The 53870-nt window shown below is 38.0% G+C and overlaps 1 protein-coding gene and 1 long non-coding RNA gene across 2 annotated transcripts; one reads left to right on the top strand and one right to left on the bottom strand.

The window, feature by feature from the left end:
• Positions 1 to 953: 953 nt before the first annotated feature.
• Positions 954 to 52964, bottom strand: CPPED1 (calcineurin like phosphoesterase domain containing 1). The gene is made up of 4 exons (XM_075058564.1): positions 52780 to 52964; positions 40989 to 41207; positions 20099 to 20521; positions 954 to 3946 (listed from the first exon to the last, which is right to left on the bottom strand). Exons 1-4 carry the CDS (start codon positions 52841 to 52843, stop codon positions 3714 to 3716), a joined length of 939 nt encoding a protein of 312 aa, XP_074914665.1. The 5' UTR covers positions 52844 to 52964; the 3' UTR covers positions 954 to 3713.
• On the top strand, positions 8410 to 19726 carry LOC142045264 (uncharacterized). The gene is made up of 3 exons (XR_012654550.1): positions 8410 to 8544; positions 11213 to 11304; positions 19351 to 19726. It is a non-coding gene; the product is annotated as an uncharacterized LOC142045264 (long non-coding RNA).
• Positions 52965 to 53870: the final 906 nt, after the last annotated feature.

A 53870-nucleotide genomic window follows, 5' to 3' on the forward strand; every position in this document is an offset into this window, starting at 1 on the left:
TCACTTGGATTTTTTTCCTCTCTGCCCAACCCCTTGAGTCCACAGAAATGCATGAGGACTTGCTCTCTATTTCATCAGCAATTTGAACTTCTAGTGACATCTTGCTTTAAAGTCAGTCATATACTGACAGAGTTAAAATTATCAGCCCTGCTGGAGATATAAAAATAATGTCCTCAACATCAAAAGATGTTTTTTTAAATGATAATTAGTGTCTCCATGGGTGGATTGTTTCATAATTTAACATAATCTGAATTATTTTTCTCTACATAAACGAGATGAGGCACTGTGACCACAAGGACCTCTGCCATCTCAAATTAGTTAAGGCATCAGTATTAATTCTAAATTAGCTCATTATGCTAAGAAAAGTGATCAAACAAAATTTGTCATTTATGCTGGTAAAAAAGCACATTCCTATTTTATTTTTTTAACTCTTTGCTTCGTACTGTAATGTCCAGCAACACACTATGGTTAAAAAACCTTCCCATGATTGTATTATATAAATGAGGATGTATTTTCATCTGAGTTACACGATTGCATCCACTTTGTATGAATGAGAAATTGGGTGGAAGTTCTGAGTTGTCATTCAAAACAAGAAATGTTTTGAAACAACGTGCATTGCAAAGGAAATAATAGATTTTATTTATTTTCCCACTATCTTAGATTTTTGGATGCCAAGAAGTTTAATATGTGTGCTAACTTAGACTACATGTGTCAAACTAAGGCAATGGCAAAATGAACAACTAATGAAATGCTGGATACCCCTTCCTATTTTGGGCTAGTGCAGGGAATTCTTAATTCACTGAAATGAGGCATGGGCTCAAAAAGGTCAAAGTACTACAGGAGGTAATTTCCTTATTTCAGCTAACATTATGTTCATCAGAATGTCATCCAAGCTACAGAGTAATAGTTATGCACACAACTTACTCATCTCTGACATTTTAATTTTCTTCCTTTTGAAAATTTGCAAGGTGAGAACCAAAATAAATGTTTTCCATGTTTCAGATGTAAAACTCAGAGAATATTTTTCTTCATCCTATGAAGTTAATCACAGTTGTCACCAAGACTTTAAGCATATATCTGGGGTTTTCTACTTTACCATCTAGTTCAATAGACAATAATAGAAAGTACGCTACTTACTGATTACCTGTTGTCATGACAGGTAAGACAGAAATCTAGGCAAGAGCCTACATAATGTGTAGCTCCACAACACTGTTGTTAGCTCCCCAAATCCTATACAGGACAAGAATGCATTTAATAAAAATCAGCAGCCCAACTTTACTATCTTATAAACTGAAGACGAATCTGGTAATATTTTTACACATGAACATAACAAGATGATATTCTTAGAAATCACTAAACAAAGGAACAATTTGGGATATAAGGAAACCTTAATTTTTTTCTAATTGAACTTCAGCTTTGTACTTATGGGATATTTTCATGACAAAATGCCATAGAATTTCTTAGGGTGAAATGACACTTGAAAAAAGTGGAAAAAATAATTTAAATATAAGAATTAAAATTATGCTTATATAAACATTTCTTTTGTATATTAGTACACTGTAACCCTGAAAACCAAATTTTAGAACACTATATACCACTGCTATTGGCATTTTCATATTTGCGGACAGACTTTCTCCCGAAGTTATATTTCAATCTCCCAAAGTTCATATATTTAGTTAAAATTATATCCTTTAATAAACAGGCATATTAAAAAACTGTTTAAACTTTTCCTCCATTCAGCTTTACAATATTGTACCAGAACAGAGAGCATATTCCATGCTCAGATTATCTCAAGTCCCTCTGCTCAACTTCTTCAGCCTAATGATGTAAGCTGCCTTAAAGATTTAAGTCAGTCATAGAGACACTATTCTTCCTTCTGCAAAACATAAACTAGCATCATCCCATTCCTGAAATGGTTAATTAGCTATGATTACTAAATAGCTCCCAGTTATATAAGATCAAATTTTAAAAGTAGTCAGTGGCTTAAAAGATATCTAAGTACACAGATTTTTAAAACCAGTATCTGAACTAACGGGTGCTTAACTTACAATGGAACTGCCACTTGGGTACTTAGGTACCAACCTATTTCAAAGTAATCTAGCCTTAGATGTTAGTTCTCATTTCCCAGATGTTCCATTGAAAATGAGACTGTGAAAACATTCAACTAAGCAAAACCAGGTGGAGAATAAAAGCAAAATAATTTTCTTTCTTTCTGAATCAAACATTACCTACACTTAGGTTATTGTCATGGGACAGTAGTCCACATTTGGTCCTGTCCACCTGGAGGTACAGCTGTTTCACTGATGCAAGGAAATGCTACAGAGGTAATTTTAGAATCTTACAAGTCCCACAAATCAAGCTTGAATGAGCCTCCTAGATAAACTGTTATGACTAAAATGTAATGAAACTGACTCTTCAGCTCAGCATTTCATCTCTCTCACCATATTTAAATATCTGTAATATCTTCTAGGGAATGATGTTGTATGTGAGTATATATAAAAACGGATAGACTGCATTACTTTCTCAGCCAGTATTGTTTGTATTCTTCCCTCTTCAGGTGCTAAAGCTGTGCTATATCTATTTCTAGATAACCTGTGGCATGGATTATAATGTGTTCAACTAAGAAAATAAAACCAGGTATGTGTTAATTACATTAAGACTTTTCTTTGTATTTAACAGTAAACAAATCAGATACACTTGCTAAAAAACCAAGGTGGATTGCAGCACATAAATTTCTTTTTATATAATTTATTTTTAAAGACTTATTCCAGTGAAGAAAAGATACTTTTTAGGGTTTTCAACATTCAAAATTGTATAATATTACAGTTAGGTATTCTTAAATTGCATTTGGAAATCAAAGCTCTCCCCTTGCGTAGGAATCAACAAAGTGACTTCTGATAACAGTATTCTGTGCAGAATATTCTCCCCATGCAATTATTCCAACTTCTGAAGCTATAACAAGAATATATGCTAATTGAATATTAGTTAAATTTCAAAAGGAAAATAGTCATTCCATGTTTAGTTTCTGTCAGTGGTGTCTATATTAGCTTCATTTATAGACTTCTCATTATATAAAACTACGATGTAACAGAAACCCAAGGTGTGACTGCAAAACAGAATGTCTTTGCTTTCATATTGCTGCTGGCTCTGAAGAGCTGAGAAAATAAAGTATGGGAAATGGGAGAAAATACAATCTCTAGGTAACAAGATCTGACCCAAAGGTTGCAAAAAGTCAGTGGAAATCTGTCGATTTCAGACTTTTTGAGATTGTTTTTGTAGAGTAATAAGAGTCCAATTTATATTTTCCAGATTGTAATAGAAAATACTAAATGTCTTGATTTTAAAATACTCTCTCAAATATAAAACTAAAACAGACTTGAGTTAAAGGGTTATCTAGAAGCTACAACTCTCACTCTTTAATACACTTTCTACTAAGAAAGTTGTATCTAGGAGCAAAGTAAAAATTCTCAGAACTGTTCTTTTCAATGACATATTACCATATGAATTCTGCTATTCTTCCATATTCCACATAGGTCTCATTTTCAAGAGAGAAACATGTCAACAACTTTCTTGTTATTTAGGATGATAACAAATTGAGAGCTGTTCTGGGGCATGGTGCACAATCAGAAATCTGTATCTTCAGCTTGGGGAAACTTTTTGAAACTATTTCTATTTGTCTAATATGGAGAAAAAATCACATCATTTGACATAACCTAATTTTGCTTAGCAAGCATATCTAGCAGCTCTTTCTCTATGCCTTGGCTGCTCAGTTCATTTAAACTGTAGTATCTATGAACAATCTTTTCATCTGTGACAACAACCACCCGAAGCCCATGTGTATCTTCTCCCAGCTGACATCCTATAGCTGATGAAACCACCACTTCCAGTCCTCTGTAGGACCCTCCAGCATTCCTATGGTAATGTCCAGAAAATACAGCTTTAATACCTGTTTAAAAAAAAAAAGAAAAAAAGAGTATGTATTTAGTTAGCAGTTGCAGTTCGTATATAAAATGTGTTTACAGTAAAAGATATTGCTTAAGTTATATGCTGAGGCTTAAACAGCTGCTGGAGTTGTAGAGAAAGTTCTATAGCAAGTACTGCTACAGGTGTCATGTCTACCTTCATTCTTTAATGGTTCATAAAGCATAAAATCAAAAGTAAACCACTTTTAACTGAACTTGCATTTTTAACAAATAATTAGCAAACAGCAATAAATAATTCTAATAGTAATAAATAATTAGCAAAAACTTTATTCTGCCCCACTAGCTCTGTTTAGGGTTACTGGACTCCGACTTCTTTACGCTTACTGCAAGGTGTGTTTGTCATCTTGCTAGTCCTTTGGCTAGAAAGAAGGAACACTCTAGAGGAAACTCATTAAAATTAGAAAAAAATTTCAGTAATAGATAACTGCCTAAAGAATGATGCTACTGAAACATGAGTTGAAAGCCAAGGACTGTGGAGCTGTTCTTGTCAATTAACATGCAGAAAATTCACTAAGGAGAGCTCAAACCTGTTTACTCATGGGCAGTGACCTTAAAAAAAAAAAGGCAAGACAAATAAACATAAATGAGACAATAATTTGTAATCTTTTCTCAAAGACAGTGGGGGGTTTATCACAGATGGAAAAGAGCCAGGTACATCAAAGAAACTTAATAAGCAGAAGAGGTTGTGAGTTATAATAAGAAGGGAAGAAAGATGAGAGCAGCCAAAAAATGAAAGGTTGACAACCTGCAAGAGGAGTCAGGCTTGGTAATGACATGAAATAACATTTACCTAGTATGGGGTACAAAAAAGGCAGGTTTATTGTGATTTCCTCCGTATTTTTAATGACTTAAGGCTCTTCTGTTTCTTTTTTCAAAATAGACTATTTATATTTTGGACTGTATTGGGGTAAAAAAAAAACCTCGATTATAAACTTGAAAAGAAAGAAATACATTTGATCTGTTGCAGGAGACAACAATATGCTATATCGAAAATTTCTGGGTCACATGCAAGTATCATCCAAGCTTGCTCAGGAGTAGAAGAAAAGCTAAATGACAAGCAGCAGCAGGTAAAGAGGACAAACATACTTCATTTTTAAGACTTTATAATGTACTTCAAAATCCTTGGCTGAATCATTGTCCAACTGATTAGCCAAACAAATGTTTAAAGAAGTCCAACCCTTCTTCTCCTTCTGTCAGAATATGTAGTTTAACAAAAAAATAAGTAAGTTTGCAAATTATATCTGATTTTGACCACTTCTAAAGATGATCCATATGCCAGGTCTACTTTCCTGCCATGCTCCTCAGCAGCTATGGGATTTTTAAAGAAATTTTGAAACAATTTCAAATTAAATGAAATCCTCACCTCCAAACCAGTAATTTCTACTTTTTGTTTCTTCTGCCTTGCAAACATAAACAAATCGGTAGAAGCTGTATTCACTACTCTGAATGGCCTTTCTGATTGTCTTTACAGGTCAAATTCATGCTACCAAATAGATTATCGTCCCCTTTCCATTTGATGTTTTATAGATTTTAATCAAATGTTTTTATTACTACAAAATAATGAAACCTTGTTTAGTCTCACGAGTCAAAAAAGGAAAGAAAAAGCCATTTTGATGCTTATCTTTCCTGTCAATGTTTGCAAAACCATTAACAACAGAGTGGAGAACCAAGCTTATTCCTAAGAGAGAACATGCTATCATAGACAAGTATTTCATTTCCAGGTTATGCCAGCATCCTTCACCATTTAGCCATTCTATGCACTGTTGATAGGTACAGCTGAGCATCATTGTCAACAGCATTCGTAGTTTGGCAAAAGATTATTCATCAGCTTTCTTGCTAATTTAAGGTGGTGCATATTTTATTTTGAATGAAAATGTGGAGTTAGTATAAAGAGCTAATTTTACAAACAGGTTTTGGGATTAATTTTTGGCATGCTTAGTCTAAGATCCTTGGATTTCAGATTATTACGGCTTCCTGAAGCTGTATCTAATGCTGTTTTATACTGTAGTGAAACAGAAAAAATACTGGAGCAGACGGCTGAAAATATTGGGAATTTTGTTGTTTATCATCAAGTGTGAACCATGTAGATTAATTTTATATTTTGTTACAGAAAGTGTTTAGATTTGGTGTTGATTTACAATACTATTGATAATTTAAAAATTTTCAAAGGCACCTAAAGGATTTAGGTGTAATTTCTCTATTGAAATACAGTAGGTTGTGTGCTCCTTAATCATAATGACACTTTAATGGTTCTACATAAAGCATCTGAAAATACATTAAGTTAATTTTAATACTGAGTGACTCAAAAAAACACACAAAGGATTCCCTGAAAACTATGACTAGATAGCCAGCAGGTTATCAAAATAACTGGCTACTTTATAAAACTGAATCTTTCCTATTAGTTTGCTACATTGGCTAAAAAAATGCTGTGTTATAATAGAAAAATATTTTGCTGGCACTATTCTATAGATGCTGTACCTTGCTGAATATAATTTATGTTAATATTGAAAAATAAACTAACAAGCAAAAGTCTAAACATGTGCCTGTTCCTGAAAAGGACAGCAGAGAAGAGTGAAGCTTAGCACACAGGGGACAAGTGCCACGTGTGATGTGCTCCCTGATGGCACTCCTTTCCTCAGCACACAGTGAAGGTCTTGCTCACCATCCCAGGCTAAAAGCTACCCTTAAATAAGCAGCACTGATAATTACCTTTCCAACCATTGCTTTTATCATTACAGAATAATGAGCAAGCCTATAAAAATACACAGGGGTGGTCACTGTGATGACAACACCAAACTTCATTTGTTATTTTTCATATATTCCAACAATCTGCCATTCCATGCTTAACACAAAAGGTAACACATGCTTAGTCCTGTTCAAGTGGTAGGCCAGAGAATGGGTAATTTGTGAGATACTATAACCTTAAATGAAATTTAAAAAAAAAAAGCTAGCAACAACTGAGTTTGCCTTCAGACAGGAGAAATTCTAGAAAAGAGTAGAGGCAATTTAAAGGCAGAGAGCTGTTACTAGGAACACACTATAACTTCACAAGGAAATCCTTACTTGTCTAGCCCCCAAAACCTTCCACCCTTTCTCCTGCAGTAGATTACACCTCTTCCACAGTGATTAAATGAAAAGGGAAGTAGTTGAACCTGTCCTAAGACAGTTGGCTACATCAGTCTTTCGCTTTTGTGGGAGTGATTTGAAGACTGATATAAAATAGATAAACTAGGCTCAAATCATAGTTAAAAATTAAGCAGCTTGGAAAGCAAAATATAAATTATTCTGCTGTATGCCTGGTAAAAGCTACATGGGCTTTCATATTTCAAAATCCAAACCCTTCTCAAATAGCAAATGACTCAAGGTAGAAAACAGAGAATGAATTTACCTTTACATTGAATAGTGGTATATGGTCATTGTATGATAGAACTTGTCTGCTATCCTATTTTAGTTTATCAGTACTAATTCTCTTTGCTCGGTGTAACTTGCTCATCTATCTGTGGTATGAGTTACACTTGTAAGTAAGTCAGCATAATAACTCTAATGAGAGCTTGCTCTGACTCAGCAACAGTTTGTTGCCTTTTTTTTTTTTTTTTTTTTTTTTTTAAAGCTTGGGAGAAACCCAGTCAGAATACCTCAAAAGGCAATGGTGGAATGTAAAAGCCCTGTGACATAACGGGCTCTTTGCAGAGATTCTGTACTTTCTAGATATTATTTGGGTCCTTAAAAACATAATATAAAGACGTTTTACAACTGATGCTATAGTCAGTTTGAGAGTGAGCAGTCATTTCTCAACTCCTACCATGCTGCAGCTTATTATAGTGACTGTCTAACGTAACATACTTAAGCAATTCAAACAGCAGAACTAAGTGTTTCTCTCTCTCTCATTATATGCACACCTATCCAAACCATGAGGCTGCACTTGCCTCCTCCGCCCCCCAATCTTTCTGCAGTGACAGACAGAATGTGCCCATCTAGAGCTGCTTATGGCGTGGCTCGGCATTCTCTTCTCTTGCATCCTAATACAGAGAACAAAGCTGGACATTGTGGGACCTTTACATATGACGTCCTACTTGTTAAAGTGGGACCCATCTTGCTTTGTTCTTAAAAGAGCAAGCTCTGATGGGCTAGGAGAGGATGCTGAGTAGACGAGGCTGCTTACTGGAGCCTCTGAGTTAAAGCATTCTTGGGGAGGACATAAGACAAACTAAGCTTAATGTTACCAATTTGCTTTTAGCTTAGAGCTGCCTGTAATGGATCCACGTATGTAGCACTTTCCTGTCCTTCAAGCGCTTAACAAACAACCGATGGTCTACAGCAACGTTCTAGATTCCACTCTCAGGCACACATCTAGCATGAACCTCACTGTGTCTTGGTCTTTCCCGGCAGAGTTAAGCGGCAGCAAAATGAAGGATCAAGGATTGAACATTTAGGAACCTAACATTTGGCCTGCTTGATTACTGCAACAGCTAGATCTGTAAAATACCCTTACCAGCATCCAAAAAGTGACAGTGCTACTACAGTAACAAGTTCTTTTCAATATTTTCCACTTTTTCTGCAGGTAAGCAGAACTACTATAGTCTATGAAAAAGTTAGGAAAAAGTAACAATCATACAAGCATAGTGAAGTGTAAACTCATGTGACACATCTTTAGTACGGGAAATAAGTGCTCTCTTTTTACTGGAAGCATCAGTGTCCCTAAAGTAGCATCTTCCTACCACTCAGAGAATTTAACCTTTGGAATTAAAAGAGGAACAGAAGCCAAGACTTTGTGTCATCATATATGTAAATCAAACCTGACGTACAGTTTCAGTGTAATTAGAAGGACAGAGGATACAAAAGTAATAAAGCAGCTTTAGTTATGCTATAAGAAAAACAAAAATCTCCCCTTGTCTGAGAATTCAATGGAAGATTTTGACAAACAGCAGACAGACACCAGGTAAAAAGTTTGGCCCACAAATCATGCAGCTTTTCTTCTTCTTAGGCAAATACTGCAACTTCACCAGAATTACATTTAACATCTGCTAACTGCCTACGCTCAAGAAATTATTTTGTTATGGAACTGAAGTAAGAGTGGTTTGTAAGCAGTGCAAATATGGTGCCCGACACCAGAAAGGATGTGATTTAAAACCTCTTTTATCTCCTGTTGGCTATGGGAAGCAGATTCTGCCTAAACAAGCTGGTGTTTATGGGTACTGTTCATCCAAATTTCCCCTTTTAGCATATGTATGTCATTTGGATCCTAATTGCACTAGACGGGTGTTCAGTGCTGAAACGCCCTTGTGGATCTAGCTGCTCAGCATCAGCCTCTGCTAGAATTTAGCATCTGCTTTAGATACCTCCCAGTGAAAATTTTACCCAGACTTCAGTTTTCAGGTACTCTACTTCCCATGCTAGTATTAAATCTTGTTATTGTTGTGTTACAGTACGTTACATCTTGAACAAAGAAACAAACAGGTCATTGCTGTGTATTAATAGAAGTCTAACTGATGTTGTTTCTTCTTCAATAGCGCTTTTTTGTTCACTCAACTGTATTCCACTCACTTTTGTTAGTTAGCATAAGAAGGAAATCTGAACCAGTCAATGTAATAATACTAAGATGACAAGCAGGCAATTTACTTTGCTCTTGCTTTTGATCTTAAGTATAAAAAGAATCTTAGAGATGTATGCACTCAAATTTAATTTATTCATTTCAGATGTTTTTCTGAAGTAATACTGTCAAGTTGCAAGCAACCCCTCCCCACCCCCATTTTTTTTTTTCCTAAACTCTGTGAGGAAAGAACAGGTCTCATTTTATAGCCTGCTTTAAAGTATCCTCAGGTCAGTTAAATGCATCCAGCTATACAGAAAAAAGCACAGTCCCTTTCCACTACCCAAAAAAAAAAAAAAAAAAAAAAAAAAAAAAAGGTAGAGCAGTGATTTTTTTCTAATCCCTGGTTTCTGAAATAGCAGTTGGGAAAAGCTTTGATATAAAAACTGTATGAAATACTAAAAAACCACTGTGTAAATAAATGTCCAAAGGATGGCACCTTCACAAGCATTCATTATTTAATTTTTTATTAAATACATAGTTATTTGAATTTAAATGTGACTGGAGGTTTCACAGTATCCATTAACCAAAAAAAGCAGGATCCATTCCTGCAAGACACTATTCATACCTAATGGATTATTCATTAAAAGAAAAAAAGGGATTAAAATCAGATTAAAGAAAAAACTGTGCAAATACTGTAACCCCTCCCCCCCTGCAAAACAAACCACATACACTGTCTCTGTGATCATCATCGTCTGATGTCAGACTGCGTAACAATACAACAGTTAGGGAGTATCTGCTAGGGAAAAAAGGCCTGAACTGCCAAATTCATTTTTGATCAGAACAGGACTGGAAGCCAGAGACTCAGGCTGGGCACCATTCAGTGTTGGACACCAGGTCTTGCTCTGTCTGTTCTAAAACTATACTTGGATCATGAAAAAGCCTAAAACCAACAAGCTTCATGCCTGCACACCAAACATGAGTTTTCAGAACCAATCAATCTGCAAAAAAAATAAATCAGTGTATTTGTAAAAAAAGGTTTAAATACAGGAAATGATTCTGATTTTAGTAAACCAAAGATGTCCTCCTGCCATGCAATTTGCCATCATTTTCTGATCAAGCACAAAAAGTCCTTTTTAGTTCTGATCTGACAAAGCTGAATCCAAAAGACAAAAAGATTTATTGTTTCCAAAGATCTGATCATAACTCTTTCTCCCTGTAGAACAATGCATTCCTACTAAAGAACAAAATATCTATTTTGGTACAAATTCTGTGAGCCCAAAGCAGCCTATTTAGCATAAATAATCCATGACATAACAACCAACCAAAACATGGATTGTTCAAGAGTCAGCTGAGGAGATTTAATACATAAGTTCATAAGTCTTACACTCTTCATTAGCTTGACCATGAAACAAGTTAATAAATCCTTGTTTTTAATGCTAATTCACACACTACATGATGTCACTTCAGCCTGTAAGGCTACACAGTGGCTTTGGTAAGGCAAGAGGTAAGTGCTGAGAAGGGTAATTAATAGCTCATGTAATTCAGTATGCTACCTTTGATGCTATCCGTATGTTCATTCATAAGCAGAATCTTTAAACAACTCAAAAAATGTCAAAAAAATTAATCTTTTAATTTGGATACCTGTTTTCAAGTAAAAAACCTGATATGAACACTTTGCTCATGGCTTCTATTGCAGACATTTCTCAACAGAAAATTCAAAAACACCTCTGAGGACTTTTCCCCCCCTCCCCTCACTTCCAGTGTCTGCTTTCTAAAGCCAGCTCACCAGTAAGTAGTCATCACAAGACCTTCACCAAGCTCTTGTTGATTTGCATCTTTCTCAGTTTAACAGCTCTGGTAAGATGGACAATTTTTACCGGCATTTCCCTTTTTCCCTTGGTTGTCTCTTCAAGTTTTGTGAACCAAAACAGCACACTGTATTAAAAAGGGCTTTTCTTACAGAGATGGTGTATTTGGTACTGTTAAACTGACTCACTGGCCTAATAGGGAAAGGGATCTAAACAAGTACCTGAGATTTGCTTTGGATGCATCAAGGAAAAGGTTGGTACGGAAAGGGATGACCAGGCCAATCAGGCTCAGGAGCAACTGCCATGTATACAACCATTACATCCTTGCTGACTGCAGGAGCTCTGATTTAAGAGAGATCATTCTTTGTAATGATGACCATCTTACAGCCCTTCTGAGTTCCCGAACAACCCAAAGCAGAATAATGTTCTGAAAGAAACTGAGTCCTATATGAAATATTCACCACTTCTTTCAGGCCTGGTGATACTGAAAAAAATTTGAAAAAAAAACTTTAGCTACCCCAGTGTTGTTAGCATGCTGTTGATTTTATTTCTGACAAGAATCAGATGAGAAAATAGTTCATTACATGAAAAGAAACTACATACTGAATATCATGCAGAAGGCAGTTTGTCTGTTAGCAGGAGGTAAGGTTATTTTACAGAATTTTATAAGTACAGCATCTTCTTCCCCCAAATTCTAGTTTATCACTGAGAAACCCTTCTAAACAACAGTTCTGCGGCACCAAGGAGAAGGGTCAGCATGATTTTGACATAATTGCACTGTAAGAGAACAAAGGCATTTAGCTGTGTCTCACGGATAATTCCCCTGAGAGTGATTACATCCCAGTCTAAGCTTATTGTGCAGTTGCAGTCCCATAATTCCTAGTCTCTTCTCCCTTACTTGGTACTCTACTGCTGTTGTGTTCTGTAGCATAGAAAAATGAAAGCATGTGGAAGACTGGGTATGTTTTCAACTTCATTTGGGGCAGGGAAGAAAGGGGGCTACGGCCTGCCTTCTCTATGTGGACCAACAGACAACCACATCTTCTTTAATCAGTGTTTTGACCAGCCTTTCTGTTGAAGGAGTAAAGTCATAAAAATGTCTCTATTTTAAATGTGAAATGCTAGCTAAGTCATCTTTTTGCTTTATTAAACAGGTAACAAGTGTATTCCATAACAAGATTTTGTGAAATACATCTGTTTTCCTAACTTCTTGAAAAATTTGATGTTTGCTAGTGTAATTCAAGAAATACACTGAGCCCCAATCTCAAAGAAAATCTAGTTGCAATGATTACAGAAATGCAAATAGGTTAAAACAAGATGGAAAATAATGCACCCACATTTATCTTGAAATATTAAAAATAATTACATAAAGAAATATGCACCTAGAAAACAATTTTTCTCACACAGTCGGATGATACTGGGCTGGAATTCATACTTGAACTAGTTTAAATTCCAGGGACGTCTAACTCTGATTTCTATAATTACACTCACTTCCATGGCTTGCTTCCAAAAAACCCTGAATTCAGAAGAAGCTGTTTTCCAACTCTAGTTCCTAATGTACAAAAGCCATTTTGAGACAGGTTTGCTGTGTCCAAAATGCGACTGGCCTAGCCTCAGTTGGAAATCAAACTGCTCAACCCAGCGCTACGGACAGTGTAAAAATATAGGAAGAAAATTACCAATATAAAAATAAACCAAAGAAAAGCAAGCAGATTTTCCAAATTAGGAAGAGAATGCCTGGAATAATCAGCATAGGCAATCAGTAGCATGCTTTATTTAGACTGAGCCTTCAGTTAAATAAATGCTTTTCTCAGCAAAAGCAAATGAGACTGTAAGAGAACGAGAAGGCTAAATTAGTGCAATATGAATGACATAATAAATATGTAATGGGTACAGTACAGACCTTGCTTCTCCTCCCATGCACTCCGTAGAGAATTTTGGGAAAAAAAAGTGGTTCTGACTGAGCAATGAAATTTTTCTCATGGTCTAGATTATCATCCTTTAAGTGCTGATTAATGAACTATTTTTTACAGTAACTGCAAACATGAATCAAAGTTCACTGCATTTCATTTACAGATTTATGGCTCTCAATACAGACTACAGGTGAAGTTCAAGGCAAACAAAAGGAGGCATTTCTTCACATAGTTGTGAAACATGAAACTCCCTCCCGCAGACCATTGTGAAAGCTGAGAGTTTTCAAAAAATCAACTGAACAAATCTATAAAAGAATCACCAAATTGCACTATATTGATACCATTAATATGATACAGTAAGTCCCTGAAAGAAAAATTGTTGGAGATAGAAGAGTACTTGAAAGAAATAACATTATGCACTTTGCTGTCTTGTGCTCTTCGCAAGGGTTTGGCTAGTTGGAGAAGCAGGAGACTAGGGATCGTCGTTCTGGTCTAGTTACTCTGCTTTTATGTTAGCTATTCAAGTTTAATGATAAAACTGGTTTTAAAACAGTATTATGCTTATCTAAAAATCACTGCTTCACTGGCCAAACCTCTTGCTCAATCAAGGACTGAAGAAGAGGATATACTAGCAAAAGCTGATCCTGTATGTGTATTTGTCCCCAAAACTGCAGGAGCTAGAGAGGAGCAGCAGTAGAGCCAAAATGGAAGCAAATAGGTCAAGAAGCACCTCTGTAAAGGAATGAAATTGTATTGAGTGAAAAACTGAATGTTATCAACATTCTAGTACCCTTTCAGAGTTTTCATTGGCAGGAGAACGAAATAAGTAGTATCCAGGCACAAGAAGATACTACTATAAGAGGCACGTGTGTAGATATTTATGTGTAGATACCTATTTTTAAAAAGGCAATGTTTCTGGCAAATACAACCATTTAAGTCACATGGATAAACTGATCTTGAGCACTTCCCCTGGAGTATTGGGCACAAACTGGCTTTTCTTCCTTCCTTTCACTTGCAGCATACAGCTGCTTTCTGAAGTGCTGAACGACGTGGTCGGTTCAACACTAATACATGTCCTCAGAACAATTTTGCACTCCAAAATTATGTTCTTTCAGCTTTCCTACAAGAGCACACATTAACCATAGACATTTTTTGCTGTACCTTTTTTCTCCCCTGGGCCTGTGGTGTACATAATTTTTTCAAGACCACAATACTACAAAGCAAATGATAATATTTAGTAGTCTTTGTAAGCAAAATCTCTTGTGTGGAATAGAATTGATTTTATCTCATTGCAGTTTGAGAGTGCTCACATCACCCCATCTGCCAAGCAGGTGTTACAGCAGCAAACAAAGATGTGAAAACACCACTCACAGCACTGTTAACAGAACTGTTCAGCGCTCAGGCAGTTCTCAGATCCTATTCTCCAAAAAAACCCCAATCATTTCCCACCAACAGAGCTCCAGTAGAATGAAACAGTCCCACTGGTGTCAGGGATCAACACCCTCCATTTCATAACCTCTTCAGTCAACCTTAAGTAACAACATTATAGAATTATTTTGTGCAGCCCTTTAGAAGCTCTGTGTTACCCTAACTTCTTCATCAGAGGAGTATGTGTGAATAAACCAGAACTGAATAATTAGAATTTGCAGCACATAGCACTGTAAGAATCTTAATAAAAATATTCCATGTACTGTTGTTTGCAAACATGATCCTGCAAAGTTGCAGAAAAACGCTTCCTTAAATTTGCTTTGTAGAGTAAAGAATCTAGAGCTTGATGCAACTGGTGGTCAGTGGGTCCATGTAAGTGGGAGACAAGATATTATTTTGCAAAGTATATCTATGTCAAAAGTATTTTTATATAGGACAACACTGAATAGAGCTATATAGACAAGGATCTTTGTCTCAGTTGGTTTTCCTGTATAATCAGAGGAGAAAAAACAGGCACAGCCAGAGGGTGGGTGATTCCAGATCACCTAATTAGAGTGCTGGTCTAAATAAGCCTTTAGAGGTGCTGTCTGTAGAAGGTCACTCTCTGCTTCAGGTTAATTTTTGTGAATGCCTCTTGTGACCTATCAGTGGAATTTATTTCCTGGTTTTGCTACTTTTTCCATTTGAAAGTGAAGCTTTCTCAGAGACCCAACACAAACCCCAAACAATCCTAGTTTGCCATGTGTTCTGAAGATCAAAAACAAGTTTTTATCAATCAAAACTACAGCCCAGTGGATAAAACAGATTTCACAAATTTATCTAAGTAAATGTCATTACAGCCTGTACTAAATAAATGTATTTTGTACTTGCTGTTGAAGTTCTGAAAAAAATGTCTACGTCTGTATGTATCTACATGCTAGATTACATTACCATACCTGGGGAAAAGTCTTAAAAAACACTGCTCTTGCACAGTGATGTAGAAGATGCCAAATTTGGTCACTCTACCTGTACCATAAGCACATAATTTCAGGGTTGAAAGAGGTTGATCTAAATCACTGAAGTTGAGAATATTTAAAACTAAATTACCTTAGATACTGACAAAGTGACACGCATAAGCAAGCACTGAGATTACTCACTTGCCAAAATCGAGGTCTCAATGGCAGGAGGAAGGAAGTATTACTCCCTTGTCAACTTTGATTACACAACAAAGAAAATAATGAAACATAGCATATGTTGTCTGGTAAATTTTAGAAACAACAGCTTCCAGCACTCCATGCTTTAATTTTGTGGTCAAATATATCTCAGCTGTGGATGTTCAGAAAGCTGCTTCTTCCTTTAATACTACTCTTTTGTCATAACATTTCTAAGAGGAGAATGTAGGTATCACACTCTTTAATGAGTAAAGGTGTTAGAAGTTACAGCACCTACAATCACAAATATAATGAAAAAATATGCCATTTAATAACGTTATTTTTCCCCATATGTACAAATTAAGTATTCTTAACCACATCTGAAAAATTGCTTTGAAGACATTTAGATGAACTTAAAAATTTTTAATTAAAAAAAGCTGGAGACTGCAGGGAATTTTCTTCTGTATTTTATATCTGTTATTTAGTTGATTCTCTCTTGGATGCAAAATCTCTCACCTAGATAGACCACCTGTACTTTTCATCTCACTCTGAATGAAAAAGCCTTTTCTCAACTTTATTGGTGAAAAAACAGCTATTAATTTAGGTTTTATTCAACAGAGCTCTTAAACAAGTTCAGACATGAACTTAAATGTTTTAGTTCATTAGGGCCATTAAGAAACATTTATTGCTATATCGTGTTAAGTAATGTAAGTAATTTCAGTGTGTCAGTGATGGTTCTCAGGACAAAAAGTCTTTAGAAGATTGTCTATAGCTCTACAAAAATACTCATACTTTTCAGGTCATAGAAAAAAAAACAAACTTTAACATCCTAAGAAAACTATACTGGAATGAGATATGTAAGAAAAAAGTATGTCTTCTATTACATAAACTGCTTAATTTAAAAACTAATTTATTACTTATGTTTATCAAAGACACATAACATGCAGACCAGATTTTTGGCTAGATCACTACTACTTCTTTATTTTCCCTACAAAGCTATGAGCAAACCTATTTATATCAGCACTAGAAAATTCTTAAAAGCTGAATATGCATTTCACACAGCAGAGTTGAGTGACTCCAGCAGATCTCACAGATGAGAACGTCAGGTCAGCTCATTCACAGTTCTTGCACACAGGTTTTTTCTGTACTTAGCTTCTGCTTGTAGAGGAGACAGAGCTTTGACAACTGAGGCTAAACTTTCAGAAGTTATACAAATAGGCTTTCAGAAATGTATTTCACTTAAATTATAAACTATGTTCTCAACTAGAGTTGATTTTCACTGTCACTGAAATCACTTCTTCAAGGACAATACTTGTTATAATGCATTTCAAGAAGAAATGGGTTAGGAGGATTTCTTAGACATGCAACTTACAAGTATGGTTTAACTTTGCATAGTAGTAATACATATTTACAAGTGCCAGATTTTCAATTTATAAATATTTATCACGAGGACATGATTTTATCTTTAATTAGCCCAACTGTTAAGGACACTTCTAATGTGAGAAATGTAATTCAGTGTTTTGTGCCAGATGTAGCCTCTACAGCTAGTCTTTTATCTCTGTTTGTAATGAGCGGATACTTAAACCAAAAACATTATGTAATATGTAAGTGATTAGAAGAGAATAACTACAGAAGATCTGGGTTCTGAATTTAAAGTAATAATTTTCTGAAGTTGCATATCTCACTTTAAAGCACCTGTGCAATATAACCACACTTCAAGTATCTGATTATTTCCTACACATACCCATAAGAATTTCTTTGTTCATGGAAGGACCTGAATTACTAGATTGTCCTTCCTTTCCTGTCTCTCTCTAAGCAGGTAAGTTACGGCTCTGTGTTTGACACTTCTAGAAAAAGTATAAACAGGAAAACTGGGATGGTTCCAGATCTGATCCTGGGTTATCAACAACTGAAATATGATGCCCATGTAGCAACACTGCATTGCCAAACATAGCAACCCCTAAAACATGCACATTATACCGAAATTTTTCATAATTACACAACAAACCTTTGGAGTGGTTGGGAACACTGAATCAGAGGGCAAGAGAGCAGAAGGAAGGACTGGTGCCAGGTCGGGGGAAGAAGAATAACAGCAGCCTCGTGGACTCATTAAAAAGGCAGACTTTCTTTTTCCAGAATAAACAGTCACACCAAATTTCTAACTTATGTGCTGTAAGGGGTTAGTGTTCTTAAAATTCAAGTCATAATTTAAGAAAAACCCAAACAAATGCCAAGTAGATTGGGATTTCATTAACAATATTCTGTGTTTTAAACCTCCAAGAATGTATGAAGTGAACTGGGGGAAAACCAATTTCATGTATAATGATATGCTGAAATATATTATTCTTTGGCAAAGCAGAGAGTCAGAAAATAAATGGTGTCCTTGCATATCTGTGCATCTGTCCTACCATGATAACTGCCTGTTTGCGATCCACTTATAACATTTTGTAGTCTTACAAAGACCATTCTTCAATTGAATAATAAAATGGAAACAAAATGCACACGTTACTAAGGAAACTCTGAGCCAACTTTTGCTTCAGCTAATTTTTCTCAGCAGTCTGAGTTACACTGAGCTGCTTGCCCTCTGTATTCATTTAATTAGCAAAATGTTTGATTATTGGATTGCGTGCAAATATTACCTATTGACTCATTTACTTATTGTATAAAACAGCAAGCAAAAGATTACTGTTTTAATGTATTCATGAAGGAACCAAACAACACGCTGTTTTGGGAGGATTTTTAGGGATGGGAAAGAGGGATACAATGAGAAATTATGGAGGGAAGGTACAAATAGGATGTTGGCACAGAAAGGAGTTTGGGAATTTCTTCCGTAGAGTTGTCTTGTATTGCTGGCTTCCCATCCTCTCTTCCTTTCCTCATCACTTGAAGCCTACCCAACTTTTGGTTAAGCCTCTGAATGCACATAAGGAGAATCAGTCTGAAATATCCCTCTAAGAAACATGATAATGTAACATGATAAATGTTACAATGGTAACATTTTGCATAATTTCTTTTACCTCTTGATGAATTATATTCCCAGTACTGAGTGTTGCCAAATGTTAGTAAACTATCTGGATGACAGAAAACTCTAGAACACAACTGCTCTGGTTTCCACATTAATGCTTATTTACTGGGATACACCTGTATGGCAGCGTCTTTCTGCTAACAAGCTCTGCAGTGAACTAGGATCTGTTTTTAATCAACAGTTTGTAAGCAGTCATTTAGCTGCCCAACTTCCCAATAGCACAATACTTCCCACTATATTAACACTAGCACAAAAATTAAAAAAAGATATTATGAGGTATTCTCAGCGCATCTCCTTATGGGAAAAAAACCCACTTGTAAATCTTGAATCTGCAAATATGTCAGTCCCCTGGAGAGCCCTCAGATAGCTGTGAATTTTGGCCCCACTGATTGGAAACAGTAGGAAATTCAGAGCTTGAAAATTAGGCTCCTTTTGAATGAGTGCAGGCTTAACAATTATATGGTAAATTAGGAACAATATCATAAACAATTTGCATTGTTCGGTAATCCAAATAACATGCTCTCTTACAGATACAGAGAAAATGACACTCCGATGCAGCGATGGCAGGCTGGCAGGAAATTTTGAGGGACTAGCACACCCCAGGAACATGAACGCAATTAACAGGAAACAATGGGAACAGCATAGAGGAGTAGCTGCATACTGTGACTGTCTCCATGGCATTCAAGTATCATCAAACAAAGCTAAGGGATTTGGTACAATATACTTGTTTAGCACATGCTCCACCTGCCCATCATCCCAGAAATGGCCCCTATTAGTAATGGATATGCAAAGGATTGATCTTAGTAGAGCAAGACTCTTTTTAACACTGAATAAATCTGGAGTGCATTACACTCTTGGTTTAAAATTGGCTCAGTGTGGGAGAAAACAACCTCCAAGGTAATTCTGAATTCTGTTTCCATGTTTTATGTAAAACATAAATTCTGTATTTTTCTCCTATGGCAATACCTGATCTTGCACTCCGTAGGCAGGAACAACTCAGGTTGTCTTACATCTAACAGTACTTGCAAAATAGAATCCTTGCTATTTATTTTAAAGAGTTTTTCACTTTTCACTCAAAGTTTTAAATTTTGTTTGGTACTTTTTACAGGTGATTAGATTCAGTTGGCAATTTTGACCTACGGGGAATAATGAGGCTTATAAGTAGTATCTAAAATTCCTTGAAAACAGTACCATTTAAGTTAAATGTATTTTGTCTGACAGCATAGCCATTAACAATTTGAAACAAAAATTCAAAAATAGGAAAATCTGAGAAAATACCTGCTTTATGAAACTTTTCCATTATCTCTTGACGAACTGATTTTTCCAAGTTGAAATAATCGTGGTCTTCATCAGGTTTTCTCAGAAACAGAGGGATGTGCTGAAATACTATTATATGCTTGCATTTCTGTTTTTCAGCAACAGCCAGTTGCTCATTGAGCCACACATCCTGGGCTTGCTTTAACTCAGGGCATTTTGAAGAATCAAAGTATAACTGAGAATTCAGCACAAGAAAGAAAACACCTCCAACCCAAAAGCTGAAGTAGTCATCTCCCCAGTTCTTGCAATAATTATCTATTGTTTCTCTTGTTGGAGTATTGCCGATATCATGATTTCCACTGACGAATACCAATGGGATGTCCTGGTCAGTGTTCTTCAGAACATTCTTCAAGTCTTGCTCTTGGTCCTTTCTCCATTGAGTTCCTATAGAAAAAACCAAACACATTTTAGTGTTTATGCTACATTTTCCTACCCTCATCATCAGCTTTTGTTTATGGAATGATATGTAGTAAGAAAATATTCTATATTAGATGTGATCATGATAATATGCAGGTATCTAGAGTACATCTTTACTTTACTACTGTATGTCCACTCAACCCTTCCTCCCACTTCTTTCCCTCCCTTATCAAGTACTCAGCCATTTTCAATACCTTGCCTCAAGCAAGGTTCTGGATAGGAACCAACAGATAACATAGCAGTAGGTGATATAACGGTCAGTGATTTGCACCAAAAGCTTTAGCAGGCCGATTCTTTTCAGCTATAGACTGATGACACGGCGAAAAAGTGCAGCAACCTTGGATGGTGTAACAGCTTTACACAAGGGTAAAAAACGGGTCAACTTCTGGTTTATATTTTATGGCTGTGCAAAGGAATTAAGGTTGAGGTTTTTTTCATTACAAGAACTACTTTAACAGCAAAAATATAATTAGCGTCTTGTGGCGACTTGTTTATATGATGAGTCTGTTTTAATAATGAGCATGGCATTAATTACAAAGAAAGGTAATTGTGTACTTTGTTAGTTTTTCCTGCATCTCTGTTTTTATATTAAAATGCACACCCAGACAGTTACTCTTCTGGTTGTCAGAAATTTGTCCTTGTCTAGGAAGCTTTATCTAATTGCTAGATTAATTTACAATCACTGCAAAAAATTTAGAAAGGATTTTTTTAAAAAAGCAGTTATTTTATTCTAATGATGACAGAAGGGGTTTTTTTTAAGTTTTCTAAAGAGTAATGTTTAATCAGAGGCCATTGATATGTTTATTATTCATGAATTAAATTGAACATTTATAAATTGTATTTTGTCCTGCAATACATAACTTATATCTAACACAGGCTAATTTCACAAATAGTAACTGCATTTTTTAACCAAGAAGTTGTAACAGGATTTTTACAAGAACTCTGAAATCAGATTTATAACATACATTTGCATAGAGGTCTATGCAAATCAATCATCATGTGTTTTTAAATTGTGCTCTATTTTTGTAACTACACATATATATTGTACATTGAAATGTATTAGAGGGGCTCCTGTAATCTAACTATGAGAGAAGAGATTTTTTTGCTTCATGTTTCTTCAAAATACTTATGATCAATATGTTGACAAACACTGACCCTTAGTAACTATTATTAGTGAAGATTTAAATTCCTTTTCCATACCCTATAGATACAGGCTTAAGCACCACCTTATTGCCACTACTAGAATTCTACAGCTTTAGAAAAATACTGGGAAAAAAACATATCCATATTATGTCTAAATTATGTCTAAATGTAAAGACAGATGTGAGATTTGATATGTGGTGCATAAAGTCAAAATCCACAACTCTCTCATGTTTAACTGCTGTACAGGGTAGAAAGTTATTGTAGCAAAAGTCTTTGAGTAACTTGAGAAATACTGGGCATATAATGTACCAGGACTGTGGTCAGTTTAGGCCGTCCTTCCAGTTATGGAAAATATCCTTGCCAATCCTAGAAAAAAATAGGGCAAATCACATCTCATGTTACTTGGAGGAGCTGGATTTTAAAAAATAAAAAGAAAAAATTTAAATAAACCTAGTGGATTTTATTGTCCATGGGGTCAGGAACACGGCTGAGAAAGCTGGTTTTCCTGTCACTGCCCACCTTCCTGTGCAAAGAGTTGGCAATTTGAAGCTATAAATATGAAAATGTATGGGGGAGGGGGGCGGGGAAAAGGCAAGGGGGAAGGCTCTGTTAAGATATATGTAAACACATTACAACATGTTAATCTCCATGTTATCGCTTTGGGAAATTTAGCTAACAGTTTCAGAGTATAAAGACATTTATGCATAAGTTACAGAAATAATTTGTAGAATTATGTATACTTCTTCCCAGTGGTGAAATTCAAGCTCTAGAGACTAACACTTAGATTAGATTTGTCGACAGCAGGGCACTCATTTAATGCAATATTATTTCTATAGCAACAGAGAGACATATTCAGTGTTTTACTGCAGAAAACAGATCACTTAAAATCGAAAACAAGGTCTCTGCCCAAAGAGTCTAGGAAATCATACTAAGTAAAGATTATTTTAGGACAATTGTATCTTGGCTTGACCTTTTCTTGGTAGAAGGTCAAAACAACTTCAAAAGAAGAGAAACCCATGGAGATAAAGGTGGGAAAAGGCATAGTAAAATCTCTGTACTCTTTGGGTGTAGCGCTGGAGAAGAAAGGCTAGGACGTACACACTAACTGCGAGTTGTACTACAGAAGCACACGCTATTTGTGCTACATTGAGCCACACCACTATGCAGTGCCCACCCTGAAGGCACCTCCCTCTAAATTTACAACTGAGGTAAGTCGTAGATACAGAATTGATAAAGAAAAGAAGGAAGCCACTAGAAAATGACAGTGGTCACTGCCATAGCATAAAAAATACCACCTTTAATCTCTACCAGGCACAGAGCTAGCTATAATATTTAATTATTCCAATTTTTATGAAGAAAAGTTTTATGCGATGACATGTACTTCTTTAGCATAGACAGAGGTTTGTTGTAGGTGCATAGGAAAAGAATATAATGCCAAGAGGCAATGTATAAAAAACATTTGGGAAGTGTCAGGGTAGATGTAACTGAAATTAATTTCTGTTCTGTTTATTCTGGCATCATGTGCAGTGACATTTTTAAATCCCAGGCTACAATATTCTGTCTTTATGTTAGGTTCTGTAAATACAGTCTTGCCCTGAGATAAACGACTTCACAAATTAACAGCCCATAAAGGGCAGTTTGGTTTTTATGAAAAACATGAAAGTGAGAACTGTTGCTAGTGTAGTTGCCTACAATTTTCCGCAGCTTCCCAGTCTATCATTTTTGAAAACTGAGCGATGTGAACAGGAGCATAAAGGTACAATGTTAATATCTCTGTTGCAGTACATCTTTCTGTTGTATGTTATATCACTATTTGCCTAAACACTTCCAATATTCTTTCCTGCATTGCTTAAAGGAGTCAAGACAACCTGCCTTCACTCACTGGAAGAGCAGATTTCAAGAAAGTACTTCTAAAGCATTTTTGCTGAAGCTGGCTTCAGACAACAGAAGTAGAATTCACAGATTATTCTGCCAAAGAAATAATCCTTCAGTGACTAATCCACAGGTCCAGTTTACTTTGGTATTCCACAGAATAGACCACCTTTATAACAAAGTGTTGGGTTTGTTTTTTTTAATGCACTAGCTATAAAAAAAACCTTGAAGCACTGTTTACCCCGAAACTGTATCTCTGCAATGCATGCTGATAGCAATTTTTGCATCTGCGGCAACTCTTCAGTTAGAGTAACCTCCACCAACATTGTAACTTTTTTCCCCAAAAGTATTACAAATGAAAAGTCAGCAATCAATTAACAATAGCACCCATTTTTCTACTGATAAGAAGGGGAAAGGGGGAGGTTGTAATGGTATTATGAGGTGGCACCCGCAGGCATTTCTGTGTTCGTGTTAGGAGAAGAGCTCCAACTACTCCTCCCCCCCAAGGCAGGACAAGCCTGCCAGCCCCTGTGGGTATGGTGGGAATGGTGGAGGTATTGGCCTCAATCTCCAATTCATGTCATTTTCCAAGAGATGGAAGTTCTAGTGAGGTAATCCGACGTCTTTTAACAATCAAAGCTATTGGTCATAAATTCACGGAGAAAAAGACCGTCAGAGGTCAATTACTCAGTATTATGTGATAATGCTGCATTTCAGAGAACTTTTTACTCTCCAAAGATCTTCTGAGAAGTCACTTTCAGGGATCTGGCTGGCACAAGCTGACTCAGCCGCAGGGCAGACTGCTGCAGCTCGACCCATGATACTGATGTTGCTGCTGTTTCTACACCTCCTTTTGGGGGTGGCTTTTCTCAGGAGCCAGAACAGTACCTCTCGTTTACCTGGTTCTGCAATCTTGACACAGACAGTAGTGTGTCATGGTTTGCTACAGGAAAGGCTATAGACATGAAAAAAATGTGGACTTAACATCTGACTTTAAAAGTTTGACAAGGGGACCCATAACTGAGCCAGAGTACATATCTACATCCCCAGTGATGCTTTGCACTAAGTTACAGTGGTCTCTGTCTCCGCAACATCTGCACTCAGCTTAGGCTGAAGAGCAGCACAGGCACTTTTAGGATGAAGCTACGCAAGACGTCTTCAGCCAATTTAACAACATATAAAAATGTAGCACAATCATTTCCTGGATTTCTAAATTATTCTGCCTCAGTATTTCAATGTATCTTAAAAGTGTCCCAAACTTAAGACGAGTTGCAAACACATCATTTTTAAAGGAAAGCACAAATTTTCAGTTTGAAAAAGAAGAAAGTTAAAAAGACTAGTTTAACTGTGAGCTTTTATGTGAGCAACGCTCTTGAAAAGCCCTGATACAACTGCAATCTGCCTAACTTTTAACCCAAGAGACCCATTATCAACAGTTAAGAGCTAAATTGTAGATTAAAATACTATACAATATATCAAATAGAAATAGTAACTAAATCTGATAAAATCAAAATAAAAAATGTCAAAACACCACCAATGAAAATGGAATTTATAAAAACATTGGGCCTGTTCCTTCTGTAATTTATGATGATATAGGGAGAATTAGTCTGAGATCAAAAGACAAGTTAATTCTTGTTGGACGCAATCACATGATTGTTATAAGCAAACAAAGGACAGATTTGTGTATTTTCCTGGGCCTTACAGTGCATCACAATTGTTTTAATCAAAGAGTCTAATTGTTTTGGGCACTTTCCTGTTCTTGAGATATTTGTCCCTTTTTTTGGTTTTCATGACTGTCTGCAGTTGCTCTACTCCTTTAGCATGCTATTTAGAGGACTCTCCCTAGTAGTGTTCCCTAACTTTCTAGAGAAGAGAAGAGGGGAGTCCAAGGCTATAATCACAGCATGCTCCTTTTGTAAGTACCTCCACTGAAACAAGTTTAACTGCTACCTCTCTCCCTCTGCGGGAAAACAGTCTCCTCCTGTTCAAAATAGGATTGCCTTTCATCTCTGCTGTCATTTTGGGTACCTGGCTGTTGGTTCCAGCTTAACAGGGCTACAACTAAGCTCCTACATCATCCCTCTCAGCTGGCCCCTTACCCAGTGACAGCCCCATTGCTGTGCCTGTCACTTGGAAGACAGCACAGGCCCAAAACCAAAGGTATCATCAAGTTCAGACTGTATCTTACAGGCTCCCTCTGCAATTACATCTTTACTGCATCTAATTTTTATGTGCTACCATAAATAAAAGCTTAACCGAGCTCTAATTTTGTCACGTCTCAAATACTGATACACCATTTTCTCTGATCTTTGAAAATGCAACCCAGCATCCCTTCAGAGCACTGATGCAGACAGAGCTCTCCCACCCCAAAGCTCTGACACCGTTGCTCGCCATGCTGCCTTCTTTCCTAACCTTCCCCATCTCATCAATATGGGTGACTCCTCTGTACTGTCATGGCCAAACTCCTACCCTCTTCTCATTTGTTTACATGCTACCATCCCATAAAAGCAATGATTCTCTCATTGTCCATAAACAGTTAGAAAAAACCACCTTGCTCTCCACATTCATTTTTCCTAGGATGCTACAAAAATGTGATAATAGACAGGGCACTGGCATAGAAAGAAAAGATCTATCAGCCCACCCAATTCAGTCTTACGGGTGCTCTTGTTAGTCTGTACCCATCATTGTTTCTTGTTTTAAAAAGTTTCCTCTCTAGCATCTGCCATAATGAAGTCATGCGATACACCGCGTCATTCCAAATTATTACATGCAAGAATAAGCTGATCAATTTTAATAAACCTAGTGTGGTCATGTTCTGAAATAGGTTTTTCTGGGTCAGTCTGTGCTGTAATAGCTAAAATGTCTCCTCTCTCTTTAGACATACATATTTCTAATATTCAAATAGCCTGAAAACAATTTTATGATGCACAAAAAAAATTATTACACAGTTAAAAATAATGTAAATATGACTATATTCACCACTGGACAAACTGACTGCTCAGTCTAACTTATAAAGAACCTCATCTCATTAGTTCCACTGAAAAGGAGGAACTGAAATACTCATTTGTCTACAGCTGTAAGCGACTGATTTTTTTTCAGTACATTAGAAACAAGTAATAATCTGTTCTGAGACACAAAAAGCGATCACGCTAAAGAACTTCCCTGCATGAAAACACAAATTAAATTTATTTTAAACTTTGGGCCTTGAAACAAGAAGAAAATTTAACTCCAGTTTTAGCTAATAATTAACATTTATTACATTAAAGCAATGACAAAACTCCAAAAGTAAATGAGGAAGCCTATTAAGGGATCAACTGCTCCTAGAGTTTCGGTGCCTGACATTAAATATAATGACAGCAAATGCCAACATTCTTCTGAGTGCCAGCCACACAGGTGCCCACTTACCAATCTAACTTGTGGCATTTACTGTTCCACCTTCTGCTATGAAAGTAAGTATGCTTCAACTTAAGCACAGCTCTGTTCTTCTTATCCTTACTCATCTCCTAGCCATGCAAAGCTGTCACATCAAGCATAGGCCATCACTGCCTTTGGGTCTGCTCTTCTGTTGAAATCATCACAAGCAGGAAAAAACTCCACAATGTTACAGGAGTTACAACAACCACAAGCTGAAGGTACAAAAGCTGTTTCCAATGACTGTTTGGTTTTAAGACATAGAGCAAGATTTTAATCTTTCACACTTTCTACAAATGACTACCTGTAAGAATTTTACAGCTTTGAGGGCTTCATCGTATTTACTTTTTCATATTAAGTAGTTACAGCATGACTAATAACTCTTTGAAACACTAGTCCCTTAAGTCTGACAAAATTGTCCTCACTGTGAAACTGAGAAACGCTTGCAATAAGTGGGTACAATTACTTAAAAAGACATGCACTTTTCCTGATGTCTAAGGCATTGTCTACCCTTACAAAGGCATCTTTGCTGAGCCACAGACAGGAACTGGATGCTGTAGCCCAGTTCCTACCCATTAAAACCATGTTACCCTCCATTGACTATGTAAGAACTGGCAGTTTGGAAAAGACTTGGTTCAGCTTGATTAATTGAGTCAAAATTGCAGGGCCTAGATCTTCTGCCACTGACTTCAAGGAAGAAGAAGAAAATCCTTTACAATTCAGAGGGATGGAAAAGCCTGGGAGGGTACCTTTTAAAAAGCAAACACTTTAAAACTAGAAAGACAGTTCTAATTACGTCATTTGACCATATCTGCATAATCCAAAACACTAACTACGTGGAAGCTACTCTTTACAAATAGCAAATCCAATTCCAAGAAAACAAAGGAGGCAACAAAGATTCTAACACAGAGATATATTTACTGTACAATGTGCCAAATAAATAACTCACTGTGGATGTCCACTCCATGTATATGTTTTCAAATGTTCAGAGATAGGAGTTCAATTGCTAAAGCTGAGAATATGATAAGCTAAACTAAAACTTTATGGGCTGAGAAAGAAGCAAGAAAAGAAATTATAACTGCACTTTGAGAGATTAAGTTTTTACTAGAACATGGAGAAAAATCTAACTACGCTTCCATATATGTTTATTTTTTTATATATATAAAACCTAGTACTTGTACTAGATTTTCAGTACTAGTACTGAATCTAGTACTTGTATGTATGTACGAGACAATCGTATAATTTATTACATCTCAAAGATTTTAATATAGACAGAGTTACTGTCCACAGGATTCCTTAGTTCAACTGTGGACTGGACTAGAGATTTTGGTCTAAAATACAAATAAATATATAGCTGCTGAAGATTAAATATTTCCTTTTGACAGCCCAATAGTTTCTTTGGAATTTGAGACTGCAATGTATTATTGAACATGCATGGAGACTCTCTCATGCTTCCCTACTCTTGGGCTGATTAGAGCAAATTAAATTTCACACTAAGCAGTTTGGAGGCTTTGAATGCTCCATTAGGTTTTACTAGAATCAGATAATTACTATAAAATGTTTATTTATGCAACCCTAGTGACATTTCTGGAACTAGGTATTATTATATGTTTGACAATGTGCTACTTACCCAAATTCTTAGACGTTGTTAATTAAAATTAGCATAAGAGTTTGGAGGAGAAAACAGCCAAGAATCCTTCTGGTTGGGGCTCCGTCCTACCGAGCATACCAAAGTTTTTGATAGGTTGCAACACCAAAAGAAAGGGATGCAGTGAGTTTATTTAGATTAAGCTACCTTACTGTCAGGAAATTAGGTCAAACTTGAACACTGCTCATATTATTTCAGGTGATAGTACCAAAAAAGTGCCCCATTGATCAGTCAGTGACATATTTCTAAAAAAAAATACCTTGTATTCAACAAATAAAATTATAAAATTTTTACCTATAGCTTGATTCAGTATAAACATTTCAAAGCCACTGCTTCTACCTCACACTTAAAAAGTCAATCTGTGCCTTTTCTATTTTGTGCTCTATTATAAATCTCCACTGACAAAGATTCAGGAATTGGGATTTAGCTGACAATTTTGCTGAAACCACATGTGACAGTAGAACACAGCTGCCTCCTCCCCAGCTGTGCCAGGCTGATGGGAGTTAAAAAAAAACTACACAAACTTGCTTAGTAAACCAAGCAGCCAGTTCAAATGGCAAAAAAGAGCAAATATAGTAAAGGTGACATGCTTACAGTCATTTTTAAAGCTGGAACCATATTTTAAGACACTGTTTTTTAATCTGCTCATATGCTTGTTATATGGGCAAATCAAACATCAGCATTCATGTTCTTGCCTTCTAGATGAGAAAGGGAATTTTTCAAAGAACTATTATATTTCTAGTTAAAACTAAAACTTTACAAAGTATCTCCTTATATACATGCTTCCCTTAAGGACTAGCAGAGCAGCTTAATTTTATCTGGCAATTTTTTTTTTTTTTTAATTAATGTTCCTTTGTTTTGGCAAAATGGGTTATTTAATGGTACTTTAAAAGCAATAATGAAAGCAGTTCACCGCCAGATTTACTGTGGTAAAATAACTTTTTGAGAAAGATATTAAGCATTATCAGGCATTTTCTTTCCTTTATAGAATGTCTTACTAATTCACTGTATATAACATTAAGAACTTGAATGGGACCTGACATTTCTCTGTAATTTATTCAGTTCACAAATGTATAAATGGCAGCTTGTGCATTTGCATGCAGATTTCAGCATTACATTCATATCACATCTTGTGTGCAAAACCCACCAGCAGCAAATCTCTAAATCTCCCAACAACTCAGTTATTGAAATGTGAACAAGCTAGTTCATATCTGATGTAATAAAGTATAAGAAGTACAGCAGTCTGCCTCCTAGAAAGGACATCAGACTGAACCAACTGCAAAACAATTGCAAATTTACATGCCTGTACTTTAAACATCTGCAAAATATTTCCTAAGGAAGAACATGCACATGCAAATGACTGTTGACTTTATCAAATATAATAAGAGTTGTGAAACTCAATATTATCTCAACGTTCCTTTTTAGTGGATACAAACCTGAAAGACAGGTAGGACTTCCTGGGAGGTACCAACTTCAGCTCCTACTGAAAGCAAGTATTCACTGACCTTTCCTGGTCAAGCCCAAGACTGTTTTTTTAAGTAAGAGAATTTAGAACATTCATAATCGGTTTTAAACAATTGATGCTTTTGACTAGGAACATTTGCTATGGTATGTGCTTTCCTCTTGATTTAGAAAACTGAACAAGTTAAAGAGTTTTCTTAGAGTTACCCTGTAAGGCAAGTGTTTGTAATTATATGCTGCAGCCTATGCTTTAAGATTCAGTATCTATAAAAACTACTTTTGGACAGAGTCATATTAATGCACTCAATAATTAACAGAAACAAGAGACAGAAATATTCTGGACCGCGGCAGTTGCACATCAAATTTGGGCATGGGAAAGAGGCTCAAGATAATCCAGTTAGCAATTCTCTCAGGAGAGAGGATGCCTTCAAATGTTACAGTGATTATAAACAGAAATGAAGCCATACCGCTGTCTGGACACCAGAACCATCAGCTCTGATGTTCCTCAGCTCTGAAGCTGTCTATTCTGAACGTAAATAACTTCACTCTCTACAGTGTACGTGTCAGAGCCTATAAGAGGTACTGATTGTATAAAGGCCATTATGCCCAGCTTGTCTTGTATCCTGATCATCAAATTGTCAAGCAGAAGTCAAATGGAGAAGTGCCGATTTGAAAATCATGTCCCTTAATTGCTGCCTAAATATGAACTCAGAATCCCAATATTTGGCATATGCTTTTAAAAATCTGGGTGCATATCATCGCCTGTATTATTATATGAAAAAACACCATCTGCATGGAAGACAGGATAGGGTACATAATCCTGAGGAGACACGTAGCCAGCAGTTTTGCTTTTCACATAAAGCACGTAGCGTTGCCCAAAATTGTAATTAGTCAAATTGAGCTGATATGCTTTATTGAGGCTTTATGGAGGAGTTTAGAGTGTTAGCGAAACATGCAGACTTTGTGGGGGAAGAACATGTACCAGAGATGCATACACACCCAGAGCGCTGTATGCAGTCATGGGGAGTTGGCTGGCAGGTGAGAAGGTCCCAGAAGAGTCGGGGCCCCTGGAAGCAGCAGGCGGACAGCAGGACGGCCGCAGGACTGCCACACGTGCCAGCTGGGCAGGCGGGGGTCCAGGATGCTTGAAGCAGAGAGGGAGAGCAGGCAAAGGGAGAGAGAAACAGGGAGGGACACTGAAGCAGGCAGTGCACTTGCATCTCCAGTGATTCTGTGACAGTGACAATTCCCTCCCAAATTCACGATCTTGTCTTTTTACAGGATACCAGACTTTCTAGGTAGTCCGTACCTTTTCACCGCTACACACGGCATGGGGCTCACGGTCACTGCTTTCCCCAGCTGCAGCAGGTGCCTTGCCCTGGTACTTGGCTGCTCCCCTCCCCGCCCCGTTATGCTTAAAGCAGTCTTTTTCCAGCTCTCAATGCCGCACTGCCTCAATGGCTAGTAACAGACCATCAATGAGCTGCTTATAGTTTGGGGACATCTGTTTTCAGCTTGTCTGTTGTCAAGGCCTTTCCCATCACCCCACATTTCAACTGTTCACAGTAACAACACACGCCCGGCCCCAAGCTCCAGTTCACGCAGCAAGTTCCTGCAACAAGCTGACAACAAGCCCAACAGGCCAGGACTGCGGCATCGCAAAGTCAGCCCAAAGCACACTAGCGTACGGCTGGTGGCCTGTAGGTAGCAATATCAATACTCTTCTGACTGTGCTCCTGGGCAACAACAGCATTCACACCTATATGTGACCATTCTGTAATTTCCCAGGATAATTAACATCCTCTTTCAAACTTTGGGAGGTCTTGAGCAACAGGAAAGTATGAAAAGGTATTCCCAAAAGATTATGGGGTTGCCATGGGTTTAAACTGATACCAGCCAATTTACACTTGTAACTGGCTGTAATGCACCTATGCAACAGACTATGGAAAAGCGTACATATAGTGACCATCTCTCTGCAGAAGATCGGTGCGCATCACAATTCACTTTCTCCATCAAGATCAGCAGGCAGTTGCTCACTCCTGTTGAGTCCCTAAAGTTATATTGGAAATATAAGACTAGGTATCTTCTATGTTGCCTCAGCATATAGAATCCAATCTCTGTTAGATTAAACAGCAGTTGTTGCTGCACCACTATTCTTATTAGTGCATTTAAATTTTACAGACAGATACGGAAAAAGAATATGTAGCTGCCTCAACTGCAATCTGGACATTCAGACTTAACAATCTCCTTGAGCTGCAGCCCGACCCCGTCCAGCTCCATAGGTGTGCCCCTGCTTTCCATCTGGAAGTTCTTCTGGCACTTTTTGTTGTGCTAACAGCCTGAAACATATATTAGATGGCACAATAAAAACATGAAAATATGTAACAGACACAATCCTGGAAAATCTTACAGTCCAACTATGGCCCAACAGAGAGAGCCAGAGACAGCAAGCACACCAAGGAGCAGTAAGAAAACATTATCAAATATGACCGCGGCTTTGTAAAGCTGACTGAAACAATCAGATCTTTTAACTTGTTCCATTTACAAAAGGGACATTTATAAAAGCATGTACATTTTATCATGCTTCAAGGTGCCAATAATCTGACCAATTCCATGTTGTTACCCTACCACATAGAACCATCCAGGCTTTGGCTGACATTGGTAGGTTATCCAACTATCCAAAAAGTTGGGCAAAATTAAGTTGGAAAGCTGGGTCTACCCAGTAATAGCCTCTGTAGACAAATAATTTTAAACATTGTACAATCTGTTTTGTTGAAGAGCACAGTTAAATTTTTGATACTGGACTAGCTCATAACATTCGCCTGCACACATTTACAAGCAATGTCATTTTTCTTGTGCTGTACCATGCGGACTAGGACAGCTTTGTTTAAACTCAACAGCTTCAGTTTAATTCTCTCCAACCACCTTCTATTCATCAAGGTGTAACTAGTTTGTGTCTGGGAGGGTGGGGGGTAATCAATTTATGACATTTTTACTGCAGTGTATCATATTCATAATACTTAAAGATTTTAAACGTATTTCTGCATACGTGTGAATGGAAGAACACATGCAAAAATATATACATAGGCACATGAAAACAAGGACAATGCTTATCCTACCAGGCAGACAACTATGAAATGTATATAGCAAATCTGTCTAATGTTAAGGAAACTTTTTTAATAACAAAATACAAGAAGTTAATGAGACCTTGTTTTTAGCCTAGATACAAAGTTTGTATTGCGATCATATACATTCTACGAAGCCACCTGTCCTTCCTCACAGACCTCTTTGCTACAGCATTGCAGCCCCTTAATACTGAGTATCTTAGGCCACATGTATTCCCAATATGCTGGGACAGAAGGAAAAGCCACTGTAAGAACAGTGTGTATCAGTTAGATATAACGCATTAACTGAAGTTTGTTCTTTTGAGTGCAACAACCTGCTGGAACCAGGTGTACCAATTTCAGGGCCACTGCTGAGGTCCAAATTGGCAGAAAGCAGCTCTAACTCCAGCAAACAGGATAACAGCTCCTTGCAGCTTCCCTCCCTCCCCGCAGCCTCTGCCTTAGAGGAGGGGGAATGCAGCACAAGTAGTTCAATAGAGCTAAGAAAGGTAAATTTAAAAAAAAATTGCTGAAACCATCTAAAATGAGTAAGACCACTTAAATATTTTTATCAGCTATAAAATGAATAAAAATCTATGCAAAAAAAGCCCCACAACACCAGACCTTGGGAATGAATAAGAAAGCATAAATAGGCACAACTGCTTATCTTGTCATCAAACTAGAAAGATGGACAATTGCTTCTGAAGCTAATGAGAGAAATGAAAGTATAGACAGATCAATTAAAAAGGAAGAAGTACCATCATAATTAATTCACTAGGCATGTCAGAAGAGCAGACAACAGAATTCTTGTATTGGAATTCAGTTTGTTTAAAATACAATGGCTTAGTGTCCTGCCATCACTTTTACACAGCTGTCTAGGTTGATTTGTTCTTTGCAAATGGATATTAAAAAAAAGGTGAATCCTTCACAGAAAAGGCCTTTGAAACAGCAAATGCAAATGATGTGGGCATCCTCCTCCCCCCCCACCCCTCAGCAAAACAAAGGAATTCTGAAGTAGAGCACAACACCCACGGCTCTGACCTGTCAGGTGCTGCTTCCACTCACCTTAGCAGAGCTAAAGGTTCCTTCACCAGAATTAAACATTTCAGAAATGTGTTATAAATAACAGTTTGAAAGCATTTAATTAAACAATTCAATAATATAAAACAAAGGTAGAATAAAAAAAAAAAAAAAAAGAAAATGTCACTACTTGGACTTAATTGACTGAAAAGGCTGATGTTAGATTATATGGCACTGAATGACCTGGGCAGGAAATGGGTATATTCAAGACTATGCCTTCACTTAACTAAAGTAATTAGTACAAGTATTCACAGTGTACTTCAAGTGCCATAATACTCAATTTTAGTGATTCTGATTTCTTCTAATTAACATATACAGGCAAATGAATCTAAAACTGCAAGCATAAACATTACTTGCTCACTGATCCACTATCACACTGCTAACAGATCACTCTTAACCAAGTTCTATCAGTTTTTTTGATTATACACATTATTAGACAAGTCTCGTTTCATTTACTCTCTAAACAGCTAAGTTTTATTACAGTCAGAGCTAAGTAAAGTTTGCAGGAGTCTTGCTGTCTTACTTGTTCTTTCACCCATGTAAGCAGAGCAATTAATGAAAAATAATTAAACACTTGGTCTAAAGCTACATCACATAAAGGACTTTGCTGGCTAGAACTGATGTCAAGTTACTGACAGCAGTAGTATCATTAAAAAAATGCAGTTAAACAATTTCCTCCAAAGGAATTCAGCCACATAAAAATAGCTGCTGGATTCTCAGCCTCACAAGTCAGTGCTTCTCTGCGGCTTCAGCAGGGCAACCTCGGCTGCCAACAGCTGAATTCTCTGCTGTTGTAATGAGAGGTGTTGAAATACAGAAGCTGTTTCCTGGACACCAATCTACACTCGAGGTATGGGATGAAGAAGGAAGCACAATGCTTCATGAAAACTGAAACAGGAAAGACAGGCAACAAAGAAGGCAGGGGAGTTTGCCCTCAGTGTATGGAGGGAGCTACTCTATGGAACAGACACCAGGTTTGTTGCGCTTTTGAGTCAGAATCAGAGGAGAGATCACCCACTAAGAGTGGGGTTTTGCTGCAGACCACCTAACAGGGGCAAAGATGTGGATTCGGTCTTCTATAAGCAACTTGAAGAAGTCTCCAGATCACAGATGCTGGCTCTTATGTGAGACTAACCTCCCTGACATCTGCTGACAGCAATCCAGGAGGGAGTCTGGGACAACTTCTTGACACAGGTGGGCCAACCAGGGCCCACTCTCCTAGTCCTGCTAGTCACAAACATAGAAGTGCTAGGGGACATGTTAATCCCTGGCAGCCTTGGCTGTAGCAGCTATCAACATGGAGTTCAAGATCCTGAGGGGAGTAAGGAAGGCAGATAGCAGATCTGGGACCTCAGGACAGCAGATTGGCTTATTCAGGGAACTGGTATATAGGATCCTGTGGGAGGCAGCTCAGAAAGGCAAAAGGTTGAGAGAGTTGACATGTCTTCAAAGACAAGCTCCTCCTAACACAAGAATGGTCCTTCCTGATATGGGGGGGGTGGAGGTGGGTGGGTGTAGAAAAAAAAAATAGTAGTAGACTATCAGGAGAAGAATGACTTGGCTAAACGAGGAACTCATGCCTGAGTACTGATGGAAAAAGAACATAAAAGGGAGATGGAAACAAAGATGGACTTGGAAGGAAGAATATTGAAAAAGTACCTGGGCATGCAGGGCTGCTGTCAGAAAAACCAAAGCTCACTGAGGGCTGAAACTAGCAAAGGGCATGATAGGCAGCAAAAGCTTCTACTACTATTTTAGCAATGAAATAATAAACAAAGAAATACAGGCCCACTGTTGAGTGAGGCAACGACAAGTGACAGGTACTCAGTGCTTCTTTTGCCTGTCTTCACTAAACTGTTCTCCCAGAGTTAGAGGAGCAGAGGAAATATCAATAGTGGAAGAGGATTTAGCCAAGTATCTCCTAAAAAGTTTCAACCCAAGCAAGTCCATGGGACCTGATGGGCTGCATCCAAGAGTACCAAGAGAACTGGCTGATGTCACTGTGAGGTACCTCTCTATAAAAATCAAAAGATTGTGGAGTAAGGATGTTACAAGTCTAGATGAGTGGAGAACTAGATGGGTGAAAAACTAGCCAGACTGTTGGGCTCAAAGAGTATTGGTTAATGGAACAATATGGGAAGTTGTCATAAAACAAAACAGAAGGTTCCAACTTGATGTGAGAAAAAACACTTTTAGAAATAAATTTCCTGAGTTTTAGAAAAATGCAGTGAAACAAACACATTATCCAATCAACAATATTTTGCATTTTGCAGATTACCATTTTTGCCATATTAAGTTATGGTGCACTAACTTAATGCACACAATGTCTTCAGAAGTAAGTCTTTCATTATCATGGTGTATCTAGGTGTTAAGTATTGAGTTTATAGAAATTATTTTCAGTAACACAGTTGCACTATAAGGTATTGCTTAAAATTCTTGATTATGTACCACAATATTAGCGTTACCAGGAATAGATATCCTATTCTTGATTATGTAATCAAGAAAAACTTCTGAAAATAATATTCAGAGTACAAACTACTTTTAATCAGCAGCTAAATACCACGATACCGGCACTGATTACTTCGTTGCTCTAATGACATCTATAATGGATTCCAAGTGCTGTGCCTGATTGCTTCCCAGCTGATCAGGATTCTGTTCATCACTTCTAGCTGCTGGAATTCTGAGATTTCTTGGAGTTCCTTTACAAAAGGCTTCCACATTGCTTCAGCTAAATGGATACAGTGCACGCTTTAAAACAGTCATCATAAACTAGTACTCCATGATGAAACATATTAAGAGAAGAGAGGAAGATGTGGGGTTTGCCCCCGCCTTTTTATTGACAGGCATTGATCATAAAGCAGTATAATCCAAAGAACTTGATAGACACTGGCCAATGGATTGTAAAATATAGCTGAACTTCAATTGATTATAGCCTTCTTCAGTAACCATGCTGCAATAGTAACTGTGATACACTTTCATCAATGCTGTTTTCAGTTTTAATATAGACGATATACACAAGTGATATAAAAGGCAATCTGAGACATTAAATAAGATACATGTACAAGCCAAATTCACAATTGTTAAACTTAAATCAATGTCTTGTCTCATGTTAAAAATGAATTTTTAATCGTTCCTTTTATTGAACTAACACGATAAGGGAATTGACACAGTAATTATTCTTGGAGAGTCTCCTCAGTGGAGAAGTATGAAATGATTGCGGTACCATACTATTACAGGCATGCATTACATAGGTCTAAACATCCTTGGCTAGAACAGTGAAAATACTTACATTACTCCAGAAAAAGAAATATTACTACTGGTCTTCAATTCTGTAAACATTTATATGTTCAAATTATCTGAAAAGCTATTTGCTATAAAAATTCTTAGATTCTCTGTTTGCTCTTTTTCATTAGTATAGTATTGCCAAAAGACAACTTACAATTTCAAATTTTTGTTGTAACAAATAATGAAAGTGCTGGCAAATTTCAATATACTGTTTTTTTGAAATGGAACACTGTCTAAAATTTTTTTAAGAGTTTAATCAGTTGCTGACAGCTTTTCACCTCATTGTGTCTTCACTTTAAGTTAGAATTGTTTAAATGGATAATGTAAAGAAGTATGAAGTCTCAAGCACAGTATTAGCACTGGAATTAGTGGAGAGAGACTTGTGCCATATGACAAGTGGAATATAATGGCTCCTGCTTTCTATCTGAGTCATAAATGGTGCAGAAATACACTAGCGGTTCAAACACACACCCATGTAAGAGAAGAAATTTAAGAATTCATTCCTCTGTGAGAAGGAAGTCACCTCAATCCCTAGAGTATAGCATGGAACGTGGCAGAAAACTTGAGAATGTGACTGCAGTACTTCCAAGTTTTCCAAAAACTTTCACTGCAAAGTCTTCATTTCTAACATCAGAGGATTTCTATTTTGATAAAAGAATATGCAGCAAATAAGTTGTTGTAAGGCCAACATCTTGGCTTCTTAATGCCAATGTCTTGCAATGTCTCATACAGTAACAGCTATTAATAAGCCAAACCAAAGAAATTGTCAATAAGTATCTGAAGATATTTTAAAAACAGGCTGTGAGTTGTCTTGCTTTAAAGAATCTTTTCTTTAAGTTTTCTTTAACTCTTTTTGTATTTTGAAGGAGTTTCTATTCCAGAAGCTAAGTAAACGGGAGGAAAAGGTAGGAAAAAAATCCTTTGAAAACCCTATTATTTCACTTCCAAAATACAAATTCATACAGTTTAAAGTGTTGTTTCAAGTTCTTTTAAACACATAGATTTAGATTTATCTTCTATGAAATATTCTTCTGACTGCATTTCTGTCTCCCTTGCTGTATCATACATCTCCCTGCCCTTCTAGGCAAGTAGTCAGAGTGTTAATCCACAGGTATCTGTACCGTAGAGCAATTCACTTTTATCTCTCTCATCAGTTTAGACAGAAAGACAAATGGCTGACTGTAAAATTGTACTTACCTGTACAATTGTGAAATTGTACTTATATCTTTACCAACTCACGGAACAGCAAGCCATTTGTATAAAATACAAAGGCAGTAATGAAATAAGTAATTGTGCCAGTTGAATATTCTAAAATTCCTTTTAGTAGCACATTTCCTTAACTACTTTATATAAGTACATGATAACACAGGCTTGCAAAGTACTAACATAATTTCAATCAACAAGAAATTATTAGATGAATTAAATATGGTGGCTCAAGTGAGGTAATAATAGAATCATAGAATCATTTAGGCTAGAAAAGACCCTTAAGATCATTGAGTAATGAACTGCTCTTTCTTGCAGTTTCTTGGAAATTGCACTAGGCAGCTTCAATACTTATACAATGCACAGCACATACATCGCACAATGTAAGTGATCTCAGCCATACAATCCGTTCAGTTTCTTTTACATGTTTGTTAGCAAAATGAATATATGATAATGTTTTGCAAAACCCTAACAGGTTTGTATTTAAAATATTACCAAAGTCTGAGACATACACTGGTAAAAGGGACAATAATGACTACAGAGATCCATTACTAGGAAAAAAACCCCAAAACTAAACTATAAAAACTGCCACACACCAGACTGACTTATTGTATCTAGCCATTTAGTACCCAGTGGAAGTCAGAAGACTGCTGGCTTTCTGTAGGTCGCACTTACTCTCTATCAACAGAAAAGCCTTAGAATAGTGTTGTTTAAAGTCAGTATAGACAAAAGTAATCAGAACTTGGCATTGTTTTATGAGCCTTTGAGAAATATCTAGGTAAAATGAAATTAACTTAGCTTCCTGGATTATTTAAATTTGTGAGTGAAAGATCCATTTTAATAGGATGTAGAACACCTATTATTTGTCCTGAATTTTATTCCTCTTACAAGGGATACTGAAGATAACATATTTGGAACACTTACACAAATTAGAAGTCTTAATTGAAATACTTATTAAAACTCCGCTATAGGAAGGCCAGATGATTCTTAAGAAGAGAATATTTTATGATTCTGGGTTAAACCTGTACTTCCAAAATTAATGGAAGAACATAAACCAATAAAACAACTGCATAATGGCAGACTTTATATTATGATCAAGCTACTGAGGTGTTACACAGTAGATTCGATCAAGCTTAAATGTGTTGGTTTTTACACTTTTCCATTCTATCACTAAAATCGTGTTCTGTTCAAAGTCTGTAGCCTATAAATAATGTCAGTCAATTTGACAGCTCAGGTTTTAAAATCCATTTTGCAGGACACCGAAGGACTTAGTGAAAGGTCTCTAACACGCTCAAAACCTTGCTGTGCAAAGATGAGCTGGGATGCACCACCTCAGGTGCAAGCGGAGTGCAAAGCAGAGCGTAGCATGAAGCACACAGGACTCTCTTTGCAGGCTCACTCGGTAGATTGTCTGCTGTCAGCTACATAGCTAAGGCTTTCTAGAGCTCTGCTTCTTATCAAGGCTAGGAAATAAAGACACTGTGCTTAGATCTGCTTTTCAGATCACTTGTCAACTGGTAACTTCAGTTTTTCTTTCACTTCCGATAAGAGTATTTATCTTCTTAAAATAGAAATATTACCAGTCTGTTTTAAAGTTATAACTGTCAAACTTTGTAATCCACCTTTCTAGATGGTCTGTTATTCTTCCTCTGGCTGTACACAGACACATACTGATCTCTAAGTCCCACAGCAACAGGACCAAATGCTAAAACTTGAATTTGCTGACTTTTAGCATTTTAAGAATTTAAATATTGAAGCAGTTGAATTTATTAAGCATTAGAAAGCCAAAGAATTCTCTGAGCCTCACCCACTTTAGGTACTCAATAAGCCATAGCTATTTTTTTTCTTTTCTTGGCATTGTTTCTCCCCAATGGCTAGGGTCCCTATTTGTCTTCTCAAAGCAATTTGTTTAGAAGAAAGAATTTTCATGTGTGTTCTTAGGGCTTTTATTTCAAAGAAAATTTCCTCAGGCCCACTGAAAAGAAAGCAACTAATTAACAAAAGTACACCCCTAAAATGAATGATACAGGAATTCAGTTGAAGAAATCAGAATGTCTCAAGAATTATCTACAAAGCACATTTTTTTCCCCAAATACCAAAACAGTAGCATACCAAATCCTATGAAAGAATATTGTGAAGTCAAGGAAATTAAATTAGCCTTGTTGCCAATCTGAAATACAAAGAAAATGGAGTTACGATCCCCATTCTACACTTTTAATTGCCTTACCTGGCATTCCATGGATAAGGTCTCCGCACAACACAAAGAACTTGGGTTTAGGGTTTAGTTTGTTAATGGCCTGCACTGCTTGCTCTGCTAATTTGATTTCTTCTCCCCATTCATCATCTCCATTGTTTGTGTCTCCAACTGCCCAAGCTTTCATCAGTCCAAATTGAGGATCTGCTCCTTGGATGAAGTAGAAGGGGCCCCTCCATTGGTACTCATCATCTAAGAAGAAAAAAAAGAGGGGGTGGGGGGAAGGGGCAGGGGAAGTTAAGCACTAGAGAAACTTTTATAAAGAGAATGAAGTTTTCCATGCATCATTAAACTTATTGCTCTTCACCTAAGTAAGTCGAGGCTGCTTCAATGAAAGTACAGAATTCTGTAATCATTCACATAAGACAACTATAAAGGCAGAAGTACAAAATTTTCCTCTAATGGGTAGCTGCAATAAAGGAAAGTATATTAATCTAACTATACCACATGGTAATTACAGACTGATTAGAGGAAAAGTATGTGAAGGATTCAGCAAATAGTGCTGGAAATTACAAGACTACAATATAGCACAAGTGTATAATGTTAGATTTCAGTTGATTCTTTTAAGACTCCAATTATTGCTTCTTTAATTAACAAGTTAAACATACACAACACATTACACATTTTATGGTTCCAGTAGACTTGTCCTTAAATTATTAAGGAGTTAAATGCTTTTTTTTCTTATGCTTTTAGAGGGAAGTTGTATGTAGCACATTCATTGGAGTTAGAACTGAAGCCACTCAACAGGACCAAGGTTAGCAAACACAAAATGCAGCAACATAAGAATTAGCAGCAACAATGAAAATCCTAATTTAGAACTGCCACAAGAGCTCCCAAGACCTATGATAAAAAGGTGAGACCTCAGAAATAAATTTCCATTGGTAGAGTCAGTGCAGACAGATAGTACAACAGAATTTGTACTGCTACAATTTTATTGTTATTATAGTATCAGAGAAGTAAGTATACAAGTACCACATAAGAAGCATGATACATAAGACTACAAGCACATTAAGAAAAAAATATCTCAACACCAGGCAAATAAAGTAACAGTTGGCTATAAATTAAAAACAAAAATGGTATCCTGTTTCCTAGACTTAAGTCTCAAGTTGGAATTAAAATACAAACACAAATACACTGTGGTTTCTCCAGCTGTCCAAATGCATTCATTTGCAACCTGAATATTTCAGTTTTGGCAGCTGTATTTGGCTTAATACATTTAGTGTTATTGTTGTTTTTTTTTTAAACAGCATTTAAACTGTTAAAAACTCAGACTACATCAATCTATAGTTGAACCTAAAAAAAAAAAAAAAAAGATACAGCAAATTATTTCAGATTAAAATATAATCCTTAAATATACTTCCATGTTATGTAGTCTGATCCGAAATACAGTATGAGGCAAAACTAATCTTCCAATAACAGTGCATAAACAAGTAGCATGTCCACTGCATGGATTTACTTTCGGTTTTCTTTTAAGTGATCTAGAACTGGAGCTTCTTCCTTTGCAAGAAGAGGGGTATGTTTCTTTGAAGGAAGGTTAGAAAACAGAGCTCATTAATTTCATCCATTGCACCACAGATATGTATAGGCTGGGGTGAGAGAGAATGAATGTGGGCAACCCCCACTGTTTATAATCTTTGCTGTGGCATCAGATCATTTTGCCAAGTGCAAGCTTCTACATTTTAGTTAAAGTAACACCTAATTTCTAAACAAAATTATTTATAATCTGTTAACATTGTCTGTTAATTCATATCAGCATTGCCTTGTTCTAAATAATAATCACATATTTTATATAGAAACACTTAGCCATTTATTAGCTTTTAATTCTGAAATGAAGTTAAACTTTTCCAATTAGTTCCAGTAAGTTTCCAACTTATTTAGACAATTGAAATGATCCATCTATCCATGAGTTTGCAATAGAGCCCATATGGAACCAGCTGAATGACACAAAGTAATTTAGGTTTTTATTTTGTCTTGCATGGCAAAATATGACTGCCTTAAAAACCAGCTTGCGTGTTGCATCAAAGGCATTGTTTGTGCCAAGAAATCAACTCAGAGTTTTTATAAGTGGAAAGCTATAGCAAAAGAATGAGTTAAGGAAGCTTGCATCAGAAATCCTTCATGACTTACACAAAATAAAACTGAAAAGGGAAAGTCTGAAACAGGAACTTGTTTTGGAGGAGTGGCACAATCCTCAAAACTCATTAAATGGGAAAAAAGCTCAAATCTTTGAACAACATGGTAGGATTTTTAACACCTGTCCCTTTTCCAGCAACTCGGTACACTGTACTGAGCATCATTGCTCATCAATGCTGAGCAAAATCTACTTGTTTTGTAGTGATTAATCTGAAGCCAGTAATTTTTACCATAGTAGCCTTAGTAAAATATAGAGACATTTATCTATGTATTTTTACAGGAACTACTTAGAAAAGACAGCTAGTCTTTTTTTAAAAGACTGTGTTTCAGTGATGGACATACTGCGTTTCCCTTTCCAGAGGCCCAGGGATGGTGTCTGGCGGCCAAAGGCAGCTGGAGCACCTGCAGCAGCCCAGGTAGCTGTCAGGCAGCCTGGCTGGCACAGGCAGCAGGACTGGACCAGGTCCCAGGTAACAGGGAGCTTCATCTATAACGCTTGAACAGAGGGAAGTCTGGCAAGCAGACAATGCACTGTCAGGGAGCGTGCAGAGCTGATGCAAAACAGGTTGCAAAGCCAGACCAGGGGCTATTCTAATATATGCTTCATGGATATTTTTTTTCCTGCCTTATGTTCCTGCCAAGATAGTAGCTCTCTAGGTTTTAAGTACCTGAATGTTTCCAAGACTGTGCACAGATGCTCTGGTTTGAGTGGGTGAATGATGGTCATGTGAGGCAGAGAGAGAGACACTGATAAGATGAATTTGAAAAGAGAAGTTTAGTACACAGACAGAATCAAGAAGTGGCAGAAGAAAGGAGAAACAGAAGATGCAGGGGTGGAGGTGAAGAAGAGTGGGGAGAAAAGGAAAGAGATAGGAGGTGAAAAGTGAAAGGAACTGAAAATGATGCAGAGGTATATGCTATATTCTTCCATAGGAAAGAAAAAGATAAAATGAAGAAAGCAAAGCAGGGACAACAGAAAAGATCCAGGAATCAGGGCTACATAAATAACATTTACTTAAAATGTTAGTTTAATTATCAGGTCTTAGTCAAATAAATTAGTCAACAGCTATTTTTGTGGTATTTGATAACTTATCAAATAGTTACCAAAAAAATAACAGTAAGGTTGAATAAATATTTCCTCCTTTGTCTTCTTATTTGATCACTCCAACTAGAAAACCTATTTAAAAACAAATAAACCTAGTACTTAAACCAAATTTCATTATCTTAGTACTTATCAAGTGGTACTTACTGATTTAGTTTAGTACTTACAGATTTTGTTCCCCCAAAAACATAAGAATATATGGGAACAGAATAATATACAGACACTCAGTTTCAACTTAAAACTTGAGCCTTTGTTTATCAGGAATGTGTTTCAATTACCATAAAGTACTATAAATACAAGCAGAATATCATGAAGAGAGCTGCATTGGTACACAACCACTGGTGCAAACTTGCACCTGCACCGACTCTAAAGCCTGTTCCGGGTTCAGCTCATCCAGGAAATAATGCTTAATTGCCCTCACTGGTCTGTCTGCAGAGGTTTAATGCAAGCTTTTCCTTATCTGTGCAAGGCATAATACCAGTCCAGCTAAAGTTTAAAGTGTTGCAACTAGTGCAATTTGGCTAACTTTGCTTAAAACTCCAGGAAACATGCCTGTACAAAGTGCTCTTTCAACAGACCAATATGGTAAGAGGGTAGCAACGAGAAACAGAATGTAAAAGCCTCTTCCACGACCACAGATAGATCCAGAAGTCTTTTGCCCAACAATTAAATGACTTATCAACGGACTGTGTTCAGATAATTACTAACAAAACTTCTGTACCCTACTTCTCTCCCTCACCAGCTGCTTGTTAGCACCCTCAAGCAGAACAGGTACTGTAGGCCATGCAAACGAACCATGTCTGCTTAAGCAGTAAGTCAGGCACCACAAAAAATTGTTTGAACAATTTTTTGGACTTTGCACTGAATCACAAGAAGAGTGCTCAGACAAATCATTCTGTTGCTATGCTAGGGGAATGCCAAAGTCTGGCAGAGGGTTAGTAACAGCACTGGGCACAAGTGGTGGGAGGGGGAACAGCTGTTTTTGCAGTGATCATCTAGCCATGATCCAGGTCCTAGACGTTACTCCATAAGGTTTCAATTAAATAGCATGTACAGTTGCTATCTTCCCTTCAAATGGAACAAGCAATGACTTTTATGGGAATGACATCAAAGGCATTCTTCTCGCTAGGAGTTTCAATTTTCAAGCCTTTAGATGAGCTATGCAGTTGTATTAGACAAAGTGCATGCTAGGTAAAGCAACAGAAGATTAGGATTCGATTAATAAAATTTTTTCTCTGCCTTCTCCCTTGCATCACAAAATTGAGCAGAGCTGAGAACCCCTGCAAATTGGCTCTTCACCCCTATGAGCATAGAGGCTTTTTGCAACCTCCTGAATTTACCACAGCAATAAGAAAATGCAAATACCAGACAGATTTCAGATTTCTCAGATAACTGATGTACGTATGTCCTGGTTTCAGCTGGGATAGAGTTAATTTTCTTTCTAGTAGCTGCTATAGTGTTATGACTTGGATTCAATATAAGAGTAATGATGATAGCAACAACTGAAAACATCAGTGTGTTAAGTAGTGTTTAGACTAAGTCAAGGATTTTTCAGCTTCTCGTGTCCAGCCAGCAAGGCTGGAGGGGCACAAGAAGTTGGGAGGGGACACAGCCAGGACAGCTGACCCCAACTGACCAAAGGGATATTCCATACCACGTGATGTCATGCCCAGTATATAAACTGGGGGGAGCTGGCCGGGTGGGGCAGATCACTGCTCGGGAACTAACTGGGCATCGGTCAGTCAGTGGTGAGCAATTGCATTGTGCATCACTTGTTTTGTATATTCTAATTCTTTTTTTATTATTATTATTATTGCCATTTTATTATTATTACTACCATTATTATTTTCTTCCTTTCTGTCTTAAACTGTCTTTATCTCAACCCACGAGTTATATTTCCCCAATTCTCTCCCCATCCCACTGCTGGGGGTGGGGCAGGAAGTGAGTGAGCAGCCGCGTGGTGCTCAGTTGCTGGCTGGGGTTAAACCACGACAACATACAGTTTCCATTTCTGAAGGACAAAAAATATCTGTGGAGCTGCTTTTACACAGTAAGCCACACAAAACTCCTATTCCAAATCCGTTTTATTCCCAGGCCTCCTTAAGAGCTGCACAGCTGATCACCACGGAGGAAGTCCAACTTCAGAACATGTTGTTATGCCTCAGTTTCAATAGCTTCCCACTCTTTTTCTGCTCCCATGCATGCCAAAGTACGGAGAGAGGATCAATGCAGTGTATTTTTAGTAGCATAGGCTGAAAAATGGTGCCAGCTTCTAATTTTATCTAAGGATTAATTCTGTGAAGGGCCAAAGTAGTCAGCAGCAATTCACAAGAGAAAACCTCAGCCATGTATTGTGATCACGCACAAAAAGACACTTCAAGGACCTAGGTGGGATTTAAGCCAAACCTTACCATTTATAGAGGATAATAGCTAATATCTTGCCCTGTCTTTATTTCTTCCCCTTTAGGTTTTCCTAATTTCTCCTCCCTTTTCTTCCCCCCTCTCTGAGGATCACAAATATATAGAGATTGCACATATAAACCACTGCAAGCTGGCCTCAGACAGCCATGTAGTACTGGTGGGATTTCCACTATTTCCCTAGTGGGACTTTTTTTAAATTACATTGTTTGGTTTCAACTGTATATTGGTTTTATTCTTCCTCTACACTCTACAGAACTTCATGAAAACAAATTAGTTATGAAAAGTTACTCCTGTCCATAATCTCTCTCTATACACTATTGTATCAGAGGAGAATAGACATGGACACATGCCTAGTGCTTGCTCAGTATATCATGGGCAGTAATAAATATGAAAAATGCCCCCATTCTCACATTGGGTTTGCCAAGGGAATTAATTTCACTTCTCTGAAAGATCACAAAATAGCAAATACAGGTACATGGTTCCCTGCCTGAGCTGTCTCTGCCTACAAAGCGTGTCTGCGACTCTCTTTCTAGGTAAAATTGGACAAGAAGCACAACCTTGGTTTTCTAAAGAAGGAAGGAAAGAAAATGAAATCTTTTTAAGTGAAGGCAGTATTTATATATCACAAACAACACAAAAGGCAAAAACTTTTTCCTTGCAATTGTTCTGCAGTTCACCTTTAAAGGAAATTGTTTTAATTCCTCTCAGTCCTGGAATAGCTTGAAAAACAATAAAGGACTTGCACTAAATCCTTAGTAATTCCTTGTTTAATATTGAAACATTATCAATAATTATGGCTTCAAAAACACCATTGTTATTGTCTGTATGTCCAAATACAAAAGATTTCAATCTAATGAAATATGCATTCCTTTCAGCTATATTTTCCATGTGTACCTTAGAGACTACCAAAGATATGACTATTCTGATACGACTGTTCTGATGAATGACCGAGGCAACCTATTATGGAAGGTGCAATTTTATGCATCAGGGAAAAAACCCCTTCAAAACAGGTATCAAAATCCATTTTTCAGAGAGCAAATAAAACCCTTTAAAAGAGTAATTATTGTAGAAATTATATACGGTGAGCCTAAACTACAGAGCTAATGTCAGTAGAAACACTGACATAATACAGTTTCTCAAATAAATTAGGCAGTGCTACTGTTTTTAAAATATATACTTTTAAACTTCTTAGATAACTATCAAGGTAGGAAATTCCCCCTCAGATACAGTTTATTTGTACTGAGGGCTACAGAATGCTAAACTCTAGTCATGCCTTTATGCCCACCCCCAAATTTAACATGTAAACTCATTACAGAAACTTTACAGCCCAAGACTGTAGGTGTGAAGGGGGGTGGCTTGCATAATGACAAGGTGAAGTCACAGAAAGTTGCTCAAAACCCACGTAAAAATTTGCCTAATTCATATGAGAGTTGGAGACAGTATTGGGAATGGAATATGCTAGCTGGGAAGCAGTTCTGATCAGTGCTCAAAAATATTACTGTTGAAGAGCTCTAGAACAGTAATCATAATGTGCCAAGATCCAACACTCGTGAAAGCAAGAAAAAATAAGAAATCAACTGTGGCTGTACTAAATTCCAAAGGAAGGCGAATTATATGTAATTACGGTGCTTTTAAAAGTGCAAAAATCCTTGAAGGCAGCGTGGAAACTATTCAGACACTATCCCAGAGTGTCACACCATACGCACAGCATTTACTAAGAACTTCAGAAACCAAAAAGAATCCAGACTGACTAAACAACATAAACAGCAGCCATAAGGACGCTAGTAAGAGCAGGACAGCATCCTTCAAAAAGCTAAAGCATCCAAATAAAGAAAACAGGGAAGATTTTATACACTGGAAAGTGAGATACGAGAGTCCAATAAGTCAAGCTAGAAAAAGTGAAGAGGAATTTTTACAGCCCTTTTTAGAGGAATAAGGAGCAAGTAGCTTGCCAGACACTCACTAAGGCTAACAGATGTTCCAGATGTGCAACATGCACCCAAAGATAAAGGCAGAGCAGAAAAAAACCAATGTAAAATTTTGTATCCATGTTTATTGTGAAGGAACTTGTGAAGATCTAATGCCAGAATTCTCCCTTAGCGGCAATGCATCGGATCTGTCTCAAATCAAAATACCAGTAGATGATTCAACAAATAGACACGAACAATAACAAACCACTCAGATTAGGTGGCATCCACAGAACTCAAAAGTAAAAAACAGCTAACCCCCATGGAGTTACCTCTTGCTTAAAACTGCCTTTGTACCAGAGGAGCAGGAAGATGGCCACCATCACACCTGCATTTAAAAGGGTTTTCCAAGCAGTCTGGTAACTACTGACTGCAAAACTGGCATCAGTACAGGCAGGTTAATGAAAACTGTAACAAAGACAGAAACTACTGCACTTAACTGATTCTTCAGAAAGAGTAATGGATAGCTTTTACACAGACAAGGAAAATCCACTTGATACCATCTCCAAGAGGTGTCTGACAGTTACTCATCAAAGACTCTTAAGGAAGCCAAGCTGTCTTGAAATATGAAAGTCTTTGCATGCATAAAAAACTGTTAAGAAAAAAAAAAGAACAAGACACACAGATCCCACCTGAATCCGTACTGGGACAGATACTGTTCAACAGATTCAAAACAATCTGTAACAGCAACTGAATAAGGAGGAAATGAAATTTGCTAAAACTAAGCCATTTGGCAGCATGAGAATAAGGCCTGGTTGTGAAGAACTGGGGAGACACTTCATTACGCAGTGACAATTCAAGAAAGCAGATGAACTGCAATGTAGAAAAGTGCAGGATAGCGCACACGGGAAAAACACCACTAACTTCATATAATCAATGATAGTTCTAACAAGTGCTACAAAGAAAAGTCAGCTCAACATTCAGTAATGGCAAAAAAAGCAGAGATAGGAAAGGAATAGAGAAGAGAGCAAATAAAAAACAAGAGAAACAACTGATTAAACTTAAAGAGTTTGGAAAAGATTGGTGAGGGAGGCATGACAGAGGAACATAAAAACACATGTGGAAATGAGAACATGAGTATGCAATGCTGGTTATCCTCCTCTTCCAGATAAAGGTTTTGGAACCATCAGCTAAAACTAGCAAAACACAGGTTCAAAACAGAGACATTTCTCAAACAGTTAAGCTGATGGTACTATCACTTGTTTAGTTACTTGAAAAAAGTGCTCTATGTACTTTCAGAGAAATTCTTTGCACAGCATGCTACTGGCATACTTGGGACAAAAACCCAACCCAAACCAAAAAAACCCCATGACTTTTTAGAAGTGGTGAAGACAGAATTTACCCAAATATATGGTCCTGTTTCTTCACTAAAATACTAACAAAAGTAGTAGACATCTGAAGCATAATTTCACATGGGTAGAAAAGACAGACAATTTATTAAAAAAGTAAAGCCAAAGCAAACAGAGGTATCTTGCCAATAAAATAGGGTATTTATGCACTGTTTGCTACTATGCTCCATTGATTACATGTATAATTTAGATCCCTAACCTTGACCTTCTGATTCACACATGTCACATATCAAGAGTAGATTAGAGCAGGTTACAGGTATAACCTCCACATAATGCGAAAGCAGACTGAGCAAATTACTATTAGGGAATAGGGTATGGAAGAGTGATTTTGCAGAAAGAATAGTAAGAAAAAAAAGGAAATTAAGCTCTCAATGTTGACTCTCAAATTTTAAAACGAAACAGTGTGCCAAGCCATAGCAGTGGTAGTAAATATTTTGTGTAGCTACCTGTTTAACAGAAGGAGTGAAACCTAAGGACTGAGGAAAACAACAAAACACAGATACCTGATTTTCATCTTAAACTGCAAGAAACTTTTCCTCAGTTTTATCAGTCCTTGGTTCTGTTTTTTTCCAATCATTTAATTACTAAAAGGTTGTGTTGAACTTTAACCTCTTAAGAAAGAGCTAAGTAAACTATTGACAAAGAAACATTGTACCCAAAGATGGTAACTGTACTATCATAGCCTAAAAAGTCCTGAACAAGATTAAAAACAACCAGTTGGTAACAAACAAGGACACTTCAGGAGAAAGAAACAGACCTGGAAAGCTGATAACCCAAATCACGTTTTTTTCTTCCATGTTTAAGGCAATTTTCAAGAAGTACTTACATGAAGCTTTTGTTCAGAAATTTTTACACTGCCGTTGAACACTCCTTTTGTTACAATTTCACTATACAGTTGATATAACTAGATGGCTTGTCTGCCATCTGTCCCCTCAACAAATGCTAGGCATTCTGTTCCAAACCAACCACACCATCTGCAATTAATAGGTTGCCAGAATGACTGTATACATATACTTCACGTGCTCAGAGTTGGTGATTTTTCTTTATTTGGCAACAAGCAAAGCCAAATATTTCCAATGTAACCCAAGAAAATACCACAAAATTGTTGGGATTGAATAGGCTTGCCCACCTCACCAAACCAATACAATTTGTAATTTATAAACAAATACAAGGAAATAAAATACCTTCCATGCATAGCAATAGGAAAAGATTTCTTAACACAGAGCTAGTTATGCACCTGAAAAACCTAGGCATACTGCAGAATCTCCATCCTTGGGAGAATTTTACAAACAGGTGAGATACAGACAGATGTTCAACATAATCCTCTGTTGGTCCAGCCACAAGGCAAGAACCAGCAGTCCGCAGGTGGCTGCCATCTTTGGCTTGGCAGTGGCCTCATCACCTTATTCACCTGGGAGGAGGCAAGTCTAGAAGCATGTCTCCTATGGAGCAGATTTATACTCAGGCACTACTGGTGTCAGATATAGAAAATCCTGTGGTAGATTAGAAAGTCCTGTTTTAAATTAAGTTAGTTAACCAAGATCATTCTGATCTTTTCTAGTCTTCCTGTTTAATGGTGCCTCACCTGGAGCACCAATTCTGACCATTTCTGTTCTTCCTGATTGATCGTGCATCCCTCTTGGCAGGAAACGAATCATTGACCTGATACGGAGCGACTTAGCCATCAAAGTGAGGAGGGGATACCTTCTCAAATGACCACCAAAGACCACTGGAGACCCCTGTGCATGCAGAGAAGGCATCTGATGTATGTATCATGGTTATGTAATCCTATGCATATGCATTAGATAGTTTGAATATGTACTAGGTAGGAGTAGTTTAATAAATTAGATGCAATTGTTACTGTATAAAAGGGACGCACCTGATGAATCTGGTGTGCTTGATTTGTGGAAAGTCCACCAAGCACCCTTTGCAGAATAAAGCAATATCTCTCCTCAGTGTGTGAGATTGGTCTATTGCACAGCGGGTAACAAACCCTCTTTTAGGGCAACACTACCAGCCGAGGGGGTTAATGGTGCCGTTTCTGCACAGCGTGGAAGCGCCAGGGGAGGAACTAGCTGCTGACGTCTACCCTGAGAGAGGCTGAAGCACCTTGAAGAAACTGGGATCTTATCCAGTTGCATCCGTTATGGTACACCTGCCTTTCACTTAAGTAACGTAAACGACGAGCTACCCGTAACCTGTTAGGTCACCTCTATAGGTACTAACACATGACAGCATAGTGCCAGCACCAACAGTGTCCCAAGCTACCGAGATCAGGTTTAGCAGCACTGGGAAGCATTTTAACACGAATCTGGCGTTGGACACCACCAGCATCTTCTCCAGGGGAGCCGGAGCCACCCACGCTGCGGACAGGACCGCGGGGCAAACGCTTCAAGGCGCCTCTGCCCTCCAACTAACGTGGTCACAAACTTCGGAGGCTTCGGGCGCGCCCCGGCGCAGCAGGAGGGCAGCGGGCTGCCGCAGCTCCGCCTTCGGCCGAGCCCCCGCCGCGCGGCAGCAGCCCCCCAAGCGGGGGGCTCCCTATAACGAGCCTCCTGGCGCCGGTAGACGGCCCGCGGCCCTGTCCCAGTCCCTCCGAGCGCCTGCCCTACGTCTCCCCCCCCCGCCCCGGCACTCAGCGCTCCTCCCGCTGCCGCCGGGGAAAGCCCCGGGCCTCCCTTCCGCACGCCCCACCCGCACTACCCGCTCGGCTGCGCGGCGGGGAAGAGAGCCCGCCGGCACCCGCAGCCTTATGCCGAGGTTCCGCCCGGCGCTCCCGCCGCGGCGCGTACCTTGGCGGAAGGCGGTCAGAGTCCTGCCCCGGGCTTTCAGAAACACGTCCCCCTCCGCCGCCATAGCTCCCGCCCGCCGTGCGGCCGCTGCCGGCAGCCGCCACCTGGCCCCGGGTCGGCGAGGGGGCGGCACCGCCTCCGCCGGGGGCGGTGCCTGGGCGCGGGCGGGAGAAGCTCCGCCGGAGGGGAAGCTGGGCCTGAGCGCGGCCGGTAGCGGGGGGGTGGTCAGGCAGCTGCGTAGGGAGAGGGTCCCCGGGGAGAGAGGCGGGGGCACGGCCCCGGGGTGGCTCCCCGGCGCCGCCGCGTTCGGGAGGCGGCGGGGGCCGGTTGGGGCGAGGGGTGGCGCGGCGACATGGCGGCCGCGGGCGGGCTGGCTTGGCTGGCTTGCGGTGTTCGCGGGCGAGAGCGCAGCCTCCGGGAGCGGAGCCTGCCCCCCAAATGCGCAGGCTTTTAAATGAATAATAATAATAAAAAAAGTAATAGATTGCCTTCGTTTTCAACTTTTTCCTAACCGGTGTCATCTAAAAGCATTGGCAGCCTTCCTCTGTACCTTGAAGGGATGTTCTCCAGGTCGGATTTCCTCTTAGCGCTAATTGCACTCACAAAGTTAGACATCACCAACAACTGCTCTTTGAAAAAGAGAAGAAACAAAGTTACACGGAAAAGGCAAAGGCAGAGCGTCTGCCCCGCTGCCTGCTCTCGCTGACCCCAGCCTGGCTGCCTCCGGTCTGGCCCTGCGTTGCCCACGGCCTTGCCCATGGCTGTGGGCAGCTACCACGGCCCACGCGGCTTCCATTTGTCTCAGCACCAGGCTACACAGTCAGGTAATAACAGAAATACATTAATAACTGAAATAACCCTTGCAAGGCAATGTTTTCTTAATCTTTTTCTGGACTGGAGTCCCTTTTTGACCTAGCAATACAGGAAGGATGACATGGTTGCGATTTCCCTGTCGAACAGCTGGGACCCCGTTATTCTGCATTGTGTGACATGCAGAGTTCTGAGTGCCTCTTTATTTGTCTTGTGAAATCTGTAGTGAAGCACTAGATAAGGTTCCCGTTATCAACTAATACGCATTCCTATGGCTGGAT

The sequence above is a fragment of the Buteo buteo genome, chromosome 27, assembly GCF_964188355.1.
Source record: "Buteo buteo chromosome 27, bButBut1.hap1.1, whole genome shotgun sequence".
Taxonomy (NCBI): Eukaryota; Metazoa; Chordata; class Aves; order Accipitriformes; family Accipitridae; genus Buteo; species Buteo buteo.

Bases quoted from the DNA above. Each gene is read 5' to 3' on its own strand.
- CPPED1 (XM_075058564.1), bottom strand. From the start codon at position 52,843: ATGGCGGCGGAGGGGGACGTGTTTCTGAAAGCCCGGGGCAGGACTCTG. The intron at 41,208-52,779 runs GTACGCGCCGCG...TTTTCTTCTTAG, and splicing joins TCTGACCGCCTTCCGCCAAG to ATGATGAGTACCAATGGAGG. The intron at 20,522-40,988 runs GTAAGGCAATTA...TTTTTTCTATAG, and splicing joins CCTTATCCATGGAATGCCAG to GAACTCAATGGAGAAAGGAC.